Source organism: Peromyscus maniculatus, chromosome 6 (genome assembly GCF_049852395.1).
Source record: "Peromyscus maniculatus bairdii isolate BWxNUB_F1_BW_parent chromosome 6, HU_Pman_BW_mat_3.1, whole genome shotgun sequence".
In the NCBI taxonomy this organism is placed as follows: domain Eukaryota; kingdom Metazoa; phylum Chordata; class Mammalia; order Rodentia; family Cricetidae; genus Peromyscus; species Peromyscus maniculatus.
This window is the reverse complement of record NC_134857.1, coordinates 88355801-88424739: the sequence shown is the minus strand read 5'-3', so window position 1 is coordinate 88424739 and position 68939 is coordinate 88355801. Positions and strand designations below refer to the sequence as shown.

The following is a 68939-nucleotide window of genomic DNA, read 5'->3' as shown; positions in this document are numbered from 1 at the left end:
TCACCAATACAAGTCAATGACTTGATGAGCAGTCGTGGTGTAGGCCTTTAATCTTAGTACTTGAGAAGCAGAGGCAGGTGGATCTCCGTGAGTTTGAGGCCAGCCTGGTCTACAGAGCAAGAGCCAGGACAGTCAGAGGTGTTACGCAGAGAAACCCTGCCTTGAAAAAACAAAACAAACAAACAAACAAACAAAAAAGCCAACGACTTGACCTGGCCAGAAAGCACTAGAAGTCCTGTGCTTTGGAAAGTTTGTAGCATTAGAAGTGAGCACTGTATCTGTTCAGTGTCTGTAGCTCATCCAGGAAAGACTGATGCTCCTTGGAGGCCCCAGTTCTTACACATGCTAATGCTTCTCACTGCTGTGTGTTAGTGGAGAAGGAATCAGCTGAAACAGATGCCGGTCTGTGAAACCGTTCATTTTCCCTGTGTAAGTTCCTTGGGAAACATCCAGGAGGCTGGCTGAGTGGTCCAGCTCCATGGCATCATTCAGTTGTTAAGCTCTTTCTGACTGTGGCCCTGCTACTTCACAGGATGTTGTGTCATGAGTATCAAGAACTGAAAAGGAAGAAAGAGACAGAGGAGGCCCAAGCCCAGCCAGCAAGTTCCCATTATGGAATTGAAGCAGGAGGTCACCCGTTATGTGCAGACACTTAACCACTGCCCAATCTGAGTATGTGGTTAGAGTTAGGTGCAAGGTCACCTAGATTAGTGCCGTTTTTGCTACACCCCCCACAGACATCATGTCTCTGTGTGAAACTAGCCTAGGGTGTAAGTTGAGGACAGTGGCCACCCTCATGAACTTGACTGGGGTGAAGTACTGAGTGTGTTTCACTGTGTAGCTTAGACATGGGCAAAAAAGGAAGATTCATTTGGACAATGGGATCCAATGATAGCCACTCAGACTCAGGTGGCTAGAATCTGCTACCCAGACTTTCTGAATCATCCAGTGCCCTGAACGGGGGTGAACCAGCTTGGATCTGGACCAGGTCTCTTGGGTTCCTATGAACCCACACCTGTTTCCCTTTTGAACTCGTATGGGTACCTACAATCTAGGTCGTTCCCCATGCTGGTGCCACTGTCTTTCTAAACCCTAACTGTATCAAGTGAACACTATTATCAGGGCCCACCAACCTCAAGACAGTGTCTGTTCTTTCAGAGTGGACCTTCAGTTCCCAGAGAGTAACGTGTGCCCTGAACTCTCTCTACCTCTGATTGTGGCCTGTGCCAAGAGCTCTGGTCAAGTGAGTTTACACTATCTGCATTTCTGGATTTGACAGGCTCAATCAATGCAAACAAGAATTCCAGGATGATCTGTCATGGAACCCTGGATTATGAACACAGTGTAAACATTTCTGAACCCTGTGTGAGTGTTTCCTAGTTCAACTGAACCAGCAAATTGTCCTGAGAGGCAGTTCTGAAAATTATTTGCCCTGTAGTCTAGTATCCTGGTATGTGATGCCTGTCTCAGGGTGGAGAGGACCACTGTTCTTCTCCTTCCATCTTTTTTTTTTTTTGGTTTTCCGAGACAGGGTTTCTCTGTGTAGCTTTGCACCTTTCCTGGAACTCACTTGGTAGCCCAGGCTGGCCTCGAACTCACAGAGATCCGTCTGGCTCTGCCTCCTGAGTGCTGGGATTAAAGGCGTGTGCCACCACCGCCCGGCTCCTTCCATCTTTTAAATCTCAGTTACTCCTCAGTTTTCTAGAATCTCCCCAAACGCTCATTTCGTTCTTCTGAAATCTTACTGGGCAAAGCCCATGGCATTTGAGGAACAATTCAGTTCCTTGCTTTTTCAGTCTGTCTGTGGCTGGGTGAGGTCAGAGGTTCACGGCCTCCTGAGTTCAACCCACAGAAGAGAGTTTGTGTCCGTGGGAACACACTCAGGGACTATGGGTTGTTGATATTGTTCTTGTTCTTTTCCTGTCTTCAGATTTTAAAGTTGAACTAAATTAATTTTAAAAGGCCCTTTAATGTGTGTTTCCGTGTTTCTCTGTGTGAGTGCATGCACACATGTACATGGGATGCCCTCAATGGCCAGATCACCTGGAGCTGCAGTTACAGGTGATCCTGAGCCACCCCATGAGGATAACTGGGATACAGGCAATCCTGAGCCACCCCATGAGGATAATGGGAAGCAAACTCTGGTCCTTTGCAAGAGCAGTGGGTGTCTTAACTGCTGAGCATCTTTCCAGCCATGTTCTTGTTGTTGAGACTCAGTAGCATAGTGTATTCCACATGATCTTATTGAAAGGGGCCAGAAAAAAGCACCAAGTCACTTCAGGATAGCAGCAGACTCTTCAGGTCAGGGGGTCTGGGAAGATAACATTACAAGTTCTGAAACATAACAAATGAGACATTACAGAGGTGCACCACCATGCCAGGCTGGCAGAGCTGTATTCCTATCTGATTTCCCATCACTTCCGCAGACATCAGCTTCACTGGGAGTCTAATCAATGCTAATGGGTTAACTTGAAGCCTTTACTGTAACCAAAGTCCAGTTTCAGGAAGATGGCCATTTACCCTGCCCACCCAGGGACACCCCAGCTCTGCAAAGACATCCTCTCTGCCAGGGAGCTTGAGAATGAGAATGGGGACAGCTGTGTTTTGGCCTCAGGAGAAACAGAAGCCAGAGTACCCAGGAGCTCTCCCAGAAAACTGAAGATGTTACAGATCCTAGGGAGCGGCCATTGTCTCCCAGGCACAAAGTACAAGGAAGAGAGATGCTCTGCCGTGCCTTCCCTGAGAAGAGGACCCGAGATCCCTCTGAATCCATGAACTAAAATAATCCTCACGTCTTCAGTGATAGGATTCAGTGGACAAAGACACTTGCTGCCGGCCTGATGACCTGAGATCAATCCCCAGGGCTCCTACAAGTTATTCTCTGACTGCTGTGTGTGTCCTGGCACATGCATGTCCTCCTCCTTCTCCTCCTCCTCCTCCTCCTCCTCCTCCTCCTCCTCCAAACAAACAAACAAAAAGCAGATAAAGTCATACAACGTATTTTTAAAACCTCTCCTCTTATGCGCCGTCTGCATCAGGTGTGTCTGTTACAATGATTAGGAAACTGACTAACACATGTTCTTGGACGCAGACGGTCTTCAGAGACCCCTATCCCATCAGAGCCCCACCGGGAACCACTGACTTCCCAGGCTGTCCTTGGTGCTGAGTCTGAGCATTACCCAGGTGTCCTTTCTCACGGACTCCATCTTGAACATTCTGTGGAGTGGTAGTTTCTTTTATCGCTCTCATCCTGTTAGAGTGTGGATCTGAATTGTCCTTCAAAGGCTTATGCATTGAACAAAGGCATGGTCCCCAGGAAATAGTGTTCAGATGTGGGGCCTTTGGGAGTTGATTGGAATGTGAATCTGTGACCCATCAATGAAGTAGTATAGCTGTGGAATTAATAAATGGCTATTGAGAGGCAGTGGAAACCCGAGGGGGTCCCTAGTAGGAGGAAGTAGGTATTGGGGTGGGTAAGCCTGAGGAGTATATTACAACCTTCCCCTTCCTCTCTCCTTGCTTCCTGGCATCATCTGGTGAGCAGCTTTTCCCCAGCACCCACTCATTGCCATAATGTTCTTCCCCATCATGAAGACAAGAGATCGCAGACTGAAACCTCTGAGACCGTGAGGCAGAATAAATATCTCCTCACTTAGGCTGGTTTTCTCTGCTACTTTGTCTAAGTAACAGACACCTGACTATCATGGACATTCCCTTGCAACAGTGATTCTCTGGGAAATGGGACATATTCTCACTCACTGTCCTCTGTGTAAGGCATGGTGTCAGGCACAGGGGGACAGGGGAAGATGTCCTTATCCTGAGACTGAGGGTTGCAGAGAGAGAGAGAGAGACAGAGACAGACAGAGACAGAGAGAGAGAAAGACAGAGATCTCAGACTCTGATGTGTATCTGATACCTACTAGGTGCTGGGAGCCTGGTCTGCCTCTCACTCACAGACACCCATGGGTCACTAAAAATCTACCTCCTGATACCCACACAACCTACTTTAGTAGAGATTTGGGAGGTGTTAGGGAAACAAGTATTTCAGCCTGGAATCTGTTTTTCTTCCTTACACACATCATTACACACTTTCTCAGCTAGTTCTCATCAGCGCTGTTTCTGGTCCAGGCTAACAGCCTTGGGGATCTTGCATGAAGTGGCCTAGCCGTGGTGAGAGAGAGAGTGAGGGGGCAGTTGAGGGCTGCACCTGAGGCCGGCTGCACCCGGACTATTGAGGGCATGAAGTCATGGATATGTTTGAACTCTTGATACGATGTGACACTTTCTGTCCTCTTAGAAGGTCAATGGCATGCACGGGTCCCTTATCAGGCCTAGAGATGAGGTCAGTTTTGGCTCAGTGAGTATGACATACGGCACCAAGTGGAGGAACTTGGACTTTGTTCTCTTGATTACAGCCCTGATGAGGCTCTTTCTGGACCCTTCCCAGTGTCCCATTTCATCCTGATTTTTGTGGGTCTTTGAGTAAGATCTCTTCCATGCTGCACTGAGCTGTCGGACTCCTTTGTCCTGCAGGAAGTTCAGTTTGTGTGCAGACCTAGGTTAGGAGCTCAGCTCCGAACCGGGAACATGTCTGTGCATATATGGGGTCCCCTGCAGGAGGGCAGGAGGTGTGGGTTCAGGAACCGCACAGAAGCCAACCACAGAGCCAGTGTGACCCAGGTCTGCCCTAGTGACTAGGTGTGTGAAGAGGAAGTTGTTTAAGCATTCTCAACCTCAGGCTCCCTCTGGACAAGTGTCACAGTTGGACAAATTGTGCAGGACTGTGGAGTGGGTGTCCAGGTCTGTATTGTGACACCTGGAGTGTAACAAAGCCCCTTGCACGGGGCCCGATCTCCTCTTTGCACCTCAGCTGTGTTGTCCACATGCTCTTCTCCTCCCTCACACTCCATCTCTGCCTGCGTCTATAGCGTGTCTGAGCACAGAAGCCATGCCATCCAAGCCCACATTCTTCCTCTGGGATGCCTAGGTGGGCGTTCAGACTCCAAAGGAGCAGCGATTCGCAGCCAGCATCCCCGTGATACCTTCCAGGTGGACATTTATACCAGACCTGAGAGGAGTTCATGACAACTGGGGGAGCTTCCTAGGTTGGGGGGGGGTGGTTGAAATTCCATCCAGCTAGTTCCTGAAAAGCAAAAATCCTCTGTTCCACTATTAGCGTGCATTATTAATTCATTTGGATCTTAATATTTCAATCCACATTTTGTTGTATTTTCACAAGACCCAGTTCATTGTAGCATTAATGTGTGTATATGGAAGAAATGGACCCCTGGTTTTGAAATAATTTATACAGATTTACAAGTCTCTTAATTCTTTCTCCTAATTCTATTGTGGGGTGGGGGAGGGCAAAAACAGCTTGACCACATAGCTGCCATGACAGGCTTAGAGGCCCAGACACAGCTTCTGGCAGGCAACACTTTTGGACCCAGGAAAAGCCATAAGCTGACTCCACACAGTGGGGCGTGCATCTAAGAGGAAATAACTAACATTCTAAACATTCCGTATACCCCCAGACAAATGTCAGCCAGTCAGGGTCCTGAACCCTGGAAATCCCCTCACCCCAACCTCTGCTGTGATGAAAACCCCACCCTGCCTGAGCTCAGGGGCCCTCTGCTCTCAGGGGCCCTCTCTGTCAGGCAGAGAGCCCAAGCTTGAGTTTGAAATTAAAGGCTCTTTGCTTTTACCTACGGAATTCGGTCTTCCTGGTGGTCTTTTGGGGGTCCCCACGATCTAGACATAACACTTACAAGCTTATAATTTCCATTTCCTCCCATTTGAAGCAAAGTTTCAAGTCTCAGGTAGCTAGTCTTAAACTCATTGCATGGCTAGGGATGTCCTTGGACTATTGATCTTCCAGCCTCTCCCTTCCGAGAGCTGAGATTAGATGAACCCCATATGCTTGGTTTATAGGGTGCTGGGGATGAATCCCAGGGTTCTGTGCATGCTAGGCCACACTCTCCCAACTGAGCCATGTGGCTAGGGCCTTTGGAATTTCCTTGTCCTTTTCTTCTTGGAGTAGTGTTCTATCATTTTGCTGATGCTTTGTGATAGGGGTATTGGGTTCTCATGAGTCTTGGTGAAAGTCTGAGTATTTTTCTTAGTATGTTTTCTACAAAACTACAATGTTTCACATTGAACCTGGCTGCTTTTCAGCCATTTTGAAATGTTAATGTGTTTAAATAAATGCTTTTTCACTTTCTTTTTTCTTTTCTTCCCCCTTCTCTTCCTCCCTTCTTCCTATTCTCTTCCTCTCTCCCTCCCTCCTCTCCCTTCCTCTTTCTCTCCTTTTCTTCCTTTCCTCTGTCTGTCCTTTCCTTTCTTGGTTCCTGACTCTCTCTGTGCAGGCGATGTTTAGAGAATACACAGCTGATCCAGGCAGACACTAACTAGACGCACCATTTAAAATGGAGTCTGGAGTCCAACATCCAGAGAATAAGGAAAAATACAAGGCATGAAGCTTGTACCAGGGCCTCCTGCAGGCCACACAGTGGCTTCCCTGAAGCTACCCCTAACTCTGTAGACACCCACTGGGGGGGGGGGGACACAATGTGAAGATGGTTTGTTTTCCTAGGGTATCAACCACCATTGACTCAGATCGCCTGTTATCTGATGAAAGCACAACCTGAAGATTCACCTCCTGTCTCTGCTCCGTGGTGACGGCAGCACAGGCTCCTTGTTCTGCTTTCCCGTCCCATCCCTTTACCCGTTCTTACCATCACAGGGATGAGGGCATTCTTTGTCCACGTCTGGGACATGGTGACATTCACTTCATCATTTCCTGCAGAATGAGAAAACACTATGTGTCTTCTCTATTTCCCGAGTGTTCTGGACAGTCAGCACTGCAGAGACTTTCAGAAAGTCTCCCTGAGGCAGAGAACACTGAGTTATTTGTTGGTGCTCATTTCTCTTGTAGTCTTTCAAAATATGAAGCCATTATATTTAGAATTTGGATTGACAACGTTAGAATGTCACCCATTAGGCTGGAAGGAATTATGGATTCCATTTCAGATGTCACTCTCCAGGTTATAGGACAAATTCCCTCCAATATATTTAGATCTTTCATGCACAGTGTCCTTTTAAGCCACCTGGACTGGCTGTGCTGTGAACTTGTAACTCTGCACAGTGACAGCCAGAGATCAGTGATCAACACTGGGGTTCAGTTCTCCAGCACAGTACAGGCTTCAGACATCTTCCCGTGTCCCTGGTCCCCACTGCTCCCTGTTGCCTTTAGAGACCTCTCTCATTCAAAGGATGATGCTCTTAGACTCCGGGACTCTGCACTGAGGACTTGCTGTCCCAGCCCTTACCTCTTCTGCAGAGCTGTTCTCTCTTCTGCAGGGCTGCAGGGCTCTGGCTCCTTCCCAGGTCCCTGAGTTCTGTTCTGTCCAGCAAGGATTCCTTTTCTATCATCCACTCCCCTTCTCCAGCCACCTTAGCGTGTGGAAATATACTAATGTGCCTCGTACTTGCTAAATATCTCCCTGCAATTCCAAGCAGACTGGCTGTCTTTAGTATCGAATTTACAGTTCACATGAAGGGCCTTCTTATCCGTGGGGACTCTACGCTAGAGACTCAATTTTAATAATGGAGAAATAATGTTTAATAAGAGAGGAAACAGACTGGATGTGCACAATGGTACCATTTCTGTTCCATGTAAAATTGTTTTAATGTTCTTCTAATGCCTTTTAAAGTTATTATTCTAGTCAATCTTAGCACTTAACGCTCATTTTTTTTTCTCAGATAAACCAAGGAAGTTCATTTTTCTAAGCTCAATGTGTGTAATAACTCTTAGAATGGCAAATGATTAAAGATCTAAGACCCAGGAGCTCATGGAACCAGGTAGTTATGTGTGTATATGAATAGTATTGTCTTTCTCTGGGCAATCTTAACACTGGCCATCGTCCTTAAGGCCTCAGGTTATTTTCTGAGCTTGGACATTCCAGGATCCTGAAGTGGGCAGTGAACATGTCCAAATGTTAAAGCAGCATTTGCCACAGACACTGTCAGCTCCGGTGACATGGTGTCTGAGCTTGTGTCCTCACAGAGACCTGCAAAGCGTGTGGCTTCTCTAATTTCACAGAATGAAGACAGCCTCTGCCTGTCCCCTGCACCCTCTCTGCACCCCTCACCCTCCCGAGGGCAAACCCTCAGTGACATGCTGGCTTCACATCCTGTAGACCTAGGGAAGGATGACTTAATCCCAAAAGTACTTTCTCCAGAGCAGCAGCCTTGCCCTGTGACACGCAAACCCATTTTAGTCTCCACTTCCGTCATTTGTTTTCACGATTTCTGATAAGTTTCTGTAAACAAGGTGATGTCGTCCTCTGGTCAATTAGGCACAAGCCTCTTGCTTTTGGAAGAGTCTCTTGCCTTCAAGGAAGAAAGTAGACACGTGGGACCTGTTGTTGGTAGGACATTGTCCTTATGAAGGTTCCCCCAGGACCCATACATACCCCAGGATAACTTGAAAGGCCATTTGACCCACCCTGTCACATCTAGACACAAGTGTGTCAGGAGCCTGGGCCAGGACCAGAAAGAATCCAGGCATCTGGAGAGCTGAGGGTCTAGCTTTGGGCTCCTTGTGTCCTGTGCAGAGTGTTACAGGCTCCTGTGTGGACACATCCTGCTGTCCCTTGAAAGCAAGCCTCTGGGAACACATGCTCTCCCACTCTATTGCACACCCCGTCGGTGAGCTCTTTGCTCCCATGCACTGTGATAATCCCTGGGGAATCCTGCCAGCCAGCCACCCTGCAGTGTGAATGGGTTATCTCAGATTTCTTGTTCCCTGGGTGTCTGGTTCTTGGATTTAGCTCACAAACAGGTCAAAAATACTAATTTATATGGTCACCAACTTGCTGAACATATGATCAAATCCCCAGATTTCCTAAAGGAAAATACTGAGACTACCTGTTTTCTGATTGTCCCTATCCTGGAGTCCTTCCAATGTCATGGATTGTCCTATGACTTTAGGTGGATAATAAAGCTGTGGTGGATAAGAAAGCCTGGCAGCTGACAAATTGGCTGCTCTGGACGCCGTGATAGGTTCTGGATTAAACTTTCAAGTTAGGGACTCCCGCTTTATCTTTGGTTGAGAGTAGGGCATCCCTCAATGACGGATTTCCACAATCTAGGGGTGAAAGCCAAGTAAGTTCTTCAAGGAAAGGAAAACTGCACCGTGAGCTTTTGGGGCACCCAGCAGAGGGCGAGGGAGGGAAGGCGCTGAAGGAGATTGGCAGACTCTGCCGCGCCTGCGGGACCCCAATCAAAATCCAGGGCCTGAGGCTGCAAGGGATCTTTCTCCTGCCTCTCCCAGGGTGAGGGTGTGGGTGGCCTTTTGGTTTAGGGTTCAAAGTCCCTGAGGACGCTTGGAGGGAAAGGCAGCGCCTGAGTGGGGTTAGGGCATTGAGGGCGGGACCGTTTACCAGGCCCCTCCCACCTTTCCCTTAGTGGTTCCTTAAAGTCCCCTGCTCAACCTTTCTGAAGCCAGGCTAGAAGACCACAGCACCAGCCAGCACCATGCCTATGACACTGGGTTACTGGAATGTCCGCGGAGTAAGAGGGATCTGCCTGAAGGGTGGGACTAGGATTTGGGCGGGAAGCTCGGAACCGCCAGGGCTGTAGCAGAGGGATGCTCCTCTTAGCTCTCTGGCGCTCACACACTTGGGAGGCTGCGCAGATGAGGCTGCGCAGGTGTGAGTGCACCGCGGGGTAGCTGTGTTTGCAGAGTGTGGGAGGACTCAGTTGAAAACACGAAATCATACAGTCAGGGGCCAACCATCTCTAATGTCTCTGCTCTTCTCTCCCAGCTGACTCACCCCATCCGCCTGCTCCTGGAGTACACAGACTCAAGCTATGAGGAGAAGAGATACACCATGGGGGACGGTAAGGGCACCTTCCCTGTCAGTCACCTGCTTCTCACCTGCCCAGTGATGCCCATCAACCCGTGCCTAGCTCCTTCTTCCTCAGGCCTGCAGCCAGCCTACAGTTGGAGTTAGAGCCTGCTGCTTCCAGGAACCTCTTGAGGGTGCAGTTTGGTTCTGTAAACACTGGAGATGGCCTGGTGCGATGGAGCTCGCATTTGATTTCAGCACTAGGGAGGCAGAAGCAGGTGGATCTCTGTGTGTTTGAGGTCTGCCAGGTCTACATATCTAGTTCCAGGACAGCCAGAATTACATAGCTGATAAACCTTGCCTCAAACAACAACAGCAAAAAGAAGAAGGAAAACAAAAAACAAACAAACAAACAAACAAAACAAAAACAAAAACAAAACACTGGGAATGGAGTTCCTGGTGTTCACTACTGGGGTCCGGATGGGTCCAGGCCTTATTATCGGTTATTTATACCCTCTCCTCCATCTTGGAAAATGACTTAGTGTGAGAGGTTACAGATACCTCAGGGTATCTTGCTCCTGACTCCTTGGGTGGGTCCCTGAGGAAGGAGTTGGACCCTGGACTGATTCTTTCCATTTCATCTTGTCTACAGCCCCCAACTTTGACAGAAGCCAATGGCTGAGTGAGAAATTCAACCTGGGCCTGGACATTCCCAATGTAGGTGCCAGGAAAGGGCTGTTTGGAGAAGGCATGGTGTCCTCGCCTCATCTTCTTGCTGGGCCGAGGGGTTTGGGATCAGAGCTTCTGCTCACCTGCTCCCATTCCAGGCTTGCACAGCATTTCTGTGGTGGGCTGGGTCCCAGCTCTTCTCTTCAGTGTGCAGTGTGCTCGTGGAGGGCTCACTTTGCCAGGCACACTGAGTGCCAGGCCCCATGTTGGTCCTCACCCAGGGAGGGGATTCAGGGACCCCATATCCCATCTGACTGTCTCTGCTTGTCCTTCCAGCTGCCCTACTTAATTGATGGATCACACAAGATCACCCAGAGCAACGCCATCCTGCGCTACCTTGGCCGCAAATATAACCTCTGTGAGTGGGGCTACAGGGTGGGTCATGGTGGACAACCCCCTTGTCTTGGCCGGGGTGGGATGCTGAGGGTGGGTGTGCTGTGTGTGTGCTGCAGGCGGAGAGACAGAGGAGGAGAGGATTCGTGTGGACACTTTGGAGAACCAGGTTATGGACACTCGCATACAACTCATGATAGTCTGCTGCAGCCCTGACTTTGTGAGTTGCCAGGGGTGGAGCAGACAGGGTTTGCTGCAGGACTTAAAGTCATGCATTCAGATCTGCAGCATCCTCCTTCAGTGAATGAACTGTGCTGCTGATTCTCTGAGCTCTCCTTTCTTAATACAGGAGGACCATCATAACCCCAGCGAGACAGCACATGAATACTGTGAAACCATCATTACTAGAGTACCATGCAAGAGATGGTTGATGCTCTGCTGGTGGACAGTTGATCTAAGTCCTTCAGTATAGTTGTAAATCGCGCCTGTATCTGTCCTTTGACCGCTTCCATGTGTCATTTAACCCAGTGTTCACACTAACAATTCCTCTTAAAACACAAACTTAAAGGATGAAAATAGAGGCTGGAGAGATTGCTCAGGGGACCAAAGTCTTTGATGTGCAAGCATGAGGACTTTGTTATGGATCCCTGGTACCCACATTAAAGACAAGTAAACCTGAGTGTGACAGCATGGTCTTATAATCATAGCACCTCAGGAAAGGAAACAGGAGCATTTCTGGCCTTGCTGGTCAATGAGCCCAGCCAGTCTGTGAGCTCCAGGTTGAGTGAATGACATTGTCACAAAACCATAATGTGGAGAGTAATTGAGAAAGACACTGGATAGCAACCTTCAGCTTCCACAGTTGCACACATAGGTAAACACACACACACACACACACACACACACACTCGCACACGCACATGCACACGCACGCACACATACCTCCTTCCTACAAACACATTATGGAGATAGGATGCACAGACTTGCGAGTGGCCTGCAAAATGGTCTTATACATACACCTAGTGCTTTCCAAGAATTCTGTCTTTGGCATCAGTCAGGGTCAGGACATCTTCCTAGGAGAGAGCTCAGGGTCAGTCAGAGTACCTTTGGCTGTTCTTCTTTTCAATATTAGTGATTGCTCAAATCTGGTGCAGGCTCTTCACATATCTGATCTGTTCTTCTGCAACCCCAGAAACCGCAGTATAACCTTGTCTTCTCCTGGGATCTATACATCCTTTGCTTCTGTGGCTCCACTGGATCTCTGGGACCATAACATCTATGATACTTAGGATGTCCTGGATGTGACTCATAGCACCTGGGTACCAGTGGTGACAGATTTAGGAACAGAATAGCATTCCTGTCTGTCTTCCCATCATCTCTAACAGATGATGTTTGCTACTAATAAAATGGTGGTGATATTCATGAACTTAGCCCTTCAAGGCCAGCAGGTGGTGACAGATGTTTTCTGCCTCAGGAGAAGCAGAAGCCAGAGTTCTTGAAGGCCATCCCTGATAAGATGAAAATCTATTCTGAGTTCCTGGGCAAGCGGCCATGGTTTGCAGGGGACAAGGTAAAGGGAGGGGGGTGGAGAGAGGAGTTACCATTCTCCCCAGGTTGTCAGGTTCCAGCACACTCACTGTCGGCTTCCTGCAGGTCACCTATGTGGACTTCCTCGCTTACGATATCCTTGACCAGTACCGTATGTTTGAGCCCAAGTGCCTGGATGCCTTCCCAAACCTGAAGGACTTCTTGGCCCGCTTTGAGGTGACGCCCTGACCCTCCTTCTTGGGTGGCCTTCTTCTTCTCTTCCTGTAAGGATAAAAAAGAAAGGGGAAGTGGGTGCCTTTTGGCGGGCCCTGCCAAGGTATGCCACTGAGAAAACACGTCACTCGTGACAGAGTTAGTGCAAGAAGTTTATTGGGGAGGCGGGAAGGGGAGAGTGGAAGAGTGAGAGAGACAGACAGGGAAGAAACAAGAGGAAGAGGAGAGGCAAGAGAGCGAGCTGTGCCCAGCGGGCACTTTCAAGGGGTGCACATGTTGCGTAGTTGACGTTGAGAAGGCACCTGACAACAGGTGATGACATAACTGCTTTGGAGGCAGAGGCAGGGCTGCTGCTGCCGCAGCGGAAGCTAACACTTCCTTCACAATGCTTTTCTAATCTGAGACTAGAGGAAAACAACCAGGGCTTTCTGAGCTTTCTGTAAAGACCCATATGGGGCAAATTTTACCACTTCAAAATCCCCAAAGGTGGGTCGGGGGGACACATGCAAATGCCACAAGCTTGGGACTGAATCAGCAGAGAGCTGTAGAAACCCAGATTGTGAGATGCATGTGATACTCCCCATGGCTGCTGAGCCCAGCCTGGACCTCACCTGATTTTAGTCTTGAGTCATCTACAATGGGGAATCTGAGGCCTTGATCCAAGGGTTTTTCTACCTGCCATCTGTTGTAGGCAGACTTTTCTTTCCTATCTACCAGTTGCCAAATAACCAACAAAGGGACTCAATATTAATTATAAATGCTGGCCAATAGCTCAGGCTTGTTACTAGCTGACTCTTACATTTAAATTAACTGGTGTTTCTTATCCATGCTTTGCCACGTGACTTGGTACCTTTTCTCAGTTTGGCATGCCCATCTTGCTTCTCTCTGAGTCTGGTAGTGACTCCTGAGTCTGCCCTTCATCCTCCCAGCATTCTCAGTTTGGCTCTCCAGCATAACTTTATCCTGTGTAGATATTGCCCAGTCAGCTTCTTTATTAAACCAATCACAGAGACAAATCTCCCGCAGTGTACAAAGGGATTATTCCACAGCTATCTATTGGCTTTGTTCATTCCCCATCAAGGATGTACTTTCCCAACTAATTTCCATCAGCTTTGTTCTGGCCCAGGCTGGATGTCCTGGGGGGATGTCCAATAGCTGGCATGGCTCTAGGGTGGGTGGGTAGAGAAACAGAGTGGCACCTTAGCCCAGCTTGTGTATAGACAGCTGTGGATCTCTTTGCGCCCTCTGGAATTGTCTGTGTGTTCTCCAGTTTGGTGTATGGCTTGTAGCACAACGTACAGTCATATGGAGCGGTTCCTGTACTGTGGGTGCAGATGAGGACAGACAGGGTGCAGTGAGATTATACTCAGGAACCAGTTGAACAATCGTCAACTCTGCTCTCAGGAAATTGTTGAGAATGTGATGTCCCTTTCTTTCAGGATTTGCTGAGTCACAGGTTCCACTTGTCTTTCTGGTTCTTTTTTCCTGTTACATCCCTCCTGTGTGTGTAAATACAAGCTGGAAAGTGCCTTCCAGGGGCACGTCTGAGGGAGCGGGGGTGAAGGGAGAGAGAGAGAAGGGCAGCCCCAGAGCCAGGCTGACTCCAGCCCTGTCTTGATCACTACCATGTGAGCAGGGGAAGTTGATTAACCTCTCTGGACCTCAGGTTGCTTTCTGATAGCTCGTCCTGGTGTTTCCTGAGCATGCATTGTGACCTTTAGTGGGAATGAAGCACCTTCATAGGGTCTAGTCTCTCTTGCCTGATAGGAACTGAAGAGGTCTCTTGCCCGGGCTGGGAGCTAAGCTAGCTGTGCCATGTTCCAGGGCTTGAGCTTTTGAGAAAGGCTATTCCTGGTGGGACTGCTAAGCCTAGTGGGGCTGCAGACCTGAGCTCTGGCTGTGTCCTTCCCCATTTGCAGGGCCTGAAGAAGATCTCCGCCTACATGAAGACCAGCCGCTTCCTGCCAAGACCTGTGTTTACTAAGATAGCCCAGTGGGGCACTGATTAGGCCTCTGCCATGCTGGCACTCACAGGGAGGACCAGTCCACACTGGGGATCCTCCGGGCCCTGGGGACAGCCAGCCTTCTGCCCTCAGCCTCCCTGATCTCACTTCCTTCTCCTTCCCACCGCCTTCTCCAGCTTTTCAGTCCCCTCAGCTCAGACCCTGGTCAAGCCCATGCAGTCTCCATCTCCCCACTTCCTTTCATCAAGACCCCTTCCTCATTTGTGCCCCAACCCAACCACACAGTCCTCTTCCATGACCTGATGCCTGCCCTGAACTCTGCTCCCTAGAATTACCCTAAAGGTCAATACTGTCTCAAGTTCCCCAGTGGGGGGGGGGGGGCTGCCCCAGGCCTTCTCATCACCAATAAAGCCCGAAACACACTTGCTCTGTGCTGTGTCTCATTCCTTTTTCTTTTTGGACTCTCCGAGTGTTACAGCTGCTTCCAGAAATCTGAGCTCCGAGCCTGTCGTGCTGGCTCTGAGGAGTCTAATGGAGCAGAAGGAGTTTGAAATATCTTGATTCTAATCTGAGACCCTCACAGCAGTGACAAAGCTCTCTAGAGGATAAAGTGTGCTTGTCTGGACTCTCATTCACTGAAATACGTACTGGGACTCTGAACTGTGAAAAAGCCTGTGGGTCTGGGTCTCAATGAGTGATGATGTGGCTTTGGATGGCCTCTCTTCCTCCACATCCATGCCTGTGTCGATATTAGATTTCTAGGGTATTGTCTTTACTGCGTCTCTGATATCCTCTTCTGGCTTAAAGCTCTCCTGGCATGGGGACCTTCATTCTTGGTCAATCCTTTCTGTTTGGGGAAAGGGAATTGAATTTACCCTGCTCTCTGCTAATTTTTATGACCCGTCCCTCCTGCACCCAAGGAATCACTGTCAGTAAATCTCCTAGTCAGCGAGGCTCCCTGTGTCTCCTTCCACACTGGGTTAGCCAGACAGTTCTTGGGGAACTTCAAAGTATCTGTGACGATCAAACCCTGGTTTTGTGCAGGCATGATGGGATTAGTTGCTATTGCGTTCAGGATTTGAGTTCAATAGAATGGTTGATTGCCAAGACCTGCATGGCTCTGGGGTGGATCTGACTGGGGCACCTGGAAAAGAAGAAAGACTGAAACAAGTCCAGAAAACACTGGGATCGGTAGGCCATGTGCTATGATGGAGATGCAGTAGCCACCCAGAAATTCAGGGTGTACAGCTGAACTAGAAGGCGGGTTTATTATTCATGTGTGGACAAGGAGGTCTGCCAGCTCATTTCTGTAAGGGTCTGTAGGGGAGCAGTCCCTGACACAGTCATCCTGGAGGAAGAAACTGTGCTTGGTACTTTCTGCACATACTGTCAATGCCTGTCTTGGACCACGAGAAGGCCTTGTCTTTCTTCTGAGCCTGAGGCCTTGTCCTTCTCATGGGTCTGAGTGAGGCATTGTGGTTCTTGACATAGACACGTTCATACCAGCAATACACATTCACTCAGACTTCATCTGCTCCCCGACGGTGATATTTTAGTGTCAAATGGACTGTGCTGAGAGCTCCCCAGGAAGTTTGTGACATGTATGTATGCTGGTGGGACTATGGGGATGTTTCCAGGAGTGATGCCCTGTTGACTCTGTAGACTGAGTAAAGAGGACCGCTCTCACCACGGGGTGGGTGGGCACCACTCATGGGCACAGGGCTTAGGTGGAATCACAGCTAGATGATGTGTGAGATCATTCTGTCATGCCCGGGCACCCATGGGCTAGTCATGTGCATTCTTTTCTCAGGCTTTAACTGGGGCTTTCCCAGCACTTCCTATCCAGTCAGGACTGATTCCACATGGGCTTTTGGGGGGGGTCTCCTGAAATCAGCAGAAGAGGGGATACACACCACAGGAGAGCTTTTCCATTAGAAATAGCGTATGTACATCCACAGAACCCATAATAACATGCCTACACTTTTTTTTTCATTTATTTTATATACTGACCATAGTTTCCTCCCCCCCCTCCTGTTCCCTCTCCCCACCTCCCTTCCACTCCCCCTCCCCCAATCCACTCCTCCTCAGTCTCCATTCAGAAAAGGGCAGGCCTCCCATGGGAGTCAACAAAGCATGGCATATCACTTGAGGCAGGACCCAGCTCCTCCCCCTGCATCAAGGTTGGGCGAGGCAACCCAGCATGAGGATTGGGTTCTCACAAGCCAGCTCAAGTGCCAGGTCCTGATCCCATTGCTAGGAGCCCTACAAACAGACCAAGCCACACAACTATCACCCACATTCAGAGGGCCTAGGTCGGTCCTATGCAGGTTCCTTAGCTGTCAATCCAGAGCCAGTGAGCTCCCATGAATTCGGGTCAGCTGTCTCTGTGGGTTTCCCTGTCATGATCTTGACGACCCTGGCTCCTACAATTCTTCCTCTCTCTCTTCACCAAGACTCCCGGGGCTTGACCCAGTGCTTGCCTGTGGATCTCTGCATCTGCTTCCATCTGTTCCTGGATGAAAGCTCTCTGTTGGCAATTGGGGTAGTCACCAATCTGATTACAGGAGGCCAGTTCAGGCACCCTCTCCACTATTGCTAGGAGTCTTAGCTGGGGTCATCCTTGTGGATTCCTGGGAGTTTCCTGGCACCAGGTTTCTCCCTAAACCCATAATGTGCCTACACATTCTATTGATCCTGTCTCATGGGTCCTGGCTGGCCTTGGAGGGCAAGGGCCAAAATATTGGCAGTCCTTATGAACCCCCTTACTTTTACTGGTATAGAACTCCCAATTTTTTGGTGAACACCCAGAAGGACAGCATTGCCAATCATGTAATTTTAACTTTCATTGACATTTTGACCAGGTTCAGAAAAAACACTGAACAGTTTTAAATAAATCTTGATTTTTGTTAAGACTCATTTTCCCTGATTATATTAATGAAACAATGTTTAGTAGACCAAGAGACCAATATCCTAGGAGAACACTGTTGACTTAGAGATAATTTTGGTATTAGTGTATTAGACTTTGACCTTAGTAGTTAATAACCTTTAGTTATCAGACACGTATCATCCACAGACCTGTATAACTTATCCATGCTATCTACAACCTGACTTAAAGTTTAAAAAAAAGTCTTCAACTTTTATCTTTCACTTTTAGAACAAAAATCTTGTTTTATTATACAAAATCCACTCTTATTACAGGTTTTTTTTAAATTTTTACCCTCTTACCAAAAATACATCTATTTTCATATTTATATCCTTTTCAACGTCTCTCTCTATTTTATAACAAGAGTTTAATCCAAACTATGTATCGTGGCACAGTGTAGTAAATTAAGATTGTCTGTACATATATAGCCATAGCTCCAAGCTTTGTTCCTCCTGCATGTCTTGGGGGTATGTCTCATCACTTGGATTTTTATGTCTTTTCCCCAAATGGTCTCACAGATTCTGAAAGTAAGAGAAAGTGTTATAGTCCCTGAAGGGCCTGCCGAAGTATCAATGCTCTTGAGCGCTGAGCATTCTCTGTAAACAAGAAAAAGCAGAAGAGGAGGCACACAGAGATGCAAACAGCTTTAGGTGTTGACCCTCTAATTGCAGCAGTAGGTACAAAAGATGTTTATTCGCTATCCCTTGTCAGCCGAGTTCCTTTAGATATGGCAAAGTCAACCACAGGCCACGTTGGTTTTGAACCTTCAAAGACAGCTCTTTGCCCCTCAGTCAGAACACTGGCACAAGGGACAGTGCTCTTTGGTGTTAGGCAGCTGGACTGACATTAGCAGACTTCAAAGCCATTTGAAGACGAACCGAGTTGTCATAATCAGCTCTCAGCCTTTCTGTTATCTGTATAAAGGGTAACATCAAGATTTCTCCTCCTTAAGATTCAAATACCAAATGAGGAAGTGGAAGAGGAAGGTATCAGGGCTTTGTTGAGTCCCATTAAGGGAAGGCACTTCTTCCTGGTCAGTTGCAGAATCTGAGTTCTACCTCTGGCCCTGGGTACAGACATGACATTCTAAACTGTTCAAAACATAAGATTCCAAATACATATTATTGTCTCCTCCCTTAAGTTACCCAACTAGACTTGTCAATGATCTGGCCAGGAGACCACATCCTCAAGAAAGCTGATATACCCGAAGACATGTCAAAAAATGGGAGGAATAATTACTCCATGAATGAGATAACATACTTACAGACCCTAAAGCCCTGTCCTTGATGCAGTTGCTCACAGATGTGCTAAGCCTGCTGCTCTACTGAATTCTAACTCAGAAGGGATGGATCTTCCTTTCTCCCCTTCCTGTTTGTTCTTCAGATAGCAGCCAAATCACAGAATATTTCCCCTGACTCTCATTCTTTGAAGGCGTCTCTCATCTCATATGGCTTCTTCCAAACCTCCATTGCTGTGCTTACCTGCTTCCTTGGACACTGACCCAAAGAGTGCCACTCACTCCCCATTTTCCATTCTTCCCTCCTGGCAGCTACTGATATTTACTGATGTCCTGACCTACTACTTTTTTCTCTTCTTCTTAATGAGATGGTCCGTGAGTTTCCTTCCAAGTCCATTTTCATTTATTTATTTTATTTTTCAGACATGCAATTCAGGCTGGCCTCAAATTGGTATGGCAATTGAACTCCTGATCCTCTTGCTTTTACCTCCCAAGAACTGTGATTACAGAATTACACAATTATTCCCTCACTGAGTCTTGTGTGCATGTGTGTATGTGTGTGTGTGTGTGTGTGTGTGTGTGTGTGCGCGCGCGCACGCGCGCGCACATGTGTTCACACGTGTAGAAATCAGGGGTTAATATCGGTATCTTCCTCAGTTACTCTCCACCTTAATTTTAAGACAAGGTCTCTCACTGAATTTGTAGCTCACCAATTCAGCTAGACTGGCCATCCAGGAAGTCTCTGGGAATGTCCTGTCTCCATTTCCCTAGCACTGGGATTACAGGTGCAGCCCACCATGCCTCATTTTTTTTTTTTTTAATGTGGGGTCTAGGGAATAGAACTCATGTTTGATATTCTGGCTAGTTCCCCCATAAACATAATATTTTTATTAATTATTCTGGAATTTCGTACAGTGCACCCTGTTCATGCTCTCTTCTCATTCCTTCTAGGTCCATCTTCCCTTGCACCCCAAGCCCCCCAAAAACCCAAACAGCAATAACAACAACAACCCCAAACCTCCACCAAGTGCAGTTTGTGTTGCCCATTTACTCCCTGGAGCACAGTCAAACTCCTAGCAGCCATCCCATTTAAGAAAATTGAGTCCCCCCTTCCTTTCCATCTTCCCCAGATCCGCTCTTCCTCTGTTTTCCTTCAGAAAAGAGCAGGCCTCCCAGGAATATCCACTGAATGTAGCATAGCAAGATACAATTAGACCAGGCACAAACCCTCATATCAAGGCTGGACAAGGCAACCTGGCAAGAGGAAAAGGGTCCCAGGAGCAGACGAGAGAGTCAGAGACACCCCCACCCCCACTGTTAACAGTCCCACAGAAACGCCAAGCTAACAATCATAGCGTATATGCAGGGGACCCAGCTCAGATCCATGAAGGTAATGATTGCCACTTCAGTCTCTGAGAGTCCTTCTGAGCCCTGCTTAGGTGAAGTCTGTGGGCCATGTCCTCCTGGTGTCCTTGACCCTCTGGCTCCTGTGTTTCTGCTTTCCCCTCTTCCGGGGCTTCCCTGAGCTCCAAGGGGAGGGAAAGAATGGAGTTTTCCAATTTGGGCTCTCTCTCCACCTAATGTTTGACTGTGGTTCTCTAAATCTGTGCCCAATAGCTGCTGGTGGAAGCTTCTTTGATCATGATTGGGCTAGGCATTGATCATGTTTGTCTTTCTGGGTCTGGGTTACCTCACTCAGGATGGTTTTTTTCTAGTTCCATCCATTTGCCTGCAAATTTCATGATGTCATTTTTCAACAGCTGAGTAGTACTCCATTGTGTAAGTGTACCACATCTTATTAATCCATTTTTCTTTAGTTGAGGGGCATCTAGGTTGTTTCCAGGTTCTGGCTATTATGAATAAAACCACTATGAACATAGTTGAGCAAGTGTCCTTGTGGTAGGATGGAGCATCCTTAAAGTATATGCCCAAGAGTGGTATAGCTGGATCTTGAGGTAGATAGATTCCCAATTTTCTGAAGGGCCACCATATTGATTTACATACTGGCTGGTTTTTCATCAACTTGACACAAGCTAGAGTTATTTGGAAAAAGGAACCTCAATTGAGAAAATACCTATATCAGATTGCCTGTAGACAAGTCTGTAGGGTATTTCATGGTTGATGTGGGAGCACTCAGCTCACAGGACAGGGGTGTGGAAGATGAGGGGGGTGTGGGAGTGTGAGGTTTGGGGTGTAGGCAGTGGGAGATGCCACCTACCTTGAGCAGATGGTCCTGAGTGATGTAAGGAAGTAGACTGAAAAAGCCATAACAAGCAGGCCAATAAGTACTTTCTTTCTACGCGTGTATGGCCTCTGCTCTAGTTCCTGCATCCGGTTCCTGCTTGCAGTTCCTGACCTGACTTCCCTCAGTGATGGACTGTGACCTGAGAACTGAAGTAAGCCCCTCTTCCTCAAGTTGCTTTTGGTCGCTGTGTTTAATCACAGCAACAGGAGCCCTAACTAAAACACCTGGCAAGTCTTTACCAACAGAGCCATTTCTCCATTCTCCCGAGTTTGTTTTTAAACTCATTCCTCAGTGATGCTGTGGCAGTCTGAATAAAAATGGCCCCCATAGGCACATAGATTTGAATGGTTGGTCACCAGGAAGTGGCACTGTTTGAAAGGATTTGGAGGTGTGGCCTTGTCAGGTTAGGTGAGACTTTGTTGGAGGAAGTGTGTGTCTCACTGGGTGTGAGCTTTGGGGTTTCAAGGTTCCAAGCCAGGCCCAGTGGCTCTCTCTTCTCGCTGCCTCTGGATCCAGATGTAGAACTCTCCGCTACCATGTCTGCCTGCACGCCACCATGCTCTCTCCTACGAGGACAATAGACTAAACCTCTGAGACTGTAAGCAAGCCCAGATTAAATTATAAATTTCTTTTATAAGCGTGACCACGGTCACAGTGTCTCTGCACAGCAATAGAACAATCACTAAGACAAACACTAAAAACCTGAACAAGGGAACGTTGGCTCTCAAGTAACATTGGTAGGCTATTGTATTTGAGTTTTAACCTCAAGTCTCAGGTCCCACAATGACTCGAAGGGCATTCGAACCACCCTCTCATGCCCAAACACACATGAATGAGAAGCCTGAGCTGATGTCGGGGAGCTGGACGGCTGAGAGTCTGGCCTCGAGCTCTCTAGATCCTCTGCGGATACTGCAGACTCTCCTCCGATCAGGAATCTGTAACCCTGGAAGCAGGAGAGGGGTCTGGGTTGAGCACATGTTCAACCACCCAGCAAACTCCAGCTGTGAGCTCTGTGTTCCCTCCCACCGTGTTGGTGAGTGTGAGACTCTGCCAGCAGACTGCTGTCAGTGGTGGTGGGAAACCCCGAGTCCCCATGCCCTCTGTGTCTGGTTCTTGGACTGAAATCACAATTATGGCCAATGTACTGATCCATTTATATGCTCATTAGCTTGATGATCAAAGGCCTCCGTCTCCAACTAAATCCCCTAAAGGACACACAGAGACTCTAGCTGTGTGTGCTGTTTGTCACGGTCCTGGGGTTGTTCCCATGTCACTTCTTGTTCCTGTAACTCTAGGCTGTGGGACAATGAAGTTTTGATAGTTTCAGACTAGAGGAGTCTTGGAAACAGTGATACGTGCTGGATTAAACTCTCAGGTTGGGGGCATGACTTTTTGGTCCTTACATTGAGGGGTAAGCCTCCTGGGATGACAGATTCCCACAGTCTAGGTGTGAAAATTGAGCCCTTCAGTGAAAGGAGGGTGAGCCGCCTTGTTCTCTGCCTATCTGGCCAGTCTCCAGGGCATTGCCAACCTCCTGAGGACCCGGCAGGGGGAGGGGCTGTGGGCAGGGAGCCACCACAGCAGGCTGCCAGTCACTGCCTATGGTATCTGAGTGCTCAGACCTGGCCCTGGAGACTGTAGAGTTTGGACCAAAGTTCAAACATTACAGTCCTGCTGAGTTGGGCTTCAGGCCTTGAGTTTGGGCCGCCTGGGGGTGGGGAGGGAGGACTTAGGAACCTCATGCAAGCAGACACTGCCCCCTGGGTACTGGTATCTGAAAGTGAAGTCCATCCTGACTGAAGCCTGCCTGCTCAGTCTCCAAGGCTAGAACAGAAAACACACCCGTGACTCTGGGGTACTGGAATGTCCATGGAGTGAGCTAAAAGGTTAGGCTGCTAAGTGGGAAGGACCCTGCATTGGGGCCCAGTGAAGTGTTTGGCCTGGTTCCAGGAGGAAGAAACTCTTCAGCGCTTTCTAGAGCCTCCTTCCTGTTTCCTGTCAGGAGTCCTATACTTGCCCCTGTTCTATTGTTAGGAATAGAGATGGAGGCTTTCCTAGAGGAGGTGAAGTCTCACATTTAGGATCTCGCTAACCGTGCCTCGTTACCGGCCATCTCTCACAGCTGGGTCACGCCATCCGCCTGCTCCTGGAACACAGAGACAGACTACCAAGAGAAGAGATATTCCATGGGGGATGGTAATGACATTCTTCTGGTCAGACTCTTCTCCATCGATGCCCAGGGGCTTCTGCCTGGCTCCCTGTTTCTCAGCTCCGTGGCTCTCCTCCAGATGAACCCAGAGCTTATCTGTAGCAGGAATCTTAAAAGTTCTTATTAATAAAATCAAACCCGAGGCCAGTTATTGGGGTCCATGCTGGTAGATCAGAGAGACAGAACAAGCCACAGCTATCTCACCTCACCGGATCCTCAGCTGGTCTTGTCTCCTCAGACTGGAGGCCTCTGAGTCCTCATCCGGAATGGGTCTCAGCTGAATTACTGCTCAATAGCCTGAATGCTTAACCAGCCAAAATCGTCTTGTTTCTGGTTCTCACGCCTTATATACCTTTCTGCTTTCTACCACCACCACTCCCTGGGATTAAAGGCTGGCTTTCTGGGATTAAAGGCATGTGTCACCATGCTTGGCTATTTCCAATGTGGCCTTGAACTCACAGAGATCCAGAGGGATTTCTATCTCTGGAATGCTAGGATTAAAGGTGTGAGTGCCACCATTTTCTAGCCTTTGCATCTAGTGGCTGTCTGTTCTCTGACCCCAGATAAATTTATTAAGCTACACAATATTTTGGGGAACACAATACCACCACACTTATCCCTTCCAGAAACTCCTTGTGGGTGCAGCTTCGTTTTTCAGTACATAACCCTGGGAGTGGAGCGCGGGCTCCCTCCCTCTCAACCTGTAATTGTGTAGGGGTCGCCTAGTGCTTGCCCATACCTTTTGTAAAGCTTAGTCACATGGGACCTACAGGCTTTGAAGGAATATTCACTTGTGCAACCTTGGAATATGAGAATGAATGGGTCAGTTTACAGATTCCCCACCTCAGGGTGAAATAAATGATAAACGGCTCTGGTTACTGTACGCAAAGGTCACGAGGCACAGCCACGACTGCCTAGTAGCAGAGAGCTTTATTAGGAGGGAAAGGGATGGGAGGAGAAGAACCAGGCCTGGGGGAGACCGAGCAGAACAGAGAGAGGTGGTGCCTGCCTCTGGCTTTTTAAGGGTTCCTGGTGAACGTGCCCAGGTGGGCTTCTTATGGAGCTCCATCACACATGTGCTGACTGTGTGACCACGCTGCACACATGTAGTCACCAGCGCACATTGATGACATAAGACCCTTTGCTTAACTCCTGTACTGCATATGTGCCGTCGTGCAGCTGGAGTGAGGGCAGAATTCTAACAAGGGGGGCTCCCCCTGACATTTTGGGAGGATCTCAGAGGAAGGGAAGAATGTACAGGGAGAGATACTTTCACATTATTTTGTCCTAATGGCTGAAGACAATGGCTGAGTGAGAAATTCAAGCTGGGCCTGGACTTTCCCAATGTAGGTGCAGGGAAGGGGAGGTTTGGGGAAGGCATGGTGTCCTCACCTCATCTCCTTGCCTGGCTGAGAGGGTTGGGATCAGAGCTTCTGCTCTCCTGCTCCCACTCCTGGTGGCTGCACAGCATTTCTGTGATGGACTGGGTCCCAGCTCTTCCATTCAGTGGGCAGTGTGTTCATGGAGGGCTTCTAATGGTAGGCACACTGAGTGCCAGGCCCTGTATCTGTCTTTACCCAGGGAAGAACGTTGGGACCTCATATCCTATTGAACTGCCCCTGCTTGTCCATCCACTTGCCCTACTTAATTGGTGGATCACACAAGATCACCCAGAGCAACGCCATCTGGCTCTACCTTGGCCACACGCACAACCTGTGTGAGGCTGGCTGAAGGTGGGGGACAGAAGCCATGCTCTTGGGTAGGATGCTGAGAGGGAGTCTGTGCTGTGTGTACCTCAGGTTGGGAGACAGAAGGAGAGGGTTTGTGTGGACATTTTGGAGAACCAGGTTATGGACACCTGAATGCAGATGAGTGTGGTATGCCATAGCCTTGACTTTGTGAGTCCTTACCGGGGCAGACAGGGGTTTGAAGGAGGAGTTAAAGGCTTGCGTTCCTATCTATACTTGTTCTATTTGGTGTTTGAACCCACCCATTATGGTTCTCCAAGGTTTCCTCTTCAGCCAACACACTCACCTCCTTAACCCCCAAATCTTATTAATAAACACTGTGTATCAATGCCTAGAAGTGTTTAATATTACTGTGACAGCCATGGTTGGTTTTTTAGTTACTATATATTTTTGTATTCAGAATTCTCTCCAACTTTGAACTTGACCACTGTTCATCTTGCCTAGCTGGTCACACATCATCTGCCTGCTCCTTGAGTGAACAGATTCAAACCAGAAGAAAATGTCTAATATGTTCAGAAATCCACCCAACAGTTTTCCCAGAGCTGAGTTGCCCGTAGAAGCAATACTCAGGGCTTCTCTCCCTAATAGGCAGCCCATGGTCAGCCTGAGGACCTTTGTCCGTTTCATCATCAAACAGGGCTCAGCTTTGCTCACGTTGCTCAAATATTGACTCTGGTCTTGTGTCATCCCTTGGAGATAATTTGGTCTCTTCTCTGGAGACTGTTAACTACTGTGCTTCTCTGGTTATACTGGACTTCCAGGTGCAGGACCTGTCAGTTACCCTAAAGTCCTGGGTGTAATACACCATGCCTGGTTTGGATGCCAGTGGTGACAGATTCAGAGACAGTGTGGCATTCCCATCTAGCTTAGGCATTAGTGTGGCATTTCCATTTTAAGCTCCGAGTGAACTCTGCTACCAAGTAGGAGTCTGATTTCCAAGACTGTGGTGCCTTGCAGAGAAGCCTGCCCACCAGCACAGGCCCAGGGTTAGAAAGAGGATGCTCTTCTGCACAGCCCTGTGAGGTCAGCCTTTCTCCGGAGCACTGGTCTAAGGGTTATGACAGCTGTTGTCTACCTCAGGAGAAACGGAAGCCAGAGTTCCTGAAGGGCCTCCCAGATCACCTGAAGCTCTACTCTGAGTTCCTGGGGAAGCAGCCATGGTTCGCAGGGGACAAGGTCAAGAGGGTAACTGGTGAGGAGGGGGAGTTGCCTTTCTTCCCAGATGACCAGATCCCATCTCACTGACCCTGCTTCCTGCAGATCACCTATGTGGATTTCCTTGTCTATGATGTCCTTGACCAGCACCGTATATTTGAGCCCAAGTGCCTGGATGCCTTCCCAAACCTGAAGGACTTCTTGGCCCGCTTTGAGGTGATGCCCTGGTCCTCCTTGCTCTTGGCTGTCCTTCCCTGGTCCCTTTCCAGGATGCTTCCCTATTCTGAGGGTTAAAAGAAGACTAACAAGGATCTATTGAGCACTGGCTTTCTGCCAGGATCTGTGATCAGCCGCTTAGATCTGTGGAGTCCATTTATCATTGCAACAGCTGGCCACCTGGATAGAATTAGATGTCCCACTGGACTGATAAGGAATCTGGAGGGCAAGCTGCTTGCTCAAGGTCCTGGTGCCAGCAGAGGCTGTTCTGGGCTCCTGACTGCCTTTGGCTTCTAAAGGCAGCTTTCAGTGTCTGTCTCTGATTTGTGCAAAATGGAAAGTCAGGCCTTTGTACATCCTGGGTTTCCTGCCCAGGACCTGTGGTATGCAGAACATGTGAAGAATGTGTTTGTTCCTGCAGCCATTAGGCTGAGACCAAGGCAGACTGGTGTGCAGGACTAAGACATCCTCAATGGACATATCTGATCTGATCTGTAGAATGATGTAGTCAGTTCATGTTCCTGACCGGGGAAGCATTGTGACCCTGGCTGTTCCCATGGAAGATTTTATCTGGAGGTCTGTTGGTGGGTTGCTCTTGCCTCCTTTCCTCTTTCATATCTCACGTTCCTCTAGGAGATGAAGTCATCCTTTTATTTTTATTCAGATTCTTTGGAATTTTCCCCTGTGTGTGTGGCACAGGGTCAGGCCCAGCAGGACATGCGATAATGTCCCTCCATCCTGGGGCTGAGTGCAGCTGGAAGCCGTAGGCAGGGCAGAGATGCACGTGGTATTAGTGGAGGCCCTCATCTCACAGTTACTCACAGCCATGCTGAACTCTCTGGTTGGACACGAACGAGACCTATTTTTTTTCAGATTTGTGTATTGGTGTAGCAGTAGCGCCTGCGTTACCACTAACCGTTCACCATGTCTGAGCGAAGGGCTGCGGATTAAAAAATAGAGACAAGAGACAGCGAGTCATTCGTACGATTGGATGTCGAATGCCGTTTATTGCAAGAGGGAAGAAACCTTAAATACAGGCTTACAACACAAATGGAGGATCCCCTGAGGGCAGAAGTTCGCTACCAATGATCTACATTCTAGACCCAAAGTTCTGCATACTTGCATCTAAGTTGTTTACACCAAATACAGGATGCACCTAAGTTGTTTACATCACAAGCAGGATGTAGGAACAAAGAACCTCCAGTAAGCTCTCCGATGATCCTAAGGTGAGAAGGACACCGGCAGGGAATCTGAATAGGAAGGACACCTGGTCAGGCAAGCAAGGCTGCAGCCACTCACAGTCGGGGGTCAGGGCCCATGGCGCCCACAGGTCCCCCCTTTTTATTAAATGAGCTTCTGACTTAGGTTGCGTGGGACCAGCAGACCACCTTACCCGTCATAGAGACACTTGCCCAGGCCACACAAGTGCTCTGTCTTAGGTTGGAGGCAGCGGCCCAAGCATTACCCGTCTCTGAATACTCATTATCATACAGACTCAACCATGTGAGCTGTAGAGTGACTGCCGCCAAAGATCTCAAAGTGGCACTGGGCTTGCAATCTGTGCGACACAGAAAAGACCAGCAGAAGTCCTAACCCACCCATAGCCAGAGGGCTACAGGCAATTGAACCATTCCCTATTTAAACGAGCCTTACCGCAAATAGGAGTCCTGTAAGGTGGTATCCCGAGCAAATGGAACTTGAGTTTAAATAATTTATAACTTACAAAGCCAATTATAATGTATAAAAGTGGAATTAAATTTATCATGCCCAATAAGAAGAAAGATTAACTAACTGTGGTAGCTACTTTTGCTGCCAGGGTCTCCATTGTGCTAGCTGTAGTAACCAATTATGAAATAGCAATCCCAGAAACAATAGCAGCAGTGGCAACAGCGATGTCAGAGTCTCTTCTGGAGCGTGTGAGCATCATCTGTGTCTAGCTGCCACGGTCCACTGGCATGGACATGGCTCCAGGAACACGAACCACCAAGGCCCATTTTTCTTGATCCCAGCACTACTTAGGCTGGCAGGTCTGCAAGAGAACAACTGAGAAACATAAAGAAAACAGAAAACAAAAACAGCAAACAAGGAGCAGAACTAATGGCCTCAGTAATGGCTACATTCAGGCTCACAAATTTTGAGGTATCTTCAGAAAGGCTAGATGAATTTCAGGAGGCAAATAAATGTTGCACAGAGCCATTCCTGAAAAGTAGGTACTACACCAGCTTGAGGGGGGTTGCAAAATGCGAAAAGCTTAGCTGGCATGCTACTGTTAGCAAATGAAGTTCATTGACCTTCAGAGTTATCCTTAATCTCCAAGGTGTGATACATTCTCAATGTTTTTTGAAAAAAGTTACCATACATTACCTTCTGAAGAATCCAACCACATGGCTACAGTTCCTAGGCTTACAATAATGTTTGCCAAGGCTGGCCATATTGGGCTCTCAATCCCCATTGGCATCAGAAGGGGAGAGTTTTTTACGAAGGCCCAATAGGTCTCTGCCATGTTGGGATTCAGCAGCAGCCACAGAGCGTACACAGCGTTCAGGAACCCACAGAGGAATTTCATTGTCCTGTGGAAAGACACAAACAGATCCCCGGGCCCACACCAACACCGGATCGGGTCCCCTCCAATTGCCAGTAGAAAGATCTTTCCATCGCACCAGAGGATGATTTGCAACAGGAGCCCTCCAGTGCTTATCTGCAGCAGATACTCCAGCAGAATCCACCGATAAAAAATTTAAAATATATAAAACAAGGGAAAGAATAGAATGTGGAGAGGAGAGATGAGCCCCTAACTCCCCCCTTTTTACTTTAGCAATATAAGTTTTTAAGGTACGATGGCAGCGTTCTACTATAGCCTTTCCTTGAGGATTATAAGGAATACCAGTCTTATTAACAATAGAAAAATCTTGGCAGAATTTTGAAAATCCCGTACTATTGTAGGCAGGACCATTATCAGTCTTTATGTATTTTGGCACTCCCATGTAAGCAAAAGCATGAAGACAATGATTCTTTACATCCTTAACCTTTTCCCCTGAATGGACAGAAGCAAAAATTAGAGAAGAATATGTATCAATAGACACATGGACATGTTGTAATTTTCCAAAGGAAGGCACGTGTGTGACGTCCATCTGCCACACATGATTAGGTAAAAGTCCTCGAGGATTAACTCCCAAATGAGGAACAGGTAAAAATTCCACACAAGTAGGGCATGATTTAACTATCTGGATGGCTTGTTCCCGGGTTATGCCTGTATGATAACGGAGAGATCCAGCATTAAGATGATAACGCTGATGCAACTGAGTAGCCTTATCAAAGGCAGAATAGACTAATGTGACAGCCATACGAGTAATGGCGTCAGCCCTCTGATTACCTTCACTTAGAGGTCCAGGCAATTGAGTATGAGCTCTAATGTGGCCCACATAAAGGTTATGTGAGCGAGACCATATAAGTCCTTGTACTTGCAATAAGTATTCATGAATGGAAGAAATGGATGGTATGTAGGCTGTTGTTTCCAAAGGCATAATGGCATGTGCCACATATTGACTATCGGTATAAATATTTACACTCTCATCAGAAAACATCTGTAAAGCAAGCAACAGCGCCTGTACCTCTGCCACCTGGGCAGAAGTGCCCTGGACTTTTATTCTCTTTACTATGTTACCAGAAACCACCACAGCAAAACCACGTGAAGTGCCATCAGTAAATACCACACGGGCCTGAGGAATAGGAGTCATTTGTACTATCTTGGGAAATATAACAGGATGCAATTTAAAAAATTGACACACATCATTGGAGGGGTAGTGAGTATCAAACTGACCCTGCATGGAGCATGTCAATATGGCCCAATCATTATCATTAGCTTGCAACCATGCTACTTGAGACTGGGTGTATGGGGTCACCACAATATCTGGCTCCTTACCAAAAGTTTGAACACTGATCTTGATTCCCTTAAATATAATCTGAGCGACAGCTTGTGGATAAGGAGTGATGATTTTTGCTGGAGAAGCTGGGGAATGTACCCATAAAATAGGACCTGTTTGCCAAAACACTCCAGTAGGTGAATGAGTAAAACAAAATATCAAATACAATAAGGGAGAATTAAGATCTATATATTGTACGTGAGCCTGTTCCAGGGCCTCTTGCACACGTTGTAGGGCTACACGTCCTTCAGCTGTTAATTTACGGGGAGATGAAGGGTCAGGGTCGCCCTTTAAGACATCATACAAGGGGCGAAGCTGACCTGTTGGAATTTTTAAAGTGGGCCGAAGCCATTGAATATCTCCCAGAAAGGTTTGGAAATCATTAAGTGTGCGTAGCTGATCCATGCGCAGAGTAATCTTTTGTGGGCGTATGCCCGTGCGTAACAATTCATGACCTAAATAATGATAGGGAAAAGATACCTGTACCTTTTCTGGGGCTATCTGTAAATTAGCCAAGCTAAGAACCTCTTGTAAATAAGAAAAGGCATCAAAAACAAGTTTTTTATCTTTAGCAGCCATTAATATATCATCCATATAGTGAATTATATAAACACCTGGAAAAGCTTTTCGAACTGGAGCTAGGGCCAAAGACACATAAATTTGACATATAGTAGGGCTATTGGCCATTCCTTGAGGCAATACCACCCACTGATATCTCTGATAAGGTTCCTTAAGATTTTCTGAAGGAACACTGAAAGCAAAGCGAGGACTGTCCTCGGGATGCAAAGGAATGGTGAAGAAACAATCCCTCAAGTCAACCACAATTAAATGCCAATGCTTAGGAATTGCCACAGGGGCAGGCAAGCCAGGCTGTGTTGCTCCCATGAGAAGCATGGTTTTATTTACAGCTCTAAGATCCTGTAATAGCCTCCATTTTCCTGATTTCTTTTTAATAACAAATATAGGTGAGTTCCAAGGTGAAGTGGAAGGAATGATATGTCCAGCATCTAACTGCTCCTTAACCAATGCATACGCAGCCTCCAATTTTTCCTTAGCAAGGGGCCACTGCTCCACCCATACAGGGTCATCACTCTTCCAAGTGATTTTTATCGGTTGTATAATCGAAGGCTGTTGTGCAGTGACCTGTATGGAAAAGACCCTAATTCTCTAGTATCCCCAGGACCCCTAGTGACACAGTTTTTGTCTGCCTCAGGGAGCGGGTCTCCTTGTAACATTATCCCTAAGCCTTTGTCCGGGCAGTAGCCCTGACTCTTTAGCATCTGTTGTACAGGCTGTGTAGTAAGCACCATTCTCATACCATCTAACACATCCCGTCCCCACAAGTTCACTGGAATGTCAGGTAGCACAAATGGTTGAAAAGTTCCTGCATGACCTTCCTCATCCTTCCAATTTAAAAGTAGCCTGCTCTGCAATGGCATCTGAACTGTGCCAATACCTTTTGGTGAGAGGTAGAATTTTTAAGGGGCCAATTGGGATCTCAGGATTCTTGTGAAATTACAGATATATCCAGTACCAGAATCCAATAATCTTCCAATCTCAATCCCATATAATTTTGTTTTTAATTTAGGCTGTTTATCATTGATAACTGTTTGTCAAAACACCTTTTTTCTTGTACTTTCAAAGCCTCTAGTTATATATATCGGCACCATTTTGAATTTAAAATATGAAAGCAATAATAATTGAGCAATTCTATCACCAGCTTTTGTTTCCATGGTCCTTTTTTACATATGCCAATTATAAAAGCATTAAATACAATCTCTATAGGATTTGAAAAGGTAAAACTTTAGGTAATACTCTTGAGTATTTTTATAAAATCTTTAAAAGAGGATCCTTTCTTATAAATTTCAAGTAACACATTAGCACAAATAGCCAATTATTAACAATGTGGACCAAACAATTTATATGTATTTTATTTACTGGAAAAATAATTTTGTAACCTCTTTATCAGTAAGAGATTATCATTTATGGATTTATCTTAGCAACATTATTTAATAAGCTAATAACCCAAACCATTTCAGGTGTTATATTTTTATAGAACTAAACCAAGAATTTCTAAAAGGAACTTAAATTGTAGAGCCAAATTTTCAGTAATGATCAGCAGACAAGACCATACCTAATATATAGTTCAAAATTATGAATTTTGTTCCTTTAGTTTTTCAACCATGAGGATCAAACATTTATCCAAACATTTATCAAGACAATCAAAAGAACAGAACATCCTTTATTCACACAGCATTGCCTTAGCATTTAATGTCCTGACCGAAACCATTTTTCACCAGAAGTTAGGCCTGGTTTAAAATTTTTAGTGCTAGTTCCTTCTAGGCCTCTGCTCACTGGCTCTGTCCAGTGCTCAGGCTCCATTGCCAGCGCCTGCCTGGGCCGCACTCGCACTCTATCACGGCTCTGCCTCCCACCAGCATGTATCTGTCCGCCCGCTGCTTTGGGCTATCTCGTGCACGCCTTTGCCTTTGTCCGCCACAGTCGCTGGGCGCGCCCCGCACACATAAACTCATGTTTAAACTTCCTACTCCCATGAAGGGAATACCTAATAACGAGTTATTCCCACCATAAGGGAAAAACAGAAAAACATTTTCCACAAAGGGATCCTAAATACTGAATTATTCCCACTCTGAGGGAAAAATAAAAAACATCTGAGCCAAAATTAAGCAAACAGACAGCAAAACTTCTAACCTCTAAGCTTGCTTGCTCTCCAGTCAGCAGCAATGAGGCCTACCTGCCGATTCTTTGTAATTCAGATGCTGTCGCTCTGCACTGGCGGGAAGAAAGAGCTCAGAGTTTCAGCTATCCTGAAAACTCTACAACTGGAAAAAATCTTTACATTTTCCATTACCACTGGGAAGAGGCTTCTCTCTTTCCTTCATCTTTTCTCTACAGGGCCCCAATCTTTAGGCCTAGTTTCAAAAATTTTTCCCCTTTTTACCGGGAAAATCCTTTTTTCTTGATTAAAATTTTTCTCCCATTTCTAACGGGAAATTTCCTTTCCTTCCCTCTTCTCTTTTGGGAAGATTTCCTTCTTTTTATTTAAAATCTTAGCTGTCTTGCCCTTTCTTAACTTTGGTACCTTCCTGCTTCAACAGTCCAATTAACTGACTGTGAGCTAGCTGTACCCATTTCAATCCACTCTTACCGTAAAATGCCGGCCGGCCTTCCAAGAGTGTCCGTCAGCTGGTCCTTCTTACTCGGATCTCGGTAGGAACCTCCATCTGTAGCAGTAGCGCCTGCGTTACCACTAACCGTTCACCATGTCTGAGCGAAGGGCTGCGGATTAAAAAATAGAGACAAGAGACAGCGAGTCATTCGTACGATTGGATGTCGAATGCCGTTTATTGCAAGAGGGAAGAAACCTTAAATACAGGCTTACAACACAAATGGAGGATCCCCTGAGGGCAGAAGTTCGCTACCAATGATCTACATTCTAGACCCAAAGTTCTGCATACTTGCATCTAAGTTGTTTACACCAAATACAGGATGCACCTAAGTTGTTTACATCACAAGCAGGATGTAGGAACAAAGAACCTCCAGTAAGCTCTCCGATGATCCTAAGGTGAGAAGGACACCGGCAGGGAATCTGAATAGGAAGGACACCCGGTCAGGCAAGCAAGGCTGCAGCCACTCACAGTCGGGGGTCAGGGCCCATGGCGCCCACATATTGGAGCCGTTAGTGCAGCCACAGACCTCAGCCTGGCAGCGTTTCTCCTTCTCCTCCACTCTCCACGCAGGGATGCACTTGTTTTTCAGTTAGTTCTCACCAGCTCTGGTTCTGGTCCACATAGCGTGGCCTTGGGAGTGTGCAAGAGGTGGCCTGGCTGAGGAATGGGTGATTGTGGGGTACAGAAGCCCTTGTTCTGAGCACAGATGGGTGTGGCTTGTTGGGGTGGCCCTGGCTCTCTGTTGGTCTTTAGAAATGATCTGCGCACTTTTGCTGAGGTGTCCTGGGACACACTCCACTGCCTCAGAGCTAGAGATGAGGTTGCTTGGGGCTCAGGCAGAGTGCTCAGGGCTCAAGTGGAGAGGCCTCAGCTTCAGGGGGACAGCTGGAGCTGGCCTGTCCCTGCTTTGCATCCCCCTGGCCCTCTCCACTCACACTCAGGGTTTGCTGAATCACTGGGTGGGACCTGGGCTCTCTTCTGAGCCCCAGGCAAGTTCTCAGCCCTGTTGGTTTTCTGGCTCTTTGCTTCTTTTCATCATAGGGCAGCCAGGAGTGACAGTGCCCTCTATGGGAGGCAGGAGGGAAGTGCACAGAGAGCAGAGTGGCAGCCAGAGAGCTGGGCTGAGCCTCTTAGCCATGGGAGAATGAGGAAGTTTCTTAACCTCTGGGCACCTCAGCATCCCTGCTGAATGGTGGTGGTGGGACTGGTTTTGCAGGGTGGTTGGGTGGATTTTCTAGATCTGGCCTTTAAAGTCTCTTGGATGTTCCTAGGGTGAGTTTGCCCACCTGATGCCCTCTTTCTCCTTCCTGCTACAGGGCCTGAAGAAGATCTCTGCCTATATGAAGAGCAGCCGCTTCCTCCCCAGGCCTGTGTACTTAAAACTGGCCACGTGGGTAACAAGTAGGACCCCGCACTGCTGGTCCTGGTAGGGAGACCTGTCATGCCCCCGGCGCTCTGGACTTTGAACCGTCCTTGGCTCCTGCTATCTACTCTGGTTCAATCTTCCCTTCCTTTGTGCCTATTCCATTTCCTTCTCCTCCACCAGGGTCACTGCGTCCCCTCCATCCCCAGTCATAGTGAAGGCTGTACGCGTTCAGCTCATCACTTCGTTGGTTCTTTCCTTCTCGTCCTTGTTTCTTCAGTTTCCAACCAGACAGTCCCAGGCTTTGCTTTGAGCAGCTTCATTGACGCCATACTCTCCATGTTGCCTGAGATCAGCCTTGTCTGGACTCCACCTACTCTGTGTCTTGTCTTATAGCCCGCGGCTCTACAGACCGCGTGGACTCAGTAGAGTTCACGGGAAGAGGTGGGTAATGAGACTGTGATCAGAGCTCCCAATCAAATACGGTTCTTGATGTTGTCTGAAAATTCTGACCCTGGGATTGAGGATGGTGCTCCTTCTGTGACAGGTCCTCGTTCTTCCTGCAGTATGGAGTACCTCCATTGGCCGTGTATCCTTGTGTGTCGGGCCTCGAAGCAATGCCTGCCTGGTGGGAAGAGGTGAGCAGGCTCTAGACTCAACATCTGTTCTCACCTAGAAGTCTTTCGTGAACTGAATGCTCAGTTTTCTGAACATTCTTCTTTCTTCTCAAGATGTCTCCCCATAAATATTCCCACTGCTTGTGACTGGGGTTGTGGGTGTTTTTGCCTGTCAATCATAGGCTCCATTGAAGGATCCAGGCATTGTTAGATGCTAAAAGCCTCCTTTGATGAGGGCCAGATCCTGGATTCTGGCCTTTGTCAAGCACTTCCTTCGACCTACCTGTAACTAGGAACAGGTTGGAGGACAGCCCTGCAGGGCACTGTCCTTATGCCAAGTTCCAGCTGTTGCAACTACAGCAGTTAAGAGATGAGCACTCACAGGCAGGATGTGAGGTCACTGTGAAATAAGTGATTAATTAAAAGCTTGTGAGATAAGAGAAGAGATTATTTCCTTTATTTATTGATTAATCCGGTAAGATCAAAATCCTTTAAGCCAGCCCTTATTAAACATTGACTCACGTGAGTAGACTAAAGGGTAAACTGTGTCTCAGAGGGCCACACTGCAGCTTCCATAAGAGTCTTCTTTTTTTTTTTTTTGTTTTGTTTTTGGGGTTTTTGTTTGTTTGTTTGGTTTGGTTTTGGATTTTCTTTTCTTTTTTTTTTTTTTGGATTTTCTTTTAAATTTGTTTTTGATTTGGAGGAGAGGTTGCAAGGGCAGAGGGCAGATTCCAGGAGATGGGGTGATAAGTGGGATTGGAAAGCATGATGTAAAATCCAGAGTCAATAAAATTTAAAACAAACAAACACAAACAAACCAAAAAACAAAAACCATTAACTCAAACACAGATGAACTAACAGGAAAAAGGGAAGTTAAAGGGAATTTGATCAAAGTTAAGTAGGTAGACACAAATATTAAACGGGATTAAAAGTGTGTGCGCACGCCTGTGCGCATGCGTGTATGCATATGGGAATCAGAGGTTGATAATGTCAGATGTCTTCTTCAAGCATCCTCTACCTTACTTCTTTTTTTTCAGACTTTGTCTCATACTGGTCCTGAAGCTCACTGATTTGGCTGAATCACCTGGCTAGCAAGTCCCAGGACTCTTCTTGCTTCCCTCTCCCTGCACTGAAATGGACAGGCTCACACTTCCTAGCCTGGCTTTTACACAGGTGCCAGGAACTGGACTCAGCTGGTCGAGCACGCACAGTGTGCAAATACTTTACCGACTGAGCCATCCCTCCAGCCCTCCTGGGCTCTTCTGACTCCTCCGCTGCATGCTGTTCTGTAGAAGTCTCATTGAACGCATTCCACACACAGTGGCTGCAACACAGAGAACACCACACAACTCAACTCGGGCAAAGGACCTACATGGACTTTTCTTTTTCTTGGAAAGATATGCGAGCGTCTATAGGCACACGAAAAGTTGTTCAAGAATCAGTTATCACTAGAGAAATGCAGGACACAGCGGCATTCAGCATCTGCCTGACACACATCTCATTAGTCACTGTCAGTAAGCCACAGGTGGTGATTGTGTGGAGTAACTGGGATGTTTTTTGCTCTGGGTTGTAAACTGCTACAGCACTGTGGAAATTAGGTTGTGCCTCATAAAAGAAGTGATAGAATTACTTATGGTGAACCAATTCCTTTTCTAGGTACATACTCAAAATAATTCAAGGTTCATATATTACATATTTGCATATAATATATAGTATATATATGTACCATATATATAGTGGATTTATATAACTATTTTGGCTTTTTTAGACAAAATTTCTCTCTTTAGCTCTCAAACTGGCCTAGAATTATTTATGGAGCCTAGATTGGCCAAGACTTATAATCTTCTTGCCTAAAAGCTTCCTGAGTCCTTAGGATTACAAATATGTGCCACCATGGCCAGTTCAAATATGTATTTGTATGTCCATGTTCAAAGAAGCATTATTCTGATGAATAAAATATGAAAGCAACCCATGAACCTTTTCACAAATGAATGTAAAAAGAAAATGCAGTATAGGAACACAGAGGAATACTTTTCAGTGTTAAAGAGGAGGGCTATTTTGACACATGGTAAAGCTTAGATGAAACTGCAGCCATCAGAACTGGTTAAACAAAACAAAAAACCCCAAAACACCACTGCAGACATTTTACAATTCTGATTATATTAGCTACTTTCCCTATCATTCTGACAAAATACTGGGCAGGACACAACTGAAGGGCAAAAAGATTTATTTAGGTGAATATTTCATAAAGTTTGACCCACAGTCCCTTGGCTCTATGTGCTCAGGCAGACTATCATGGTGGCCAGGACATACGGTAGAGGCTGGGTTTCCTGTCTTGGTGGGTCAGAGGCAGAGTGCCACAGGAAGAGTCCTTAGATTGTCCTCTGCAAGGACCCGTTCCCAGGCATCTCCTCTTGCAGCTCCGTCTCATGTTCTAAATTTTCCACCACCTCACACGACAGTGCCGCACTCAAGTGTCCGGAATATGACCCTGCGGGTACAGTCGTATTTGAGCCACAACATGAGGAAGGCCCAATAGTCACGGAGATGGTGGCTTCTGCAGGCTGCAGGGAAAGGGAGCTGGCAGAATCTCCAACTTCACAGAAGGAAAAGGGCCGCAGAGATGAGTGGTGGCAGCTGCCAGCACAGTGCCCGTGACAATACTGAGCTGACACAGCGGGAATGTGATCTTATAGAATTTACTATACCCAAAACGATATAAGGTCCAGCCTTTGTTGTTTGCTCCTGGGTTCCGTGGAAGAACCTAACAACCAGCTGAGGATTCTAGTCTGAGGGATATCCAATGAATCTAAGCACACTGAGTTCTTCAGTCCATTCACTGTATCCTTCTAAATTCAGTCTATCTGCACAGTTTCTTTTCTGTTCTCACACTTAGCTCCTCTCAGTCCCTCCTGCTCTCAGTCTCCTGCTCTTCTCTCATCATTCTACCTAGTTCTTTCCATCTCCGGCCTCATCTTGTTCTTCTCAATCAATTCTCCTTCTGCTCCGAGGGAACCAGTATATATACCCAAACAGTAACTCTTTGGCGGGGAATGACTAAAGGGGAGTTCTCTGGTGGGGTCAACTAAAAGCTGAGATCAGTTAGGGAATTTATGTGCTCAAAGTATAATCTAGAAGTGGCTAGGTAGAATGTTAGAGGTCTATAAACGTCACTAGAAAAGCAAAACTGCCTTTAACTGTTTTGTTTTGTTTTTTTTTTTCCTGCTCATCCCAGTTGCAGCCGCTTTCTGGAAGATGGGGAGGGACTTATGCTCGGTTGCTAGGCAACCTAGTTCTTAGCATGTAGCATTTGGTTAGTTAAAGCACATTCACTAAGAGTAATTGCTAAGGAAGTTTAAAACTTAATTTGCACAAGAAGCTTGGCACCTATCTGGCACCTGGCCTTGCCAGAAATCTCCTCAGGTCAATGGGAAATTGTAGCTAGAGTTTTCCTGCCTTGCCCACAGTCATGACAAATCTTTGTCACCCGCCAATCCCACAGCCGCTCAGACCCAACCAAGTAAACACAGAGACTTATATTGCTTACAAACTGTATGGCCGTGGCAGGCTTCTTGCTAACTGTTCTTATAGCTTAAATTAATCCATTTCCATAAATCTATACCTTGCCACGTGGCTGGTGGCTTACCAGGGTCTTCACATGCTGCTGGTCATGGCGGCAGCTGGCAGTGTCTCTCTACCTCAGCCTTCCGCTTCCCAGAATTCTCCTCTCTCCTTGTCCCACCTACTTCCTGCCTGGCCACTGGCCAATCAGTGTTTTATTTATTGACCAATCAGAACAATTTGACATACAGACCATCCCACAGCAGGAAATAACTACCTTCACTCAGTAACCAGCAAATGACTAAAACATCATTTCAGGAATGTGAGCAGTAAATCTCTTAAATTAAAATCTTATGTAAATAACCCGGAGTGAGGGTAAGGAGTTGAGGACTTAATTGCTAATGGTTATTTTCTCTGTCTGTGGGTGAAATGAGCTAATGCTTTTCTGTCTGCATTTGTCCTAGGATAAAAAGATATCTTAGCTAAAATCCTTTTGACTGGGGAATGGCCCTGACCAGATATGTGTAAATGAAGAATAAAGACAGCTGGAGACAGTTATCCCATTGCCCCAAATGTACAGGAGAAGTTGTGCCCGTAAGGTTGAGATGCAATCATGAGATTACATGTGCACATACCCTGGAGATGCAGGGTAAATGGGGAGAATCATAGCTGTTATTGCACAAGAGGTTTACAACAAGAGACAGCCAGCTCATTCAAAAGGCAGTAATTCCATAACTGAACAGAACCCCTTAGTTCTGATAGGTTGACCTTCTGAACTCTAGTTGTCACCTGCTGTATACTTCCATGGACTTTTGCTACCAAGGGCTCTCAGTATTACCACAGTAAATATGACAAATGCATGGGAAAGCAAACAAAGAATAGGCGGTCACACTGTCCCCAACCCCAAATTCAGATGTGCCCATTAAAAAGGCGAGCTGCTAGAAAGCCAGATTTTAAGTGTGGTTATTAAAGAAAGAATAGAGAGTAACTTCATTCTCCTATCCTAAGTATACAATAAAGAAGTCCACTGCAAATGACAAGGTCTCTGCACATTGTGTTCACAGTTAGAAGGGATAAAAATACCCCCCGGAGGGTCTCAGCTGGGAGCAGCACAGGACGAATACTGTAGACACAGGCAACTAAACACGATTTGCTGTGGCTAGACTCCAGGGCGCCTCCGTCCATTCGGTGGGCCTATTGCTCTCTAGAATGGGGGGGTGGGGGGCAGGCATTCTTCAAAAAACAAACCAGAAAAGAAAAAGCAACTGCATGGGAGTTGGCCGGGTCAGTCTGCCATCACTGTTTGTTAGACTTCTTTGCCTGGTTTTCCCCGTTTCCATGGTGTCAGTGGACTAGGAGTCAGCTCAAAGAGATAGCATTCTAGAAAGCAGTTCATCTCCTGGGGAGAGTCCAGGAGATGGGGCATCTCCACTCGGTGGAATCTTTCAGGGTCTCAGCCTCCTTCTTTAGGGTAACTTTCTCCCTGTGAGGTTTTCAGGTTCAAGAGGAGAAGGGGGCACCGAGTCGAGTTGACAGTAGGCCAGAGTTTTGTTAACCGCTGTCAGGCAGGCAGCACAACACAGTAAGGGTCTCAAGAGGGAAGCTCCAGGCCCCTCTAGGAGGGAGAGCAGAGCCTGTTCCCGTAAGATCCCTGGCGAGGGGAGTAACGAAGAAGGGCTGTATCTCAAGGAACTGGGTCCAAGGTCCCCTGATAACACCTAACTAGACTAAGATACAGGGTGTTTTCTTTATTTCTGGCATAAACAAGTGCCTGAGAGTCCCAAGGACATTTCTGAACAAGTGCTTCTGGAAGAACAAAGGGCCTAGTTAGTACATGATAGGACAGCGGTCCTGTCTTGCCTGCAGTCCTCCATGGAGGGCTCTGCTACCTGGAGGGGCTCTTTGCCAGGGACAGGGAGACTAACTCCCTGCCTACATGCTCACTCAATTGTGGGAGAGAGAGAGAGAGAGAGAGAGAGAGAGAGAGAGAGAGAGAGAGAGAAGATAACAGGCCAAGGGAGACGTTCCCAACATGGAAATGGGACGGAGGGGCAGCAGTCAAGACCAATCACATCTCATTGGTGAGGTGTACCGTGCCGTAATCAGGCACAGAATCACCCTAGAATGATGTCAGCCTATGTGAGAGGAGCTAGCTGCAAGTTGCGGGTGTGGGGGGAGAGGGTCAGAGGCCATCTCTTGAATTTACCAGAGGGGAAATACTGAGCGTCAGTCATTGTGTGGGCTACTTGTGGACATTTTTAAGATAGCCCAGACTTTGCACGTCATCTCAGGCCCCCTGCTAGACAGGGCCAGGAAGGGTTTTGATCATCACACAGAGCCTGTGTCTCCTCTGAACTTGTTGAAACTACTTACAATCCAGTTCACTCCACAGGCTGCCCCCAGGATCGCTCCTAACACCCTACTGCAATGAACGAACACGATTATTATCAAGGTCAGAACAGAGTGGATTCTCCCCAGAGTGGACCTTCAGCTCCCAGAGAGTAGAGCCTGTGTCTAGAACTCTCTACTTCTGCCTATGGCCTGTGCCACAGCTTTGTTCCAGTTGGCTCAGATAATCTCTGTACCCCTGGAATTAACAGGCTCAATCATTGAGGAGAAGTGGTTCAGGATGAAGTCCGGACATGGAACCCTTGACTTCACCCATGCTCACCTGTTGCCTGTTCAGATCCATCACTGAGTTTTCTAATAGCCAGCCCATGGGCCGCCAAAGGACTCTCTCTCTCTCTTCCCTCTCAGCCTCAGGTACTCCCCAACTTCATGGAAATGGCCAAGCATTTACTCGTTCCTCTGCCTCCCCACTGAGCTAAGCTTTGACTTCACGACCGACCCTGAGCCCCCAGGTGTATACATGTGCTCCTTGTATACGCATGTGAACATGTGTATGTGGAGGTTAAAGGTTGACCTCTGGCGTCCCTTTGCGTGTAGTTTTTGAGACTGCTCTCTCACAGATCCTGAGTCTGCTGAACCAGCTAGACTGGCAGCTGGAATCCTGCTGCAGCCTGTGTCCCCAGCACTGGGCTTTCTAAGTGCCTGCCACCATGACAAACTTTCCCACATGGGTTAGCACTGAGATCCTAGAGTTGGTCTGGAAAATACTTACCAAGTGAGCCATCCCTCCTGCCACCTGGAGTCTGTTTTTGAAATTCGTCTATCACTGATGCTAAGAACCTGAAAAAGGGAGCCTTGGTTCTCGGGTGACATTGGTAGGATTTTGTCTTTGAGTTTTAACCACACGTGCCACAGTGACTAGAAAGACATTTGAGCCACCCACTTGTACCCAAACACACATGATCCAGGAGCCTGGGCCGGGGCTGAAACCAATGAGCTGGACAGCTGAGAGTTTGACTCTTAGGTGCTTGGGTCCTCTGCAGAGTCCTTCAAGGTCCTCTCTGGACAGAAGCCTGTTGTCCCTGGGGATCAGGAGAGGTATCTGGTCCCTCCTGGCCACTGTGCTGTTGAGTTCAGGATTCTGTCCATGTGGTGGGACAGAATTTCACAAGCCCTCTGTATCTGATTCTTGGATCTAGCTCACAAATATGGCCAAAGTACTCATTAATTTATTAATTACTAGCTTGATGGCCAAAGGGCTGGGTCCTGGTGGTGATCTGAATGAGAATGCCCCCTATAGGCTCATATGTTTGAGTGCCGGGTCCCCACTTAGTGAAACTGTTTGGGAAGGATTAGGAGGTGTGGCCTTGCTGGAGGAGGTGTGTCACTGGGGGTCTGCTTTGAGATTTCAAAAGTTCATGCCCTTCTAGTTAGTTCTCTGTCTCTCTGTCTCTGTCTCTGTCTCTGTCTCTGTCTCTCTCTCTCTCTCTGCCTCCTGCTTGTGAATCAGATGTGAGCTCTCAGCTACTGCTCCGGCACCATGCCTGCCTGTCTGGTTACCTCTGCCATGCTCCTCACCATGATGATCATGGACTCTCCCTCTGAAACTGTAAGCCCTCATTAAATGTCTCTTCTGTAAGTTGCTGTCTTAGTTGGGGTTTTCATTGCTGTGAACAGACACCACGCCCACAGCAACTCTCATAAAGGAAACATTTAGTTGTGGAGACGACTTGCTTACAACTTCAGAGGTTCAGCCCATGATCATCATGGCAGGGAGCATGATGGTGTGCAAGCAGACATGATGCTGGCTGACAGGCCTTACATCTTGACTTGACTCAGAGGCAACAGGAAGTCGACTGAGTGAAGTTTGGGAAAAGGGACCTCAAAGCCTGCCCCCACAGCGACACACACATCCTCTAAGAAGGCCACCCCTCCGAATAGTGCCACTCCTTCTGGGAGTCATTTTCTTTCAAACCACCACAATCGCCTTGGTCATGGTGTCTGTCACAGCAGTAGGAAAGCAGCCTTCAAATCCCCCCGAAGAGACACAGAGACTGTTTGCTCTTCTGTTTGACCCTTTCCCGGGCAGTTTCCATTTCACCGCTCCTGCACCTGCAGGTTGTGCGGACCATAAAGCCTGCAGTTTATTAGGTTGGCAGGGTCCTTTCTTCCAGTGACGGGTACAAGAATAGACTCTCAGGTTGAGAGAATGCCTTTTCATGCATACATTGAGATCTGAGCCTCCCTGAAGGACAGATTCCCACAGTCTAGGTGTGAAAACCCATCTACAAGAAAAGGAGAGGGGCAGAACAGGACTGTCTCCAGGGATACCGCCAACTTCCTGAGGATCCAGCAGGTGGCAGACGGGAGCAGGCCTGCCTTTGGTATTTGAAAACTCAGCCCCGCCTCCGGATATTGGCCCCCGGGCTTGGATTGGCTTTTACTCCCCTCAGTCATGGTGGGTTGGGCTTTAAGGCTCGGTGGTTGGCTCCTGCAGGGGCGGGGCAGAGCCGCTCTGGAACTGCTCTTGGATTCTTCACACTGTGCGCTGCTCTCAGCAAGTGGAGTCTTTTCTGACCGTGGCCTGACTGCACAGTCTCCAAGGCTGGAATAGAAATCATGTCCGTGACTCTGGGTTACTGGGATATCCGTGGAGTAAGTGAAAGTCTGGGCCGCTAGGTGGGAAGAGCCCAGGGTCAGAACACAAAAGGAAGATTCCCATCAGGGTTTTCTTGAGCCCTTTACCTGTCTTTCTCAGAACCACCCTGCCCAGGCCCTCCTCTCTCCTTGCCTCCCTCCCTCTCCTCCACCTCTCTTTTTAGTAAAAGGCGGGGAGGCTTTCCTAGAGGAGGTGAGGTCAATTTAGGATCTCGCTAACCGTGCCTTGTTACCGGCCATCTCTCACAGCTGGGTCACGCCATCCGCCTGCTCCTGGAATACACGGAGACAGACTACCAAGAGAAGAGATACTCCATGGGGGATGGTAATGACATTCTTCTGGTCAGACTCTTCCCCAACTCTGCCCATCGATGCCCAGGGGCTTCTGCCTGGCTCCCTGTTTCTCAGCTCTCCTCCAGATGAACCCAGAGCTTACCCCTTCCAGAAACCTCCTGCTGGTGCAGCTTTGTTTTTCATACAGAATCTTGCTGGTGGTATGCTGGCCCTTTTCCTGTAACTGGGGGAGGTTCTCCCAGTACTCCTTATTCATGCAAGGCCCACAGCCACTAAGGCACTATTCAAATACTCAGCTTTGGGGTGAAAGATTTACTGGGTCAAACTGCATATTCCCTTTACAAGGAGTCAGTCCTGCCCTCGACTCTTTGGGAGGGTTCTGGGGAAGGAGGCTTAGACTCGGGTGATCTCTCTTCACATCGTCTTGTCTACAGCTCCCGATTATGACCGAAGCCAGTGGCTGAATGACAAATTCAAGCTGGGCCTGGACTTTCCCAATGTAGGTGCAGGGAAGGGGAGGTTTGGGGAAGGCATGGTGTCCTCACCTCATCTCCTTGCCTGGCTGAGGGGGTTGGGATCAGAGCTTCTGCTCTCCTGCTCCCACTCCTGGTGGCTGCACAGTGTCTCTGATGGGCTGGGTCCCAGCTCCTCCTTTCAGTGTGCAGTGTGAGCTCCATAGAGGGCTCACCATGCCAGGCCCATGGAGTGCCAGGCTTCATGTCTGTCCCGACCTAGGGAAGCAATGAACAGACCCCACATCACATCTGACCATCCTTGCTTGTCCATCCAGCTGCCCTACTTAATTGATGGGTCACACAAGATCACCCAGAGCAACGCCATCCTGCGCTACCTTGCCCGCAAACACAACCTGTGTGAGTGGAGCCGGCTACAGGAAGGGGCACGGTGGCCATCGCCCTGGGCTTGGCTGGGGTGGGATGCTGAGGGTGAGTCTGTGCTGTCTGTGCTGCAGGTGGGGAGACAGAAGAGGAGAGGGTTCGTATGGACATTTTGGAGAACCAGGCTATGGACAGCCGCATCCAGATGGGCATGCTCTGCTACAGTCCTGACTTTGTGAGTCCCTACTGCATGGCATAGCCTGGGTTTGCAGGAGTTAAGGGCTTGTGTTCATACCCACACGTGTCCTCTTTGGGGTTTGGACCCACCCATCCTGAACTGCCAAGCTTTCCTATCCTACCAACAGGTTGAGCTCCCAACCCAGCCTCATTTTGTCAATAAACACCATGAATCAATTCCAAGAAGTTTTGAGGTGTTGTGACACCAATGGTTGAGAATTCATTTCCTGTATAGTAAATTCAAATGTTCAATTCTCTTCGACTTTGACCTTGACCACTGCCGTGTACCACCTTGTCTACTTCACACACCAGCTACCACTCCTGGAGTTCACAGATGAAACCCAGATGGAACGAAGTCATGGTGTTCAGAAATGTACCCAACAGTTTCCCCAGAGCTGAGTCCTTAGGAGCAGCAAAAAGCAGGGCCTCTTGCTAAAAGGCAGCTTATGATGAGCTGGAGGACCACTGTCTTTCAACATCCAACACTGTTCAACTGTATTCGCCCTACTCAGATACTGTTTGTGTATTTGTCCTTGTACCATCTCTTAGAACTCTCCTCTTCTCTTGAAATTGTTAAATACGTTGCTTTTCTGCTTCTACTGGACCTCTGAATCAAGAAGCTACCAGCTACCCAGGAAGTCCTAGATTAGATGTCAGTCATAACAGACGGGACAGTGTGGCGTTCCCGCATAACTTCTAGTCACCCCTGAGAGATGAAGCCTGCTAGCAGACAGGATTCTAACCACTAAAACAGTGAGGCATTAAATGGTATGGGTCCAGGATTAGGAAAGTGCCTGCTCCTTTGCCCAGCCCCGAGAGGCCATTCTTTCTCCCTCAGGGACTGTATGAGGGTTATGACAGCTGTTTTTTTACCTCAGGAGAAACAGAAGCCAGAGTTCCTGAAGGGCCTCCCAGATCACCTGAAGCTCTACTCTGAGTTCCTGGGGAAGCAGCCATGGTTTGCAGGGGACAAGGTCAAGAGGGTAACTGGTGAGGAGGGGGAGTTGCCTTTCTTCCCAGATGACCAGATCCCATCTCACTGACCCTGCTTCCTGCAGATCACCTATGTGGATTTCCTTGTCTATGATGTCCTTGACCAGCACCGTATATTTGAGCCCAAGTGCCTGGATGCCTTCCCAAACCTGAAGGACTTCTTGGCCCGCTTTGAGGTGATGCCCTGGTCCTCCTTGCTCTTGGCTGTCCTTCCCTGCCCCCTTTCCAGGATGCTTCCCTATTCTGAGGGTTAAAAGAAGACTAACAAGGATCTATTGAGCACTGGCTTTCTGCCAGGACCTGTGATCAGCCGCTTAGATCTGTGGAGTCCATTTATCATTGCAACAGCTGGCCACCTGGATAGAATTAGATGTCCCACTGGACTGATAAGGAATCTGAGACTGTGGAGGGCAAGCTGCTTGCTCAAGGTCCTGGTGCCAGCAGAGGCTGTTCTGGGCTCCTGACTGCCTTTGGCTTCTAAAGGCAGCTTTCAGTGTCTGTCTCTGATTTGTGCAAAATGGAAAGTCAGGCCTTTGTACATCCTGGGTTTCCTGCCCAGGACCTGTGGTATGCAGAACATGTGAAGAATGTGTTTGTTCCTGCAGCCATTAGGCTGAGACCAAGGCAGACTGGTGTGCAGCACCAAGACATCCTCAATGGTCATATCTGATCTGCAGAATGATGTAGTCAGTTCATGTTCCTGACTAGGGAAGCATTGTGACCCTGGCTGTTCCCATGGGAGATTTTATCTCGAGGTCTGTTGGTGGGTTGCTCTTACCTCCTTTCCTCTTTCATATCTCACGTTCCTCTAGGAGATGAAGTCATCCTTTTATTTTTATTCAGATTCTTTGGAATTTTCCCCTGTGTGTGGCACAGGATCAGGCCCAGCAGGACATGCGATAATGTCCCTCCATTCTGGGCTGAGTGCAGCTGGAAGCGGTAGGCAGGGCAGAGATGCACGTGGTATTAGTGGAGGCCCTCATCTCACAGTTACTCACAACCATGCTGAACTCTCTGTTTGGACAGGAACGAGACCTATTTTTTTTTTCAGATTTGTGTATTGGAGCCGTTAGTGCAGCCACAGACCTCAGGCTGGCAGCGTTTCTCCTTCTCCTCCACTCTCCACGCAGGGATGCACTTGTTTTTCAGTTAGTTCTCACCAGCTCTGGTTCTGGTCCACATGGCGTGGCCTTGGGAGTGTGCAAGAGGTGGCCTGGCTGAGGAATGGGTGATTGTGGGGTACAGAAGCCCTTGTTCTGAGCACAGATGGGTGTGGCTTGTTGGGGTGGCCCTGGCTCTCTGTTGGTCTTTAGAAATGATCTGCGCACTTCTGCTGAGGTGTCCTGGGACACACTCCACTGCCTCAGAGCTAGAGATGAGGTTGCTTGGGGCTCAGGCAGAGTGCTCAGGGCTCCGGTGGAGAGGCCTCAGCTTCAGGGGGACAGCTGGAGCTTGCCTGTCCCTGCTTTGCATCCCCCTGGCCCTCTCCACTCACACTCAGGGTTTGCTGAATCTCTGGGCAGGACCTGGGCTCTCTTCTGAGCCCCAGGCAAGTTCTCAGCCCTGTTGGTTTTCTGGCTCCTTGCTTCTTTTCCTCATAGGGCAGCCAGGAGTGACAGTGCCCCCTATGGGAGGCAGGGGGGAAATGCACAGAGAGCAGAGTGGCAGCCACAGAGCTGGGCTGAGCCTCTTAGCCATGGGAGAATGAGGAAGTTTCTTAACCTCTGGGCACCTCAGCATCCCTGCTGAATGGTGGTGGTGGGACTGGTTTTGCAGGGTGGTTGGGTGGATTTTCTAGATCTGGCCTTTAAAGTCTCTTGGATGTTCCTAGGGTGAGTTTGCCCACCTGATGCCCTTCTTTCTCCTTCCTGCTACAGGGCCTGAAGAAGATCTCTGCCTATATGAAGAGCAGCCGCTTCCTCCCAAGGCCTGTGTACTTAAAACTGGCCACGTGGGGTAACAAGCAGGACCCCGCACTGCTGGTCCCGGTAGGGAGACCTTCATGCACCTGGCGCTCTGGACTTTGAACCGTCCTTGGCTCCTGCTGTCTACTCTGGTTCAATCTTCCCTTCCTTTCTGCCTTTTCCATTTCCTTCTCCTCCACCAGGGTCACTGCGTCCCCTCCATCCCCAGTCATAGTGAAGGCTGTACGTGTTCAGCTCATCACTTCGTTGGTTCTTTCCTTCTCGTCCTCGTTTCTTCAGGTTCCAACCAGACAGTCCCAGGCTTTGCTTTGAGCAGCTTCATTGACGCCATACTCTCCACGTTGCCTGAGATCAGCCTTGTCTGGACTCCACCTACTCTGTGTCTTGTCTTATAGCCCGCGGCTCTACAGACCGCGTGGACTCGGTAGAGTTCACGGGAAGAGGTGGGTAATGAGACTGTGACCGGAGCTCCCAATCAAATATGGTCCTTGATGTCGTCTGGAAACTCTGACCCTGGGATTGAGGATGGTGCTCCTTCTGTGCCAGGTCCTTGTTCATCCTGCAGTATGGAGTCCCTCCATTGGCCGTGTATCCTTGTGTGTCGGGCCTCGAAGCAATGTCTGCCTGATGGGAAGAGGTGAGCAGGCTCTAGACTCAACATCTGTTCTCACCTAGAAGTCTTTCGTGAACTGAATGCTCAGTTTTCTGAACATTCTTCTTTCTTCTCAAGATGTCTCCCCATAAATATTCCCACTGCTTGTGACTGGGGTTGTGGGTGTTTTTGCCTGTCAATCATAGGCTCCATTGAAGGATCCAGGCATTGTTAGATGCTAAAAGCCTCCTTTGATGAGGGCCAGATCCTGGATTCTGGCCTTTGTCAAGCACATCCTTCGACCTACCTGTAACTAGGAACAGGTTGGAGGACAGCCCTGCAGGGACCTACCTGTAACTAGGAACAGGTTGGAGGACAGCCCTGCAGGGCACTGTCCTTATGCCAAGTTCCAGCTGCTGCAACTACAGCAGTTAAGAAATGAGCACTCACAGGCAGGATGTGAGGTCACTGTGAAATAAGTGATTAATTAAAAGCTTGTGAGATAAGAGAAGAGATTATTTCCTTTATTTATTGATTAATCCGGTAAGATCAAAATCCTTTAAGCCAGCCCTTATTAAACATTGACTCACGTGAGTAGACTAAAGGGTAAACTGTGTCTCAGAGGGCCACACTGCAGCTTCCATAAGAGTCTTCTCTTTTTTTTTTGTTTTGTTTTTGGGGGTTTTGTTTGTTTGTTTGTTTTTTGTTTGGTTTGGTTTTGGATTTTCTTTTTTTTTTTTTTTTTTTTTTTTGGATTTTCTTTTAAATTTGTTTTTGATTTGGAGGAGAGGTTGCAAGGGCAGAGGGCAGATTCCAGGAGATGGGGAGATAAGTGGGATTGGAAAGCATGATGTAAAATCCACAGAGTCAATAAAATTTAAAACAAACAAACACAAACAAACCAAAAAACAAAAACCATTAACTCAAACACAGATGAACTAACAGGAAAAAGGGAAGTTAAAGGGAATTTGATCAAAGTTAAGTAGGTAGACACAAATATTAAATGGGATTAAAAGTGTGTGTGTGTGTGTGTGTGTGTGTGTGTGCATATGGAAATCAGAGGTTGATAACGTCAGATGTCTTCTTCAAGCATCCTCTACCTTACTTCTTTTTTTCAGACTTTGTCTCATACTGGTCCTGAAGCTCACTGATTTGGCTGAATCACCTGGCTAGCAAGTCCCAGGACTCTTCTTGCTTCCCTCTCCCTGCACTGAAATGGACAGGCTCACACTTCCTAGCCTGGCTTTTACACAGGTGCCAGGAACTGGACTCAGCTGGTCGAGCACGCACAGTGTGCAAGTACTTTACTGACTGAGCCATCCCTCCAGCCCTCCTGGGCTCTTCTGACTCCTCCGCTGCATGCTGTTCTGTAGAAGTCTCATTGAGCGCATTCCACACACAGTGGCTGCAACACAGAGAACACCACACAACTCAACTCGGGCAAAGGACCTACATGGACTTTTCTTTTTCTTGGAAAGATATGCAAGCGTCTATAAGCACAGGAAAAGTTGTTCAAGAATCAGTTATCACTAGAGAAATGTAGGACACAACGGCATTCCACATCTGCCTAACACATATCTCATTAGTCACTGTCAGTAAGCCACAGCCGGTGATTGTGTGGAGTAACTGGGACGTTCTCGCTCTGGGTTGTAAACTGCTACAGCACTGTGGAAATTAGGTTGTGCCTCATAAAAGAAGTGATAGAATTACTTATGGTGAACCAATTCCTTTTCTAGGTATATACTCAAAATAATTCAAGGTTCATATATAACATATATGCATATAATATATAGTATATATGTACCATATATAGTGGATTTATATAACTATTTTGGCTTTTTTAGACAAAATTTCTCTCTTTAGCTCTCAAACTGGCCTAGAATTATTTATGGAGCCTAGATTGGCCAAGACTTATAATCTTCTTGCCTAAAAGCTTCCTGAGTCTTTAGGATTACAGATATGTGCCACCATGGCCAGTTCAAATATGTATTTGTATGCCCATGTTCAAAGAAGCATTATTCTGATGAATAAAATATGAAAGCAACCCATGAACCTATTCACAAATGAATGTAAAAAGAAAATGCAGTATAGGAACACAGAGGAATACTTTTCAGTGTTAAAGAGGAGGGCTATTTTGACACATGGTAAAGCTTAGATGAAACTGGAGCCATCAGAACTGGTACAAAACAAAACAAAACAAAACATAAAAACCCAAAACAGCACTGCAAACATTTTACAATTCTGATTATATTAGCTACTTTCCCTATCATTCTGACAAAATACTGGGCAGGACACAACTGAAGGGCAAAAAGATTTATTTAGGTGAATATTTCATAAAGTTTGACCCACAGTCCCTTGGCTCTGTGTGCTCAGGCAGACTATCATGGTGGCCAGAACATACGGTGGAGGCTGGTTTTCCCTTCTTGGTGGGTAAGAGGCAGAGTGTGACAGGAAGAATCCTTAGATTGTCCTCTGCAAGGACCCGTTCCCAGGCATCTCAGTCTCATGTTCTAGATTTTCCACCACCTCACACGACAGTGCCACACTCAAGTGTCCGGAATATGACCCTGCGGGTACAGTCGTATTTGAGCCACAACATGAGGAAGGCCCAATAGTCACGGAGATGGTGGCTTCTGCAGGCTGCAGGGAAAGGGAGCTGGCAGGATCTCCAACTTCACAGAAGGAAAAGGGCCGCAGAGATGAGTGGTGGCAGCTGCCAGCACAGTGCCCGTGACAATACTGAGCTGACACAGCGGGAATGTGATCTTATAGAATTTACATTACCCAAAACGATATAAGGTCCAGCCTTTGTTGTTTGCTCCCGGGGTCCGTGGAAGAACCTAACAACCAGCTGAGGATTCTGGTCTGAGGGATATCCAATGAATCTAAGCACACTGAGTTCTTCAGTCCATTCACTTTATCCTTCTAAATTCAGTCTATCTGCACAGTTTTTCTGTTCTCACACTTAGCTCCTCTCAGTCTCCTGCTCTTCTCTCATCATTCTACCTAGTTCTTTCCATCTCCGGCCTCATCTTGTTCTTCTCAATCAATTCTCCTTCTGCTCCGAGGGAACCAGTATATATACCCAAACAGTAACTCTTTGGCGGGGAATGACTAAAGGGGAGTTCTCTGGTGGGGTCAACTAAAAGCTGAGATCAGTTAGGGAATTTATGTGCTCAAAGTATAATCTAGAAGTGGCTAGGTAGAATGTTAGAGGTCTATAAAAGTCACTAGAAAAGCAAAACTGCCTTTAACTGTTTTGTTTTGTTTTGTTTTTTCCTGCTCATCCCAGTTGCAGCCACTTTCTGGAAGGTGGGGAGGGACTTATGCTCGGTTGCTAGGCAACCTAGTTCTTAGCATGTAGCATTTGGTTAGTAAAAGCACATTCACTAAGAGTAATTGCTAAGGAAGTTTAAAACTTAATTTGCACAAGAAGCTTGGCACCTATCTGGCACCTGGCCTTGCCAGAAATCTCCTCAGGTCAATGGGAAATTGTAGCTAGAGTTTTTCTGCCTTGCCCACAGTCAGGACAAATCTTTGTCACCCGCCAGTCCCACAGCTGCTCAGACCCAACCAAGTAAACACAGAGACTTATATTGCTTACAAACTGTATGGCCGTGGCAGGCTTCTTGCTAACTGTTCTTATATCTTACATTAATCCATTTCCATAAATCTATACCTTGCCACGTGGCTGGTGGCTTACTGGCGTCTTCACATGCTGCTGGTCATGGCGGGAGCTGGCAGTGTCTTTCCTCAGCCTTCCGCTTCCCAGAATTCTCCTCTCTCCTTGTCCCACCTACTTCCTGCCTGGCCACTGGTCAATCAGTGTTTTATTTATTGACCAATCAGAACAATTTGACATACAGACCGTCCCACAGCAGGAAATAACTACCTTCACTCAGTAACCAGCAAATGACTAAAACATCATTTCAGGAATGTGAGCAGTAAATCTCTTAAAATAGAATTTTATGTAAATAACCCGGAGTGAGGGTAAGGAGTTGAGGACTTAATTGCTAATGGTTATTTTCTCTGTCTGTGGGTGAGATGAGCTAATGTTTTTCTGTCTGCATTTGTCCTAGGATAAAAAGATATCTTAGCTAAAATCCTTTTGACTGGGGAATGGCCCTGACCAGATATGTGTAAATGAAGAATAAAGACAGCTGGGGACAGTTGTCCCATTGCCCCAAATGTACAGGAGAAGTTGTGCCCATAAGGTTGAGATGCGATCATGAGATTACATGTGGACATACCCTGGAGATGCAGGGCAAATGGGGAGAATCATAGCTGTTATTGCACAAGAGGTTTACAACAAGAGACAGCCAGCTCATTCAAAAGGCAGTAATTCCATAACTGAACAGAACCCCTTAGTTCTGATAGGTTGACCTTCTGAACTCTAGTTGTCACCTGCTGTATACTCCCATGGTCTTTTGCTACCAAGGGCTCTCAGTATTACCACAGTAAATATGACAAATGCATGGGAAAGCAAACAAAGAATAGGTGGTCACACTGTCCCCACCCCCAAATTCAGATGTGCCCATTAAAAAGGCGAGCTGCTAGAAAGCCAGATTTTAAGTGTGGTTATTAAAGAAAGAATCGAGAGTAACTTCATTCTTCTATCCTAAGTATACAATAAAGAAGTCCACTGCAAATGACAAGGTCTCTGCACATTGTGTTCACAGTTAGAAGGGATAAAAATACCCCCTGGAGGGTCTCAGCTGGGAGCAGCACAGGACCAATACTGTAGACACAGGCAACTAAACATGATTTGCTGTGGCTAGACTCCAGGGCGCCTCCGTCCATTCGGTGGGCCTCTTGCTCTCTAGAATGGGGGGGGTGGGGGGCAGGCATTCTTCAAAAAACAAACCAGAAAAGAAAAAGCAACTGCATGGGAGTTGGCCGGGTCAGTCTGCCGTCACTGTTTGTTAGACTTCTTTGCCTGGTTTTCCCCGTTTCCATGGTGTCAGTGGACTAGGAGTCAGCTCAAAGAGATAGCAGTCTAGAAAGCAGTTCATCTCCTGGGGAGAGTCCAGGAGATGGGGCATCTCCACTCGGTGGAATCTTTCAGGGTCTCAGCCTCTTTCTTTAGGGTAACTTTCTCCCTGTGAGGTTTTCAGGTTCAAGAGGAGAAGGGGGCACCGAGTCAAGTTGACAGTAGGCCAGAGTTTTGTTAACCGCTGTCAGGCAGGCAGCACAACACAGTAAGGGTCTCAAGAGGGAAGCTCCAGGCCCCTCTAGGAGGGAGAGCAGAGCCTGTTCCCAAGAGATCCCTGGCGAGGGGAGTAACGAGGAAGGGCTGCATCTCAAGGAACTGGGTCCAAGGTCCCCTGATAACACCTAACTAGACTAAGATACAGGGTGTTTTCTTTATTTCTGGCATAAACAAGTGCTTGAGAGTCCCAAGGACATTTCTGAACAAGTGCTTCTGGAAGAACAAAGGGCCTAGTTAGTACATGATAGGACAGCGGTCCTGTCTTGCCTGCAGTCCTCCATAGAGGGCCCTGCTACCTGGAGGGGCTCTTTACCAGGGACAGGAAGACTAACTCCCTGCCTACATGCTCTCTCAATTGTGGGAGAGAGAGAGAGAGAGAGAGAGAGAGAGAGAGAGAGAGAGAGAGAGAGAGAGAGAGAGAAGATAACAGGCCAAGGGAGACGTTCCCAACATGGAAATGTGGTGGAGGGGCAGCAGTCAAGACCAATCACATCTCATTGGTGAGGTGTACCGTGCCATAATCAGGCACAGAATCACCCTAGAATGATGTCAGCCTATGTGAGAGGAGCTAGCTGCAAGTTGCGGGTGTGGGGGGAGAGGGTCAGAGGCCATCTCTTGAATTTACCAGAGGGGAAATACTGAGCGTCAGTCATTGTGTGGGCTACTTGTGGACATTTTTAAGATAGCCCAGACTTTCCACGTCATCTCATGCCCCCTGCTAGACAGGGCCAGGAAGGGTTTTGATCATCACACAGAGCCTGTGTCTCCTCTGAACTTGTTGAAACTACTTACAATCCAGTTCACTCCACAGGCTGCCCCCAGGATCGCTCCTAACACCCTACTGCAATGAACGAACACGATTATTATCAATGTCAGAACAGAGTGGATTCTCCCCAGAGTGGACCTTCAGCTCCCAGAGAGTAGAGCCGGTGTCTAGAACTCTCTACTTCTGCCTATGGCCTGTGCCACAGCTTTGTTCCAGTTGGCTCAGATAATCTCTGTACCCCTGGAATTAACAGGCTCACTCATTGAGAAGAAGTGGTTCAGGATGAAGTCCAGACATGGAATCCTTGACTTCACCCATGCTCACCTGTTGCCTGTTCAGATCCATCACTGAGTTTTCTAATAGCCAGCCCATAGGCCGCCAAAGGACTCTCTCTCTCTCTTCCCTCTCAGCCTCAGGTACTCCCCAACTTCATGGAAATGGCCAAGCATTTACTCGTTCCTCTGCCTCCCCACTGAGCTAAGTTTTGACTTCAGGACCAACCCTGAGCCCCCAGGTGTATACATGTGCTCCTTGTATACGCATGTGAACATGTGTATGTGGAGGTTAAAGGTTGACCTCTGGCGCCCCTTTGCATGAAGTTTTGGAGACTGCTCTCTCACAGATCCTGAGTCTGCTGAACCAGCTAGACTGGCAACTGGAATCCTGCTGCACCTGTGTCTCCAGCACTGGGCTTTCTAAGTGCCTGCCACCATGACAAACTTTCCCACATGGGTTAGCACTGAGATCCTAGAGTTGGTCTGGAAAACACTTACCAAGTGAGCCATCCCTCCTGCCACCTGGAGTCTATTTTTAAAATTCGTCTATCACTGATGCTAAGAGCCTGAGAGAGGGAGCCTTGGTTCTCAGGTGACATTGGTAGGATTTTGTCTTTGAGTTTTAACCACACGTGCCACAGTGACTAGAAATCATTTGAGCCACCTTCTTGTAACCAAACACACATGATTCAGGAGCCTGGGCCGGGGCTGAAACCAATGAGCTGGACAGCTGAGAGTTTGACTCTTAGGTGCTTGGGTCCTCTGCAGAGTCCTTCAAGGTCCTCTCTGGGCAGAATCCTGTTGTCCCTTAGGATCAGAAGAGGTATCTGGTCCCTCCTGGCCACTGTGCTGTTGAGTTCAGGATTCTGTCCATGGTGGTGGGAACCTTTCAATTTCACAAGCGCTCTGTATCTGATTCTTGGATCTAGCTCACAAATATGGCCAAAGTACTCATTAATTTATTAATTACTAGCTTGATGGCCAAAGGGCTGGGTCCTGGTGGTGATCTGAATGAGAATGCCCCCTATAGGCTCATATGTTTGAGTGCCCGGTCCCCACTTAGTGAAACTGTTTGGGAAGGATTAGGAGGTGTGGCCTTGCTGGGGGAGGTGTGTCACTGGGGGTCTGCTTTGAGATTTCAAAAGTTCATGCCCTTCCTAGTTAGTGTTCTCTCTCTCTCTCTCTCTCTCTCTCTCTCTCTCTCTCTCTCTCTCTCTCTCTTCTCTCTCTCTCTCTCTTCTCTCTCTCTCTCTCTCCCCTCTCTCTCTGTCTCTCTCTGTCTCTGTCTCTCTCTCTTTCTCTCTCTCTCTCTCTCTCTCTCTCTCTCTCTCTCTCTCTCTCTCTCTGTCTCTCTCTCTCTCTCTTTCTCTCTCTGCCTCCTGCTTGTGAATCAGATGTGAGCTCTCAGCTACTGCTCCGGCACCATGCCTGCCTGTCTGGTTATCTCTGCCATGCTCCTCACCATGATGATCATGGACTCTCCCTCTGAAACTGAAAGCCCTCATTAAATGTCTCTTCTGTAAGTTGCTGTCTTAGTTGGGGTTTTCATTGCTGTGAACAGACACCATGCCCACAGCAACTCTCATAAAGGAAACATTTAGTTGTGGGGACGGCTTGCTTACAACTTCAGAGGTTCAGCCCATGATCATCATGGCAGGGAGCATGATGGTGTGCAAGGAGACGTGATGCTGGCTGACAGGCCTTACATCTTGACTTGACTCAGAGGCAACAGGAAGTCGACTGAGTGAAGTTTGAGAAAAGAGACCTCAAAGCCTGCCCCCACAGCGACACACACACATCCTCTAAGAAGGCCACCCCTCCGAATAGTGCCACTCCTTCTGGGGGTCATTTTCCTTTCAAACCACCACAATTGCCTTGGTCATGGTGTCTGTCACAACAGTAGGAAGGCAGCCTTCAAATCCCCCCCGAAGAGACAAACACTCTTCTGTTTGACCCTTTCCCGGGCAGTTTCCATTTCACGGCTCCTGCACCTGCAGGTTGTGCGGACCATAAAGCCTGCAGTTTGTTAGGTTGGCAGGGTCCTTTCTTCCAGTGACGGGTACAAGAATAGACTCTCAGGTTGAGAGAATGCCTTTTCATGCATACGTTGAGATCTGAGCCTCCCTGAAGGACAGATTCCCACAGTCCAGGTGTGAAAACCCATCTACAAGAAAAGGAGAGGGGCAGAACAGGACTGTCTCCAGGGATACCGCCAACTTCCTGAGGATCCAGCAGGTGGCAGACGGGAGCAGGCCTGCCTTTGGTATTTGAAAACTCAGCCCCGCCTCCGGATATTGGCCCCCGGGCTTGGATTGGCTTTTACTCCCCTCAGTCATGGTGGGTTGGGCTTTAAGGCTCGGTGGTTGGCTCCTGCAGGGGCGGGGCAGAGCCGCTCTGGAACTGCTCTTGGATTCTTCACACTGTGCGCTGCTCTCAGAAAGTGGAGTCTTTTCTGACCTTGGCCTGACTGCACAGTCTCCAAGGCTGGAATAGAAATCATGTCCGTGACTCTGGGTTACTGGGATATCCGTGGAGTAAGTGAAAGGCTGGGCCGGTAGGTGGGAAGAGCCCAGGGTCAGAACACCAACGAAGATTCCCATCAGGGTTTTCTTGAGCCCTTTACCTGTCTTTCTCAGAACCACCCTGCCCAGGCCCTCCTCTCTCCTTGCCTCCCTTCCTCTCCTCCACCTCTCTTTTTAGTAAAAGGCGGGGAGGCCTTCCTAGAGGAGGTGAGGTCAATTCAGGATCTCGCTAACCGTGCCTTGTTACCGGCCATCTCTCACAGCTGGGTCACGCCATCCGCCTGCTCCTGGAATACACGGAGACAGACTACCAAGAGAAGAGATACTCCATGGGGGATGGTAATGACATTCTTCTGGTCAGACTCTTCCCCAACTCTGCCCATCGATGCCCAGGGGCTTCTGCCTGGCTCCCTGTTTCTCAGCTCTCCTCCAGATGAACCCAGAGCTTACCCCTTCCAGAAACCTCCTGCTGGTGCAGCTTTGTTTTTCATACAGAATCTTGCTGGTGGTATGCTGGCCCTTTTCCTGTAACTGGGGGAGGTTCTCCCAGTACTCCTTATTCATGCAAGGCCCACAGCCACTAAGGCACTATTCAAATACTCAGCTTTGGGGTGAAAGATTTACTGGGTCAAACTGCATATTCCCTTTACAAGGAGTCAGTCCTGCCCTCGACTCTTTGGGAGGGTTCTGGGGAAGGAGGCTTAGACTCGGGTGATCTCTCTTCACATCGTCTTGTCTACAGCTCCCGATTATGACCGAAGCCAGTGGCTGAATGACAAATTCAAGCTGGGCCTGGACTTTCCCAATGTAGGTGCAGGGAAGGGGAGGTTTGGGGAAGGCATGGTGTCCTCACCTCATCTCCTTGCCTGGCTGAGGGGGTTGGGATCAGAGCTTCTGCTCTCCTGCTCCCACTCCTGGTGGCTGCACAGTGTCTCTGATGGGCTGGGTCCCAGCTCCTCCTTTCAGTGTGCAGTGTGAGCTCCATAGAGGGCTCACCATGCCAGGCCCATGGAGTGCCAGGCTTCATGTCTGTCCCGACCTAGGGAAGCAATGAACAGACCCCACATCACATCTGACTATCCTTGCTTGTCCATCCAGCTGCCCTACTTAATTGATGGGTCACACAAGATCACCCAGAGCAACGCCATCCTGCGCTACCTTGCCCGCAAACACAACCTGTGTGAGTGGAGCCGGCTACAGGAAGGGGCACGGTGGCCATCGCCCTGGGCTTGGCTGGGGTGGGATGCTGAGGGTGAGTCTGTGCTGTCCGTGCTGCAGGTGGGGAGACAGAAGAGGAGAGGGTTCGTATGGACATTTTGGAGAACCAGGCTATGGACAGCCGCATCCAGATGGGCATGCTCTGCTACAGTCCTGACTTTGTGAGTCCCTACTGCATGGCATAGCCTGGGTTTGCAGGAGTTAAGGGCTTGTGTTCATACCCACACGTGTCCTCTTTGGGGTTTGGACCCACCCATCCTGAACTGCCAAGCTTTCCTATCCTACCAACAGGTTGAGCTCCCAACCCAGCCTCATTTTGTCAATAAACACCATGAATCAATTCCAAGAAGTTTTGAGGTGTTGTGACACCAATGGTTGAGAATTCATTTCCTATATAGTAAATTCATATGTTCAATTCTCTTCGACTTTGACCTTGACCACTGCCGTGTACCACCTTGTCTACTTCACACACCAGCTACCACTCCTGGAGTTCACAGATGAAACCCAGATGGGACGAAGTCATGGTGTTCAGAAATGTACCCAACAGTTTCCCCAGAGCTGAGTCCTCAGGAGCAGCAAAAAGCAGGGCCTCTTGCTGAAAGGCAGCTTATGATGAGCTGGAGGACCACTGTCCTTTCAGCATACAATACTGTTCAACTGTATTCGCCCTACTCAGATACTGTTTGTGTATTTGTCCTTGTACCATCTCTTAGAACTCTCCTCTTCTCTTGAAATTGTTAAATACATTGCTTTTCTGCTTCTACTGGACCTCTGAATCAAGAAGCTACCAGCTACCCAGGAAGTCCTAGATTAGATGTCAGTCATAACAGACGGGACAGTGTGGCGTTCCCGCATAACTTCTAGTCACCCCTGAGAGATGAAGCCTGCTAGCAGACAGGATTCTAACCACTAAAACAGTGAGGCATTAAATGGTATAGGTCCAGGATTAGGAAAGTGCCTACTCCTTTGCCCAGCCCCGAGAGGCCATACTTTCTCCCTCAGGGACTGTATGAGGGTTATGACAGCTGTTTTTTTACCTCAGGAGAAACAGAAGCCAGAGTTCCTGAAGGGCCTCCCAGATCACCTGAAGCTCTACTCTGAGTTCCTGGGGAAGCAGCCATGGTTTGCAGGGGACAAGGTCAAGAGGGTAGCTGGTGAGGAGGGGAATTTGCCTTTCTTCCCAGATGACCAGATCCCATCTCACTGACCCTGCTTCCTGCAGATCACCTATGTGGATTTCCTTGTCTATGATGTCCTTGACCAGCACCGTATATTTGAGCCCAAGTGCCTGGATGCCTTCCCAAACCTGAAGGACTTCTTGGCCCGCTTTGAGGTGATGCCCTGGTCCTCCTTGCTCTTGGTTGTCCTTCCCTGCCCCCTTTCCAGGATGCTTCCCTATTCTGAGGGTTAAAAGAAGAATAACAAGGATCTATTGAGCACTGGCTTTCTGCCAGGACCTGTGATCAGCCGCTTAGATCTGTGGAGTCCATTTATCATTGCAACAGCTGGCCACCTGGATAGAATTAGATGTCCCACTGGACTGATAAGGAATCTGAGACTGTGGAGGGCAAGCTGCTTGCTCAAGGTCCTGGTGCCAGCAGAGGCTGTTCTGGGCTCCTGACTGCCTTTGGCTTCTAAAGTCAGCTTTCAGTGTCTGTCTCTGATTTGTGCAAAAAGGAAAGTCAGGCCTTTGTACATCCTGGGTTTCCTGCCCAGGACCTGTGGTATGCAGAACATGTGAAGAATGTGTTTGTTCCTGCAGCCATTAGGCTGAGACCAAGGCAGACTGGTGTGCAGCACCAAGACATCCTCAATGGTCATATCTGATCTGATCTGTAGAATGATGTAGTCAGTTCTTGTTCCTGACTAGGGAAGCATTGTGATCCTGGCTGTTCCCACGGATGATTTTATCTGGAGTTCTGTTGGCCGGTGGGTGGGTGTGCTTTTTTTTTTTTTTTTTTTTTTTTTTTTTTAAGATTTGTTTATTATTCACACAGTACTCTGCCTGCACGTATGCCTTCAGGCCAGAAGAGGGAACCAGATCTCATTACAGATAGTTGAGAGCCACCATGTAGTTGCTAGGAATTGAACTTGGGTCCTCTGGAAGACCAACCAGTGCTCTTAACCCCTGAGCCATCTCTCCAGCCTGATGGGTTGCTCTTGCCTCCTTTCCTCTTTCATATCTCACGTTCCTCTGTGAGATGAAGTCATACTTTTATTTTTATTCAGATTCTTTGGAATTTTCCCCTGTGTGTGGCACAGGGTCAGGCCCAGCAGGACATGCGATAATGTCCCTCCATCCTGGGCTGAGTGCAGCTGGAAGCGGTAGGCAGGGCAGAGATGTATTGGAGCCGTTAGTGCAGCCACAGACCTCAGCCTGGCAGCGTTTCTCCTTCTCCTCCACTCTCCATGCAGGGATGCACTTGTTTTTCAGTTAGTTCTCACCAGCTCTGGTTCTGGTCCACGTGGCGTGGCCTTGGGAGTGTGCAGGATGTGGCCTGGCTGAGGAATGGGTGATTGTGGAGGACAGAGCCCTTGTTCTGAGCACAGATGGGTGTGGCTTGTTGGGGTAGCCCTGGCTCTCTGTTGGTCTTTAGAAATGATCTGCGCACTTTTGCTGAGGTGTCCTGGGACACACTCCACGGCCTCAGAGCTAGAGATGATGAGGTTGGTTGGGGCTCAGGCAGAGTGCTCAGGGCTCCAGTGGAGAGGCCTCAGCTTCAGGGGGACAGCTGGAGCTTGCCTGTCCCTGCTTTGCATCCCCCTGGCCCTCTCCACTCACATTCAGGGTTTGCTGAATCTCTGGGCGGGACCTGGGCTCTCTTCTGAGCCCCAGGCAAGTTCTCAGCCCTGTTGGTTTTCTGGCTCCTTGCTTCTTTTCCTCATAGGGCAGCCAGGAGTGACAGTGCCCCCTATGGGAGGCAGGAGGGAAGTGCACAGAGAGCAGAGTGGCAGCCAGAGAGCTGGGCTGAGCCTCTTAGCCATGGGAGAATGAGGAAGTCTCTTAACCTCTGGGCACCTCAGCATCCCTGCTGAATGGTGGTGGTGGGACTGGTTTTGCAGGGTGGTTGGGTGGATTTTCTAGATCTGGCCTTTAAAGTCTCTTGGATGTTCCTAGAGTGAGTTTGCCCACCTGACGTCCTTCTTTCTCCTTCCTGCTACAGGGCCTGAAGAAGATCTCTGCCTATATGAAGAGCAGCCGCTTCCTCCCAAGGCCTATGTACTTAAAACTGGCCACGTGGGGTAACAAGTAGGACCCCGCACTGCTGGTCCTGGTAGGGAGACCTGTCATGCCCCTGGCACCCTGGACACTGACTGGGCTGCAGCTAGCTTCCAGTAACTTCTCTGCATCAGTCCTTCTGTTTCCTTCTCTGTGTTTTCATTACCTTCCCCTCTACAAGAATGCTTGTCTCCCGTTTCACACAGCCTCTTCTCACTCAAGCCTCTAAATTTCAAATCCCCATCCTTGGCAAACATCTTATTGTCATGTTTTTTATCAGACGACCCTCACTGTACTCTGAGCAGCTCCGATGGTGGCTTTACTCTCCACGGTTGTCCAAAGATCCATCCTGCCTGGTATGCAGGTTCGGTCTCCAGACTGGGATGGCCCAACCTTGTTTGATCTCTAGTAAAGTGTGAGGCATACTTGCTTTGTGTCCTGTCTTATTTCCTAGAATTCACAGGAGTGACTGCATTGATGTGCAGTCTTTGTTCTGTTATTCATAAGGACAGTTGGGAACATGGCGGATGGCGGGCTCTCAGTCAGGCAGGATGTAAGATCTTGCACAGGGGTGGGAAATAAGGCTAATCTGTTAAGAGCACTTCCTGTTCTTGCATAGGGCCTAGATTGGGTTCCCACCACCCACACAGTGGCTCACGATGACCTGTAACCCCAGCTCCAGGGAATCTGATGCTGCCTGCTGCCTGCCTAGACTCTTGCATACACTTGGTTCACATGAACTTAGGCAAGCAGACACACATACATATATAAATAAATCTTTTTAAAAAGAGAGAGATGTTCACCTGTGTAGCAGGAATCTTAAAGAGTCTTTATTAATAAAACAAACCCAGAGCCAAGTACTGGGGTGAACACTGGAAGATCAGAGAGACAGAACAAGCCACAGCTAACCTCACCTGCCAACTTCTCAGCTGATCTTGTTTCCTCAGACTGGAAGCCTCTGTGTCCTCATATCCGAATGGTTCTCAGCTGAACTGCTGCTCAAAACCTAAAAGTTTAACCAGCCAAATGCTTGTAGTTCCTGGTCCTCACGCCTTATATACCTTTCTGCTTTCTACCACCACTCCTTGGGATTAAAGGCATGAGTCACCATGCTTGGCTGTATCCTTGAACACATGGATTTCTGCCTCTGGAATGCTAGGATTAAAGGCATGTGCTATCACTGCCTACCCTAAATATCTAGTGGCTTTTCTGTTCTCTGACCCCAGATAAGTTTATTAGGGTTCACAATATTTTGGGGAACACAATACCACCACACACCTGGGATTCTTATAGGGGCCCCTCATTCATTATCCTTCAGTGTGCAGTACCTCCGTTGGCCATGTGCACCCCTGAGTCTTGCATCATTGAGGTGCCGGGCGGATTGGTGGGCAGACAGGGAGCAAGCTCCATGTTCAATGTCAGGCCTCACCTGGAAGTCATCTCTCTCTCCAAGATGTTTTGCTATAAATAACCCTACTGTTGGTGATTGTGTTGTGGGATCTTCAACAAATTCAATCATCAGCTCATTGAGGGAGGAGCCTGGCCTTGTTGATATGTCGGACAGTATCTGGCACATGGTTGAAGTTCAGGAAATTGTGAAGATTTGCTTTCAGAGATTCTTGTACCAGTGTTTCAAGGAAGAGCTCTAGAAATAACCATGGTTCCTGAGAAGGCATAGAATGAGGTACGGAAGATTTTCCATGTGGAGGTGTTGTAGTCCGACCCAGAGCCCTCTCACACCTAAGCACTTAAGAGACTGCAATTGGCCTTGAGCAACTGGAGGTGGGCGGGTCTCCTTTCCTGAGCCCCAGAGCAGCAGTGTATGACCAGAGGTGCTGTCGGGTCGCCCACAAAGGAGCTGGATTCACTGAAGAAGCACCCAATGAGCAGGATCCTCAGTGGTAGCCAGATCCTGGATTCTGGCCTTTGTCAAGCACTTCCTTCGACCTACCTGTGACTAGGAACAGGTTGGAGGACAGCCCTGCAGGGATCTACCTGTAACTAGGAACAGGTTGGAGGACAGCCCTGCAGGGATCTACCTGTAACTAGGAACAGGTTGGAGGACAGCCCTGCAGGGATCTACCTGTAACTAGGAACAGGTTGGAGGACAGCCCTGCAGGGACCTACCTGTAACTAGGAACAGGTTGGAGGACAGCCCTGCAGGGATCTACCTGTAACTAGGAACAGGTTGGAGGACAGTCGTGCAGGGCACTGTCCTTATGCCAAGTTCCAGCTGCTGCAACTACAGCAGTTAAGAAATGAGCACTCTCAGGCAGGATGTGAGGTCACTGTGAAATAAGTGATTAATTAAAAGGTAAAGCTTGTAAGGTAAGAGATTATTTCCTTTATTCGTTGAAGAGAAGTATTGATTAATCTGGTAACATCAAAAACCTTTAAGAAGCCAGCCTTTATTTAACACTAACTTAAACACAGATACAACAACATCAGAAAAAATATAAGTTAATGGAAGTGTATAAAAGTTAGGAAGACAGAAGTTAGAAAATACTTTCCATGATGATCAATGGTTCCTGGCCGTGTGTGTGTGTGTGTGTGTGTGTGTGTGTGTGTGTGTGTGTGTGTGTGTATGTGCAGGAGCACCTGTATGTGGAGGTCAGAGATTGATATCAGGTATCTTCCTCATGATCCCTCTTCCTTACCTGTTGGGACATGATCTCTCACGGAGCCTGGCACTCACTGGTTTGGGTAAGCTGTCTACAGAGTAAGTCCAGAGAGTCTCCATCTCTCCAGCCTGGGGATGATAAGTTCATCACAGCAGCACTTGGCTTGACCTGTGCAAAGGACTGAAGTCATGCCCTTGTACTTGCATGGCATACAGGTACTTTGTAGACTGAGACATCTCCCCATCCTTCCCTGGATCGTTTTTAATACCTCTGCTGAATGTCAAACCACATATTGAATCGGTTTGGCTGTGTTCTATTGAATATACCTGTACATGCAAGTTAATGCAACAAAGACCAAATACCTCAAACCTGGGTACAAGATTTGAATAGACATTTTTCTTTTTTTTTTTTTTTTGGTTTTTCGAGACAGGGTTTCTCTGTGTAGCTTTGCGCCTTTCCTGGAACTCACTTGGTAGCCCAGGCTGGCCTCGAACTCACAGAGATCCGCCTGGCTCTGCCTCCCGAGTGCTGGGATTAAAGGCGTGCGCCACCACCGCCCGGCGAATAGACATTTTTCTAGAGAGAATAGACATTTTTCTAGAGGAGATGTACAATTGCCAATAAGCACATAAAAGTTGCTCAACACTAATCATTGGAGAAACATAAAATGAAACTACGTTGAAGATATGTCTCACACACACACATCAAATGAGCCATGGTCAAGATGGTAGACTTGCTGATTATGTGGAGTGACTGGAAGGCTTTTGCTTTGTCCCTAGGAATATAAACTGCTACAGCTACTGTGGAAATTAGACTGTTAGTAATTAGTTTCTAAAAAAAAAAAAAAATTACTGTATGACATACTACTTCCTTTTCTGAATATATACTAAAAGTAATTTGAAGTTCATGAGTATACACACATATACATATACATTGTACTTGTGTGTGTATATGTGTGTGTTGCCCCATATGCTTGGCAGAATATTATGACTGTCAGAGCATATGGCAGGACTGGTTTCATTTCTGGGTAGATAAGAGTCAGAGTGTGACATAAGGAGCTGGAGACTACATCTGCAAGGACCTGTCCCCAGAGACTACATCTGCAAGGACCTGTCCCCAGTTCATCTTCACTTATAGGGAGAGTCCAGGGGAACGGGCAGCTCTGATTCATGGAATCTTTTCAGGTCTCAGTCTCCTTTTATCTGTGGTCCCTCCATTCCCTAGGGCGCTTCCTCCTTGTTGAGTTTTGGGGTTTGAGAAGAGAAAGGGGTTCAAGAGAGAAGTGTTGAGTCACATTGCCCTCAGGCCAGGCCTTATCGACACCCCAAGGAAGGAAGCACAGCTTGGTGGGGTTGAAGTATGGAGTTCTGGGCTTGTTTCCTGTGAGGACACCTGGGATGGGAAGAGTGGTGTTACTTGGGTTCAAGGTCAGCTGATGCCACCTAACTAAACTAAGAGAGATTGCATGTTTTTGTATTTCTTGTTGAAAAGTCCCAAGGCTATTTCTGGACACGGGCTTCTGGAAGAACAAAGGGCCTAGTTATTTTGTGATAGGACAGTGGTCACTTGTAGTCCTTCTCTGTTCAGGGCTATGCTATCTGGAAGGGCCCTCGGGGAGCGAGAGACCAGCTCCCTGCCTGCGCATTCTGTCTGGCACTTCTGTCCTTAGATGAAGTTATATCTCAAGTATGGGAAAAGAAGAGAGAAAACAAGTCCGAAACAAGGCAGGAAGTTCCCCCTCTGCAGGTGAGGCAGAGGCCAGACGCATCCCATGGTTGAGGCACCGTTTGCTATGGCTGGTCACAGGATCAGCTAAAATGGCGCCTTCTGCTATATTGTACCAAGCTCAGCATGTGTGCATGGGGCTGGCTGTCAGATTGTGGGGGACAAGCTGGGCACAGGTTCACAAGACAGCTAGTATTTATACTCCCTCTACAGAATACCTTACTGATTTATATTCCAAACTGAGAAGCACTGAGACCCAAGGGATATAGTGGTGCTAGCATTGAGTAGACAGGTAGGAGCCCAGTTGGGGGGAGAGAGAGAGAGAGAGAGAGAGAGAGAGAGAGAGAGAGAGAGAGAGAGAGAGAGAGAGAGAGAGAGGTGCATTCATGCACAGGGGCATGGGAGGACATCCGGGCTTTCCACATTATTCCTTTGAGGCAGAATCTCTATCTGAACCTAGTGGTTCAGCTCATGCTTTTCAGACAGGCTTTTAGTCAACAAACTCCGGCCACGCTTGTGTCTCCATTTCTTTCTTTTTCTTGTCCTGTGACAGGCAGTTTCTGTGTAAACCAGCCAGGAGGGTGTTCCCTGTGAGGAAGGAGCGTGTCTGTGAAGACTGGGGGGTGACGGGGTCTCCAGCAGGAGGACAGGAGGGCACTGGACTGGGCAGAGAGGGCACAGAATGGGAGCCCTAGAGGCAGCTGACTCAGGCCCTGTCCCGAGGACTAGCTGTGTGAGCAGGAGGAAGCCACCTCACCCCTCTGGACCTCAGCTTTTGCTGATAGCTAGTCGTGGTGGGATAGATCCTGCAGGACTATTAAGTGAGTTTTTTGAATCTCTAGGGCGTAACCCCTCCACATCCTCTACACTCTCCCTTTCTGTACAGGAAATTGAAGAACTGGCTTTCCAGAGAGCCTGCATGAGAGTCCACAGGGGACGGCTGTTCCTAGAGTGGAGCTATGAGGCCCCTTGGGGACGCGGCCTTCCGCTCCTGCTGCTTCCGCTCCTGCTCTCTCCTCACCCACAGAGCCTGAAGCAGATCGCTGCCTGCACGAAGACCAGTTGCTTCTCCCAGACCTGTGCTCACAAAGATGGCCACTAAATATGAACACCTGGGGCAACAATTAGGGCCTCAACAGGACACGAGGTGGGGGTGAGAAGCTCATTTTCCTCCGTAGCAGCCACGCCCCTGCCACCCTGGCTCCACCTTCTCTTCCTTCCTTTCCTTTCTCTAACTGACCCCCAGGTCTCCCCTGCCCCTGTCTTGTCCCCTGATTCCTGTCCCATTCTTGCCTTTTAAAGCCGCAGCTCCTTCTTGTCCTTCAACAGAGTGGCCTCCTGAAGTGACTGTCCTGTCTGGCAGTGGCTGTGCTGTGTTGAGGAGCCTGGTGGACCTCCCCCCATTATCTGCAGTGTTCCCCAGTGAGGGCCCTGCACGGCCCTGTGTGGTCCCCATAAAGCTGGAGTCACACTTGTTTTGGCTGTCAGGCCTGCCTACCAGCTCACCATCGCCTCTCAGGACTGCCTGGTGACCCGAATAGTGCCTGGTTCACAGGAATTCTAGAGCACTAAGAAGGGTACCCCCAGAGCAGGCGGCCTTCGCAGGGTTCTCTAGAACACGAAGGGCACTTTCTGTGGCTGGAATCTTGTGCCCCAGTGTTACTGAGATTTGCAAGTTAATAAAAATCAGATCTAAAACACTATCAGTACAACGATTTCACAAATTTGAGGAAGTTTCCTCTTCTTTAGCTGTGTTTCAACACAACCAAATAAAAGCAAACATAAAACATTAAAAAAAAAATCAAGATTGGAGTGAGTTGGTGGTACCTTCTCAGAGAGCTAGGCGTGGTGCTGCATGCCCTTAATCTCAGCCCTGGGGAGCTGAGGTAGGAGAACTGAGGCTAATTCATGGCCAGCCTGGGTTACCTAGAGTTCCAAGTCCAGACTCTGAAACCATAAAAAAAAAAAAAAAAAAAAAAAAGACAAAGAACAGTTGTTTCTCAGGAATTCGGGGCAAGGTTTTCAAGTGTTGTAAAGAGAAATGTGTTCCGTCAATTGTCATAAATTACAGGTCCACATGAACAGGCCCGGCTGGGAGTCGGCACACCAGAAGTGATTATAAATCACAGCTCCTCAGTGTCTTACCCCCAGGATGATGCTGGAGAGAAAGAAAATGAGATCTTGGGCTAGGAAGGACCGAGGCTGGGGGAGGGACCTGAACAAGGGAGCGGCTAGGGTGTATAGGAGATACATGTACTTTTTCTGTTATAAATTTTCTCAAAATAAAAAACCGGGAAAAATAGATACATTTACTACATGATCCAGGACACACACACACACACACACACACACACACTAGAAAGACTTATCTTGCATGCATGAATATATATACATTATCAGGTTTTCCAGTTCTTCATTTTTCATGTACTCAAAATACAAGAGATAACTTTGCCCTCAGGACACTTTTGTTAAGGTT

At 48.0% G+C, this 68939-nt stretch overlaps 4 protein-coding genes across 11 annotated transcripts; all 4 read left to right on the top strand.

Annotated features, from left to right (window-relative positions):
• The first annotated feature begins 9295 nt into the window (after nt 1-9295).
• On the top strand, nt 9296-15057 carry LOC121820809 (glutathione S-transferase Mu 3). Its single transcript, XM_006979492.4, has 8 exons — nt 9296-9570; nt 9825-9900; nt 10501-10565; nt 10854-10935; nt 11030-11130; nt 12385-12480; nt 12564-12674; nt 14591-15057. The coding sequence occupies exons 1-8, from the start codon at nt 9535-9537 to the stop codon at nt 14678-14680; spliced, it is 657 nt and encodes a 218-aa protein (XP_006979554.2). The 5' UTR covers nt 9296-9534; the 3' UTR covers nt 14681-15057.
• A 6766-nt stretch (nt 15058-21823) lies between these two features.
• LOC102914538 (uncharacterized) lies at nt 21824-37430 on the top strand. The gene is made up of 7 exons (XM_076575330.1): nt 21824-22073; nt 25938-26173; nt 26258-26368; nt 34799-34908; nt 35242-35289; nt 35393-35483; nt 36500-37430. The coding sequence occupies exons 1-7, from the start codon at nt 21824-21826 to the stop codon at nt 36530-36532; spliced, it is 879 nt and encodes a 292-aa protein (XP_076431445.1). The 3' UTR covers nt 36533-37430.
• A 6402-nt stretch (nt 37431-43832) lies between these two features.
• LOC143273952 (glutathione S-transferase Mu 6-like) lies at nt 43833-50616 on the top strand. Of its 7 annotated transcripts, none has more exons than XM_076574809.1 (11): nt 43833-44027; nt 44280-44355; nt 44759-44823; nt 45115-45196; nt 45295-45395; nt 46276-46371; nt 46456-46566; nt 48268-48378; nt 48595-48758; nt 48862-48952; nt 50026-50616. In XM_076574809.1, exons 1-9 carry the CDS (start codon nt 43992-43994, stop codon nt 48625-48627), a joined length of 711 nt encoding a protein of 236 aa, XP_076430924.1. In that variant the 5' UTR covers nt 43833-43991; the 3' UTR covers nt 48628-48758; nt 48862-48952; nt 50026-50616. The 7 variants fall into 7 exon arrangements, with proteins under 7 accessions (XP_076430924.1, XP_076430917.1, XP_076430922.1 ...); XM_076574807.1 differs by having other exon boundaries at nt 43867-44027; nt 44280-44524; nt 48711-48758; XM_076574805.1 differs by having other exon boundaries at nt 43867-44027; nt 44280-44524.
• A 6914-nt stretch (nt 50617-57530) lies between these two features.
• On the top strand, nt 57531-62545 carry LOC143266814 (glutathione S-transferase Mu 6). Of its 2 annotated transcripts, none has more exons than XM_076574811.1 (8): nt 57531-57691; nt 57943-58018; nt 58422-58486; nt 58778-58859; nt 58958-59058; nt 59940-60035; nt 60120-60230; nt 62062-62545. In XM_076574811.1, the coding sequence occupies exons 1-8, from the start codon at nt 57656-57658 to the stop codon at nt 62149-62151; spliced, it is 657 nt and encodes a 218-aa protein (XP_076430926.1). In that variant the 5' UTR covers nt 57531-57655; the 3' UTR covers nt 62152-62545. The 2 variants fall into 2 exon arrangements, with proteins under 2 accessions (XP_076430926.1, XP_076430925.1); XM_076574810.1 differs by having other exon boundaries at nt 57584-57691; nt 57943-58187.
• The last annotated feature ends 6394 nt before the right edge of the window (nt 62546-68939 follow it).

Bases quoted from the DNA above. Each gene is read 5' to 3' on its own strand.
- LOC121820809 (XM_006979492.4), top strand. From the start codon at position 9,535: ATGCCTATGACACTGGGTTACTGGAATGTCCGCGGA. The intron at 10,566-10,853 runs GTAGGTGCCAGG...TTGTCCTTCCAG, and splicing joins TGGGCCTGGACATTCCCAAT to CTGCCCTACTTAATTGATGG. The intron at 11,131-12,384 runs GTGAGTTGCCAG...TTTCTGCCTCAG, and splicing joins TCTGCTGCAGCCCTGACTTT to GAGAAGCAGAAGCCAGAGTT.
- LOC102914538 (XM_076575330.1), top strand. From the start codon at position 21,824: ATGACTCGAAGGGCATTCGAACCACCCTCTCATGCCCAAACACACATG. The intron at 22,074-25,937 runs GTGAGTGTGAGA...CTGATTTCCAAG, and splicing joins TGTTCCCTCCCACCGTGTTG to ACTGTGGTGCCTTGCAGAGA. The intron at 35,290-35,392 runs GTGGGTAATGAG...CTTCTGTGACAG, and splicing joins AGTAGAGTTCACGGGAAGAG to GTCCTCGTTCTTCCTGCAGT.
- LOC143273952 (XM_076574802.1), top strand. From the start codon at position 43,992: ATGTCCGTGACTCTGGGTTACTGGGATATCCGTGGA. The intron at 44,028-44,279 runs GTAAGTGAAAGT...CATCTCTCACAG, and splicing joins GTTACTGGGATATCCGTGGA to CTGGGTCACGCCATCCGCCT. The intron at 46,567-48,267 runs GTGATGCCCTGG...TTCCTGCTACAG, and splicing joins ACTTCTTGGCCCGCTTTGAG to GGCCTGAAGAAGATCTCTGC.
- LOC143266814 (XM_076574810.1), top strand. From the start codon at position 58,016: ATGGTAATGACATTCTTCTGGTCAGACTCTTCCCCAACTCTGCCCATC. The intron at 60,036-60,119 runs GTCAAGAGGGTA...TGCTTCCTGCAG, and splicing joins CATGGTTTGCAGGGGACAAG to ATCACCTATGTGGATTTCCT. The intron at 60,231-62,061 runs GTGATGCCCTGG...TTCCTGCTACAG, and splicing joins ACTTCTTGGCCCGCTTTGAG to GGCCTGAAGAAGATCTCTGC.